This window comes from Hermetia illucens, chromosome 6, assembly GCF_905115235.1.
Source record: "Hermetia illucens chromosome 6, iHerIll2.2.curated.20191125, whole genome shotgun sequence".
In the NCBI taxonomy this organism is placed as follows: domain Eukaryota; kingdom Metazoa; phylum Arthropoda; class Insecta; order Diptera; family Stratiomyidae; genus Hermetia; species Hermetia illucens.
This window is the reverse complement of record NC_051854.1, coordinates 89,773,499-89,827,081: the sequence shown is the minus strand read 5'-3', so window position 1 is coordinate 89,827,081 and position 53,583 is coordinate 89,773,499. Positions and strand designations below refer to the sequence as shown.

The 53,583-nt window shown below is 44.3% G+C and overlaps 1 protein-coding gene across 3 annotated transcripts; it reads right to left on the bottom strand.

Moving 5' to 3' along the window:
- Positions 1-1,880: 1,880 nt before the first annotated feature.
- Positions 1,881-44,365, bottom strand: LOC119659869 (cytokine receptor-like). Of its 3 annotated transcripts, none has more exons than XM_038068183.1 (25): positions 44,163-44,365; positions 36,291-36,355; positions 36,074-36,228; positions 35,873-36,002; positions 35,705-35,814; positions 29,144-29,306; positions 28,963-29,058; positions 27,205-27,334; positions 26,898-27,152; positions 26,704-26,837; positions 26,418-26,572; positions 24,818-24,956; positions 20,508-20,795; positions 20,340-20,451; positions 20,095-20,267; positions 14,528-15,288; positions 10,867-10,977; positions 10,681-10,791; positions 10,500-10,619; positions 7,278-7,379; positions 7,110-7,217; positions 6,896-7,042; positions 6,194-6,307; positions 2,139-2,222; positions 1,881-2,075 (listed from the first exon to the last, which is right to left on the bottom strand). In XM_038068183.1, exons 1-25 carry the CDS (start codon positions 44,171-44,173, stop codon positions 2,010-2,012), a joined length of 3,840 nt encoding a protein of 1,279 aa, XP_037924111.1. In that variant the 5' UTR covers positions 44,174-44,365; the 3' UTR covers positions 1,881-2,009. The 3 variants fall into 3 exon arrangements, with proteins under 3 accessions (XP_037924111.1, XP_037924112.1, XP_037924113.1); XM_038068184.1 differs by having other exon boundaries at positions 2,139-2,189; XM_038068185.1 differs by lacking the exons at positions 28,963-29,058; positions 29,144-29,306; positions 35,873-36,002; ... (1 more) ...; positions 36,291-36,355; positions 44,163-44,365.
- Between the last annotated feature and the right edge of the window lie 9,218 nt (positions 44,366-53,583).

Genomic DNA, 53,583 nt, shown 5'->3' with positions numbered 1-53,583 from the left:
TTTTTCAGTCCGTTTTTACTTGTTACTGCTGTTGTCGTTACCCGTCGCTTAATTTCATCCCATAAATTCTCGATGGGATTAAGATATGAGGACTGAGGAGGTGTCTTCAGCTGCCGGGATGCATTACACAGCAGCCACTCCTATGTTTTCATAGCACTATGCGTCGGATCGTTATTTTGCTGGAAGACGAAAGAACTACCAAAACTTGGCACTTTGTCGTAAATTATTTTTGAGAATGCCAATGTAGACATGTTGGTCTATAATTCCATTTATAACATGCAAGGCACCAACCATTTTCCACTCATACAGCCCTAGACCATAATACCACCTCCTTCATATTTGAATGTCTCAAGTTTATTGGTTTTATCGCTTCTTTCGTTTTTCGCCGCATTTTTTGTCTACCATCTGATTCAAACAGGTTAAACCGGCTTTCATTTGACAAAATAACAGATTCCCAGAACGGTTGTAGCTTTGGCACATATCCTGCAAATTCCAAACGGTGCTTACAATTTAATTTGCTAATATATGGCTTCTTCTTAGGAATTCGGCCGAAAAACACTTTCCCGTGACTTGCTCTGTACAGTTTCGGAACTAACGGTTATTCACAATGACGTGACAAGTTTGTACCGATGGTCTGAGCGCTTGTGCACGGCTTGTCATGGACAGTTTTCGGAATTTCTCGTTTGAAAAATTTATTTATTTTGTGTGGTCGCACCTCTCCAACCCTTCAAGAAATTGCGGACATAGCACCCAAGCGAACGTAAACGACCATGAGATGGTGATCCCTTTCGAGGCGATGTCAGCGCTCCTTTTGCTACGTACATCCAAGAGCTCCTAAATCTACTGCTGATCGCAAACTGATCGACCTAATTGCTCAAACGGTGTCGGCCAGTTGAAACCCAAATGACCTGATGGCAGGGTCTGTGCTCGAATAATATACTACCAATGACGAAGTAGTGGAAGCTGCACAAATTCACAAACCTCCTACCATTATCGTTAGGGGCGCCAAGACCATGTTTCATCATCACATGTCCGAGCAAGGTGTTGTTAGAGCCCACCTTGGCTTTCTCTGAATTGCATGTAATTGCCTGTAGAAGCATTCACCTCCCTCTTGGTGCATAGCATTGTACAATTGTGATGCTCTTAAACCTGGGCCGGAATCTTGCAGTCAAAAGTCTGCCAGAAAACGGCTCCCAGGTGAAGAGAGCGCGCCTTGCGATAGCCGCCAAAAGTAACTCGACACCAGATTCGCGTCTGCTACCACTCGGTTTTCCAGAATACAATGGCAAATTACCGGAAAAGGGAAAGGAGTGCTCTCCAGAGCTCTACCATCTTACTGCGCTTAGGCCCAGAATGTTCATCTTATATCAATGGAATTTTCGATCAAGTTGGAGAAAGCAAGCACATTCTCTGTTTCTATCCGAAGGGGTTGTTGATGTTTCGATACCAATAAAGTTTCAAAACTAGCAGGGTGCTAGCCCTTAAATTTCTATCCTTTTAGTCGCCTCACAACAAACAGGGAAGGCTTTGAGTGTTTTCTTAAGCCGACATTCACACGATGTACATAGTTTTGCTATCAAAAATAAAGTTGACTTCAAAAACGGAAACTCTTAAGGGCGGATGATGGAGCTATGTTAACAAATTGGTCCTGTTTTTTAAAGTCGGGACCTCAAAGGTTATAGCCACATGAGTCGGTAAGCTCAAGTCGTAGTGGTGTACCCTCTAGGAAACCTGTTGAAGACGCTCCTCTTTCATTATTTCAGGTGAAGTCGATAAAAGAAAAACCTTTCTGTAGATGAAAAAAAAACCTTCGGTAAACAGCAGATGAGTTAAACCTTACCATGAATAATGTAAAATATGCAGGCATAACAATTGAAAGTCTCATTATTTATTTCATCAATCGAAAAGTAGCAGTAAATAATTTAAAATTTGAAGTTAGGAAGGCTCGCTGTAGGGCTGGCTGGGTAGGCAGCATGTAATAAATGAGGGCGAATGAAAACCGGTGGGCGTTACCGCGGTATCGTAGGCATCAAACTTGGGCTCGGCTGTCTTATCTCTGGCGTTGAAACTGTGCACTTCAAAAAAGTAAAAGTAAAATTATTATCACGGTTAAATGAAAATCTAAAGAAACGGATTACCTGATTAGGGAGAGAATTTAAATCTGTAGATTTCAGCCCAGGATGAAATGCCTGCTGAATAAACGAACATGATTTTCTTGGTTGCTGTAATATAAAATTGATATAATTATGAGTGAATTGTGCATATAAAGAGGACATACATATATCTACTGTTAGTCAAAAATTTGACCAAAAAAAAATTTGTCAAAAAACGGTTACACACATGTATGTACTGTTTACCAGCTAAGCGTGAAAGGTAAATCTTTTTCTGAGTGTAGTTACGCGGTATTTCTAGCGATTAATTATTTGAAATAATAGATTTTGTAGGTTTTCGGGAGTACTTGATATTGATGGACCTCGACGCAAAACCGGGATGTCTGGCGTTCCTTATCAAAGCAAGCCTAGACCGAAAATCGATTGTTGCGCCGTCGGCGATGATGGTGATCGGATTCTGGCTAAAGAGGGGTTTGGCATACGGAGCCGGGCTGGGTTATCAACCACTAGAAAGCATTCTTTTAGGGCCTTCTCTACTCGTTTTATTGATCCTGGTAGCGAGTCATTCCTTAATTCAAAGTAGTTTCCTCCAGTCAACTTTTCCATTACTAGGTTGTCGTAATGTTGTTTATCCATAATTACAATCGCATTACCTTTGTCTGCTTTCAGGTAGTATATCGGCTTCTTCTGTAGCTCTCGTACGATATTCGTTTTCCGCCGGTTAGCAGACTTTTGAATCTTAGTTTGGTAAGCGATGGCTTTGGATAGTTCTTGCCGCATTTTCTCCAATCTCCATGAATTTTACGGCTCCTTCCACGTCTACAACATTGCTGCAATTTCCGTTTGTTAAGGGAGACGCTCAATCTGCTAATAAAAAACTCGCCGTGCACTAGACAGGAAAAAGCAACGGTAAGTAGCTTTAGCAAGTACCTCTTAAGAGATGCTTTAGATGCCTCGATTTCGGTCACTTTGCGGTAGTGAGCATGATAGGTCGAGAAAGTGCAGGAAGTGTGGAGAAGAGGGCGATCTCATTAAAGGCTGCACGGGAGATCCACGATGCATGTTGTCCAAAGGGAAAAAGGGCGTGGACGACCGGCACGCTGCAGGTGGTGGCATGGCATAGGGAAGGAGGAGGGAGCTGAATCATAAGGCTAAATGAGGTTGATACAAATCAACCTCAAGCATAGCAAGGCAGCTCAAGACTTGTTCTCGCAAATCATTCGAGAATCGAATGTGGACGCGGCGGTAACATGTGCGCCTTACCGAAACTACCTTGGTGCTACGTGGCTGAAAGGCCCATTGGGAAACGTGAGGATATGGGCATGTGTACGGCGAGCCATTCAAGAAACAATGGTATTCTCAAGTTCCGGCTTTGTAAGGGCAAAAGTCAACGGGGTGTATATCTACAGCTGTTATGTTTCACCAAGTGCAACATTAGCGCAATATGAGAAGATGTTAGACAGCTTCGTGTTGAATGCTAGGGACCACAGCCTTAAAATCTTTGCCGGCGATTTCTACGCGTGAGCCTTAGGCTGGGGAAGTCGAGTAACAAACACCAGAGGCCAAATCTTGCTTAAAACCTTCGCGGAGCTGGACATCGTAATAGCCAAAGTTGAATGCTTGCCCACCTTCCGAGGCGTAGTACTAAGCTCAATCGTCGATCTAACCTACCTCAGTACATTGTTGGCGAGAGGGATAGTCTGGCGGGTGAGTGAACACTACAGCTACAGTGACTTCCAGGACATCTTTCTGGACATCAGGAACGGAGGGGCGATAGTCGAGTGAGCAACATGAGCGGAATAAACGGGATAGCTGGGTGGTCTATTGGAGCTTTCGAGGAAGAGACATTCCTGGCGGCTTTAGAAAGAGGTTACGACGCGAAGGGAACGGCGCTGGAAGAAGTGAGCCAGCTGTACAGGAGATGGCAGCTACGGTGGGATAATTCCGAAGAAGGCCACTGGACTCATACACATACGTGTATTGAGAGATGGGTCGAGCTCAAACATTGAGAATTGAATTACCACCTAACGCAGTTCCTTACGGGACACGGTGGATATAGGAAGACCCGAAGCGTGTTATGCTCCAATGTACGAGATTCGCGAATGAAAGAGGGAGGTTAAATGAGGTCCTCAACACAGTTATCGGACCTCATTATTTCGTGCAGGAGATGCTGAGGTGCGCAGCAAATTGAAGTGTGATAAACGGAACAGTAACTGCGATAAAGGAATTGGAATGAGCCCGGAAAGCGCGGCGGACGTGTGATTTAGTTGTGCTGGTGTAAACCAGAGCCCTCCTCGCGAAGTAATACTGCACGGTGGTCCCGCGGTGTACTAGACAGAAAAATAATTTAGAATTTTAGAATAGTCAAACTCAAATGCACTAACTGAGGTCCTGAAATATCAATATATGGAGACTAAAGCTACCTATCTCCATATTTTTCCTTCTGCTTGGAAAATAGAATTTACTAAGGCTGCATTTCATCACCCATATTATATGGAGAAAGAATATGGAGAGGTAGGTACCAGCGGAGGCCCAATTAGCGCTGTGGTGCGCCGTTCACAAGCTACTAGGAGCTTGACAGCGGGAAGGGTAAGAGAAGCAGAATTCAGCCGGCTCTGATCTCCAAATCAAACCTGTAGGATTTGCGAAGGATAATAGCTCCCTACTTTGCAACTAGTAGTCTAGAAGTTTCTTTGAGATTCACAAAGAATTGTTTTCCTATTGGCGGCAGCCTGGCTCTACCTAGAGTTGGGAAATGGCATAAGAAGTGCCTGAGGGTTACTCTCTCCTCTTCGCAACTTCGGCAATGCGAATCGTAGGTGATGCTGATTCTAGTGGCATAGTTCCCTATAGGCAAGTGTCTCGTGAAAACCACAGTAATCCTGTGTGTATTTGTACACGTTTAACTCAAAAACTCCCGCGATCGGATTTCGTTATAGGAGGCCATCTGAAGTCGGCGGTTATAAAGTAGTACTATTAAATTCCATGCTTCACTGTCGACGGCGGGACCCCGGCTGCGCCCACTGAGGGACTGCCAAAAGAAATCTACGTGGCTAGCCCTTTGACCCACTCATTCTCTTCTAAGATCATATGACCGAGCATCCAGAGGTGGATGGCTTTGCCTTTTTCGCCCAGTTTGTTCAGCAAACTGCGTACAGAGACTTAATGTCCGCTTTGTTATCGGTGAGAATGATTATGTTACGCTTAAAGCTCGGATTATGCCCTAGTCATCGACAGCTTTCCAGTATCAATAGAACCTTCACTAGGAATACGCTAGCAAATCCCGGAAAACCGTACGAATCGGCTGCACTGTGCGTATCCTAGAAATTTTCGGCTATGAAGAGTATCAACTCCGTTTTGGTTGGATTTATGCCGAGCCCACATCTATTCCCAACACGCCTTCAACAGTTTCGCTCATAACGGAGGGAAGCATCTCTGACACTAATATCACTAAGTCGTCGGCATAAGTTACAACCTTCACCCCGTTCCTGTCCAATATCGGAAGAATTTCATTTATTACTATTAACCAAAGCACCGGATAGGTAACGTCAACCTGGGGCGTCCCTCTGCTGACAATTCTGATCAACTGGCTATCTTCAGATCAGATTGGATTATCCTAGTTCTTAGTGCGGATGTTATCCAGCACTTAAGACACTTCTAATCCTATTCTGATTAGAGCCTTCTTAATGGCTCCTTCTATATCCCGGAAGGCCAGGTACAATGAACGTCTTGTCTCAAACATGTAGATTTTCACTCCTTTAAATTTGAACTGTGGATACTGCTTAGATGTGCAGTAGCTTCAACTATTTTTGCTGTTAAGTGCATCGAAACTTCAAAAATATCGACCCACATTTGAACTACACTATACCAATGTACTTGTTACAGTCGAGAATTGTTTTGAGTTTGAGGCTCTACTAGTATTCCTAGTTTCCACGAGCTGAAAAAAAAGTCAGAAGCCAAATGGATCTGGGCTACTTTTGAAAAGAATACATTTCAATCAGTAAAATGGAACTATTTGTAACTAACTCAGTTGATACTATCTTTAAGCAAACATGTGTCCTTATTATTTAATAAAACATTACCTTAACTGCATTTGTATTCACTAGGTATCCGCTTGAGTCAATAACTCTAGAATGAGGTATTCTTTCCGCGCTAAGTTCCGGCTGTTGGGAATCATTTTCGTCGTTTATCTGAACCTATTAACAGTAAATGCAAGTGAAGTAGGGGCTAGAGTGCATAATTACGAATATATTTCTTTAACAACTTAAATAGTTTGTTTGGGATATGCGGGATCCTAAGTCCACATCCACATGATGTTGGACCAGACCAAATGGGGAGCAACTTACTCCCACATTTTTTGGTCCACGGATTCCTAGTTTGGGGCACAGCACCCAAGCGTTCAAAAATTAAAAAATCAAAAAAGGACTAACGGGTTCGTCCAGGACAGAGGCAACTCTTCAGACGCTGCCACACCTCTGCCCTGGTTTTTTGAATTTTGAATGCTTAGGTGCTATGCCCCAATCTAGGGATCCGTGGACCAAAAAACGTGGGAACAAGTTGCTCCCCATTTGGTCCGGTCCAACATCATGTGGATGTGGACTTAGGATCTCGCATATCTTAAACAACTACCCAGCTTTACGCCAGCTTAGACTCGTTTTTCCACCTGTTGCCACTTTCGGTCAAGCTGCTCCCAGGGCAGAGGTGAGACAGCGTCTGAAGAGTTGCCTCTGCCCTGGACGAAGCAGCTAATCCTGTTTTGGTTTTTTGATTTTTAAGTAGTTTACCATTGTTGTAAATTTCTCCGGTCTACTCCGAAATACTAGATCAAGGACTTTTGGATGAATTGAATCAGTTGCGGAAAAAGGGTCACTTTTCCTGTTACCGTCACTCATCTTGAAGGTTCCTCTCTGCGTTGCTACTGGCATGAAGGCCTGAAAATAGAAGATTCAGGAAAATAATGGTGCATCTATTCCTATGACTGGACGAAAAGATAAGTACACTTTGCTTCACATATCCATTCTCTGAAAATACCAGCGGGTCCAGATGTTTAGCGCTGATTTGTTCTCGTTTTTCATCATTCTTTGAAAAATCGACCGCTGCTGGTATCTGTAATGAGTGAAAAATTACGTTATATGTATTCCGTTCAAGTTTGTTTCAGAAACTTACGGAACTCGGAAGGACGTATCCATTATCGTTTAATATAAATGATTGGACCGCCCTTTCAACGTTTGAATTTGAATGGTCATTGGAAAACTTTGGCATTTTATTCTGAAAAAAAAAAAATGATAGTAAATTATAAAGAGAAAAGAGAAAAAGGTAACGATAGTAAAATACAAAAGAGAAAAGGCTTCTCAGTGTTACATTATTCTTAATGCTTGTTGAAGATTCAACCATACACCATCGGGTACATCGGGTAGAAAGTATACCCCGCCAAAATACCGGACAACGCTGGAGTAAAAGCAGCCAACAGCCAAAGGGATCGGAGTCCAAGTTGGACTTTGGTTTAAGCAAGGAAGGAGCGGGGGGAAGCAGGAAAAATGATTACAAAACGAAACCGTCAAGAAGTGCTGGCAATAACAGCACAAGAGCGTATGTCCTATGCTGATATTTTAGGAAGCTGAAGGAGCTTAGCGACAATGTAACACGAATTTGGCGAACGCAAAAAGGAGGACTGCTGTTCGAACTATCGAAGGAAAAAAAGGATCACGCTGACTTACAAAGGAATATAGTGGCATCACTCGGCAAGCAAGCGACCGTCCCCGTAAGTCGGCCAATGGTTACGACAGAATGTAAACATCTTGACGAGGTCACTACCAAGGGAGGAAATTTGTCCAGCGCTCAAACACCAACTGAAACTGGGGGATGTGCAGGAAACGGATATCAAGAGCCTAAGGAGAGCGTACGGTGGAACGCAGACAGCGACCCTAACTATGTCTATGACCTCAACTACAAAAGCAGTGTCTGCAGGTAAAATCCGCGTCGGTTGGGTCACTAAAAAGTGACAAACGATTGCACTAGCACCGTTGATAGATCTAAACTGTGTCGAAGATGTGCAGAGGAAAACCATTCGGCGAAGGACTGCAGTAAAAATCCTCATTGCCTTCTATGCGGGGAAACCAAAAATAACGACTGTAACCACATAACGGGTAGCACCAGGTGTCCAGAATATAAATCACTGCCAAGCCGCCCAGGACCTGCTAGCACAGAAAGTATATGAAGAGGAAATCGATGTTGCCGTTGTCTGCGAGCAATACAAAAGCTTCAATCACGGTGTCTGGGAAGCAGGCATAGGTGGAAAGGCTGCGGTGGGCGCTTGCGGTAATCGAGCCTTACAGCAAGCAATGAAGCACCGCGAATACGATTTTGTAAGAGTTAAGATCGATGACCTGTACATATGCAGCTGTTATGCCGCCCCAAATATGACAATACTAGAGTATTGCAACAAGCTAGATAGACTGGCGAGAGACGTCAAGGCGGAGTCAACGTCGAAGAAACATGCCAGAGTATGAACAACGGTACCTCGAATATAAACAGGCACGAAACAAGTTGCAGTCGATCATCACGAAAAGTAAAAATTATTGCTTCTGGCGACTCTGTGATGAGGCAGACTCCGATCCATGGGGAGGAGCGTACAAGTCCGTTATGTCAGCAATAAAAGGCAAAATGTGCGCTCCTATTATGTGTCCTAGATTATTGTGGGAGATAGTTTCGACATTGTTCCCCCAACATCAGGAAGCAATCTTCCCAATGATATCAATGAGCGCCGAAGAAATACCTCCAGTGGCCACAGACGAAGTCTTGGAAGCAGTGAAAAGGGTCCGGGATGCCGCAGCCCCGGTATTGATCGAATCCCCAACGAGGCGTTGAAATTGGGAATGAGAATGGCACTAAGCACCAAGGGTATTTACAGTCTGTCTAAAAAAAGGGTCCTTCCCCGCAGAGTGGAAAATACAAAAGCTTGCGTTGATCCCGAAGAGAGGTAAGTCGATAGGTGAACCAACATCTGTCTTCTGAATACAATAGACAAGGTCCTCGAGCGGGTAATCTATAACCGGCTATATCCATTAATTGATAGTGGCGATTATTTATCCAATAGGCAGTTTGTCTTCCGGGAGGCTGGGTTAGCGGTTGATGCTACCAAACTGGTTTTTGAACTAACCAGAAAAGCCTACGACGAAGGAAAATATTGATCATTGGATTTAGATTATTCTGAAGATAATGATTGTAAATTAGAAGGGAAAACCAAATTATTATTCTATCAGAAAAAGGTCCTACTATCCATGAGATTATGGAACGCTGTTATGATGCTGAAACTTGTATATTTGAGGCAATACTTCACGGACCTCCATCCCTACTCAGCATTGTTACCGTTTTATGGAAATGTGTTTCAGGTCTTTCTAATACTTCCCGAGAAATTTTAACTCCGCCTCTACAGTTTTGTATTTCTCGGCTCATTTATTCGTCGGTTATCATAGGATAGCTAGATAGATAGATTTTGGAATCTATCCACAATCAAGTCTACTCTAAAGGGTGAAATTGCAAGGATTCACGCATCCGAGTGGAGAAATTTGAACTCTTGCCGCCAGGCGAAAATCCTTGTGAAAGAACCTGCGGTCGCTAGAATGACATTTTTGTTATCCCTTAAGAAGTGGAACAGTAAAACCCTAGTAGGGCTTTTACCGGGACGCTGCTCCCTAAACTATAATTGGGGTGGTGGTTTCACCTATGTGCAGCCGATGGGGGAGAAGGAGGAGACGGCCCTGCTGCCCGGCTTCTCATATCTCATATGAAGACACATTAGTAAGGTTTTCTTCAATGCAGAATCTGCACGTTCTTTGCCTGTGGAGAATGTTCTCAGATTCGCTAAAGCCTGCGAACGCCATAGGCGGGAAGACATTGGGTCTAACAATGACTTGAGTGCTCGGAGCTCCCCCCCAGTAAACTAAAATAAACTAAAACTTCCGTAAAACAATCAGGGGCATGAGGTTTATATTATATGCCTTTTCTTCTAAATAGACGCAAAGGAAAAAATCTGGCGAAGTTAACTCCCCCCGTCTTGAAAAAATGCGAGGGTCGATGGAACGTCAACGTGAACCTGCAGCCCAAACTCGAACTTTCTGTGAACAAGACGACTCCGTATAAACTGACGCAGTTTTTTTGAACCAGGGCTCCCCAGTTCCTTCTTTATTATTGTATTTTTTTGGCATTCGAAACGGCCATCTAGGAAAAAGCACCAGGAATGTACTTTGATAGGCAAGGTCGAAATATGGTATAGGGACACTTGCATTTAAAGGAGGCATAGCTCTACCATTTTGGTTTGTCAGCTCGGGTTTATTCTTTGACCATCACACAAACTTCTTCGGGTTCATTAAAATGAATTTGATTTACCTTATTCCAATAGTTCCTTGTCGAATGTGGTTTAAATTTATTGGGTGGATTAGAGCCAGTCAAAAAGTTGTTGTCATTAGCAGGCAGATAGAGAATCTCGTCCTTTCCTTTCACCAAATTCTGGAAATAAGATCATATATCAGATATTTATCATAAAGTACGATTGGAAATTGTCGCATACATTATTCTTAACATATCCATTCTCTGTGAAAGTGAAGAGATCCGAGTTACAATTCGGAGGATATAGTTCATTTCGGTAATCGCTAAATAAGGTTTCGTCTTCTTCTGGTATCTGCATATCACAGGGAAAAATTTGTTAGCAATAGGAATTCACAATATTGTACCTTTTTAGTTTTATACGACTTACGGGATGTTGCAGCACGTAGCCATTAGCATTCAATGTAAATATTTTACCATCCCGCTCTGATTTCGGCTCAAATAAGTAGCTTATTTTTGCATTTTTTCCAAAGGATTCTTTCTAGAAATGAAAAAAATGAAAAGTTTTGAATGTTAATTTTATAGGACAAAGAATAAAGATAGGAAAATAGGGCCAATAATTATAAGTTTTGTTTTTTTGCTCTATGTTCAGATAATTATGTTGTTTGATATTGTAGGAAGGAATTGGCGATTAAAGACAAGTAATATTTCCGGTCGTCAAAGGGTTAGTATAGGTCCCAGAGCGAAACGTGGATTGGTACCCACGATGCAGCATAAAACCTGGGAAACGCCTGCTCAACCAACACCAACAGCTCTACTACCAAACTCGCTGGGAGGTCTTTCTTAACGAAAAACTGAAGTCGGAGAAGGATGAAGGCGAGTCTCCCGCGCTTAAAAACGGGAAAAATTGTACCAACTGGTTCTCCAGGTTGAGGGTTGGGAAGGGCTGACAACCCTATACGGAAAACCGAAGTTGCGGAGCCTCAACAGGAGCCTCGGACTGGACGGATAACACAACAACGAACCCTCGAAGCCTGTCCCAGATATGATATCAAAATCATACTTGGGGATTTTAACAGTCAAGTAGGGTCGGATCCCCTATTCAGGCGATACATTGGCTCCCATAGCTAACATAAGGATACTAATGACAACGGACTGCGGATTATTCAATTAGCAGTGCCACACGAAATGGTTGTTGAAAGTACCTGGTTTACGCGAAAAGCGGTCCACAAACAAACATGGGCCTCGGATCACTATCTCGTTGGCATGGTGCTCCGAGCTCGAATAACAATACCACCTAGAATTCCCTCTGACAATCAGGTGAGAGTGAACACTCAAGCCATCCACAACACAGCCCTCCGCGACACCTATAAGAGGGAAATGTATCCCGCAATAATCGCAGTCAACAGAGGACCTGGAGATGAAGCATCAACAAATGATCTTCACAATCACCTGAAGAACGTTATCATGGATACGGCCACAAACATACTTGGCCCCAGCCGCAATAGGAGTCGGAACGGCTGGTTTGACGATGAATGTAAGTTAGCAACGGAATGGAAGAATGCCGCATACCGAGTAATGTTGCATTCTCAAAGAACGCGGGCACGCGCAGAGACTTATCACGAACTCCGTCGAGCAGAGAAGCGACTTCACAGACGGAAAAAGGAAGCCTGGGAGAACCAACAAGTCTGTGAACTAGAAAAGTACAGGGAGCAACCGCACCAGGCGCGGAAGTTTTACCAACAAGTTAGCAAGATGAAGCCTTATACACCTCGATGTTCATCCTGCCGAGACAAAGAGGGAAATCTGATTTCCGACAGAATGGGCATATTAGAGCGATGGGTTGAGTACTTTGATGAAATACTGAACAACCAGAATGTCGGCGAGTTGGAGGTTCCGCCAACTGAAGACGGCGGACAAATACCGCCACCACCAAGTATAGAAGAAACATTCCGTGCAATTCATCGACTTAAAAATAATAAGTCGCCAGGAGCCGATGGAATTACAGCCGAATTACTTAAATATGGAGGCGACCAATTACACCAAGTGGTTCATCAACTTGTGCTCAAGGTGTGGGACAGCGAATCAATGCCTGACGACTGGCGAAGAGGCATTATCTGTCTTATACATAGGTGCTCAGAGGTGGCGGTGAGGAAGACTGGGCGGCAACCCTGTCAGCCGACCCAAAACCAAGTGGCCGAGGAGAACCTCCATAGTGGTGGCACCGGGAGACGCTGTACTCATTTTGGCTTGCCGGCCGTGATGGAGTAGGCGAATGCTTCAAAGGCCTAATCAGGGCGATCAGACCCGAGTCTGCACGGGGGCTCATCTGAAGTGGCAATTTGGTCATGAAACCTTACCAGGGGTATACTGGTATCATGGGAACCGGGCTAGCCCCTGGACTCTCATACTTCGGGTGAACTCCCGTTGTATGTGAGTACAGCTCGGTTGTTTGCGGTTGGTCCCCTAATGGGAGCTTCATGGGGTTGTGGTGATGCTCAAGCGAGAAAAGACCTTCGGGCCTCGGGGTGGTGTTGCGTTTGAACACGGGTGCCGTACTCTTTAGTTCGGTAGAGATTTAGGTATGTCTTGCATCCACCAGTATGAATGCTAAGCCATGCACTTGGTATAGACTGGTATCGTTGTTCCTTGTCACAGCGAGGCTCCGATTGTGGTCACAAAATCAATCCATGTCCTAAGAAGACGGAGGGATTAAGTCTTCCAGACAGGTGTTCACGTAAAACCCTCAAGAGTTTAACTATCTCATACATAAAAATGGAGATATCACACAGTGCAGCAATTATAGAGGTATCACGTTGCTGAGTACCATCTATAAGATATTCTCCTCTATCTTGCTAGGCCGGATAGCCCCATATACTCAGAACATCATCACTTCAGGCAAATCAGCAACAGATCAGATGTGTGCGGCAAGCGATGGAAAAACTGCTGGAATATGGACATCAGTTGCACCATCTTTTCATCGAATTTAAAGCCCCCTATTTTAGCATAGCCAGGGTAAAACTGTACATGGCCATGAGAGGTAAATGCAAGAGGTACGATGCTCTTTAAGTCCACCCAACTACTGGTCTATGCTGACGATATCGATATCATAGGAAGAACGACTGGAGACGTCCAAACTGCTTTCATCCAGATGGAGCAGGCGATGGTCGGGGCGAGATCTTGGGTTGCACATCAATAAAGGCATGACAGAAATAACAACATCAAACCGTACTGGTCAAACTGGAAGAATAAAGAAAGGAGACTACAACTTTGAGGCCGTTGATAACTTCTCTTATCTAGGGTCGAAAATCACAACCGTTAACAGCTACGACGATGAAATCCGCGCACGGTTGTTGGCAGCGAACAGAGCCTATTTCAGCTTACAAAGACTGTTCCGCTCGAAACGTCTCACCATAGGGTCAACGCTCTTACTGTACAAGACTATGATCTTGCCAGTCCTCATGTGTTCCTCGAAGACTTAGCAAGAAGAATTGCGAACTCTTGGCCGCGTTCGAGAGAAGAATCCTCGGAAGAATTTTTGGCTCCCTACATGAGGATGGACGATTCCGTAGCCTACATAACGACGAAATCTATGAGGAATACCATGGCCGTCTGGTTGTGGATAAAATCCGGCTCAATAGATTCCGGTGGGCTGGTCACTTAATCCGTATGGATGAGGATGATCCCCCGAAAAGTCTATGAGGGCAATATCTATGGTAGGAGAAGAAGATGAAACAGACCTTGTCCGAGATGGATCGATGGCGTAGGTCAGGACGCCAGATAGCTTTAAGGGAAATCGAATTGATGGACCTCGGCGCAAAATTGGGATGTCTGGGGTTCGTTATTAAGGCAGCCCTAGACCAGATACCGGTTGTTTCCTTGGAATCTTGTACTTATAAATTCGGATGCTGCAACAGAAAATTTAGTCTTGATCTACTAGAATTTTGCCACTGGCCAAAATTGTGAAAATTACACTGGGAAAAGTAAGAAGTCCCAAAAGAAAAGAGCAAAAAACGAAGAAAGGCGACTGGAGATGTAAATGAGGAACTAATCAAATTGGAGGATATGGATAAGAAGAAGATCAAAGTTACCTCATCAGTAGAACTGGATAGAGAATCTCGCTGGGAAGTACAGTATCCTTCGTCCATATTCTCGTCAATCAGTGATCTAGCTTCGATAAAATTTGCTTCCTCTGCTTCGTCGGTGGAATAATCGGTCTCGTCATATTTTCCTCCTTGACTAGTTTTACTCTCATCATCGCTCAATCCTGGTGGAAGTACAATTCCAATACTCTTCGCAGTCTTATACCGTCGACGTATGTAATACAAGAGAGCTGCGGTAATTATGATGAGAAGCAAAACGGCTGGTATTACAATAGCATGGGTAACAGAAGTGGCGGCAGTTTTGTTACACTCGTACAACAGAGGCACGGACCAAGGTCCGTAGATTAATCTGATAAATGTGTGATTATCCTTCGAAAATGAACTAATTTCTTCTTTGAGATGTAATGCATTTTGGTAATTTCTGCCATTAGTGTAATTGTCCCAATTTTCAATGGCTAATACTGTTTTATAGGTTACAACACATCCTTGTATCTGATTTTCACGAATAACGTTTATAGGTCTGACAGACATTTGGTACGTTGTAGAATTGCTAGTACACTTCATTCCTTCCACAATATAGTTAAAGCCACCCACAACAAGACTACGCTTTATTTCATTCTGCATGTAATTTCGAATCTCGATTTCGTAGGCTTTCATTATGAATTCATTTTCCGGGCCAGAAGTCCATTTTATATTAAACTGATCAGCATCGAGCGTTTCAAGACTGATTATTGAAATCACCTCAGGATCTGGAATACAAGAATATTTTGCATTGAATGTCAGCAGTCATAATCATAAAATAACAGGGAGAATAGTAGCGATAATTTAGTCCACAAACCCAAAACCAAATACGATCTTGATGAAGTAAGAGAGGGTAAAATGCTAACGAACTTTCAAACCTGTGGACTCATAGATCAAGATCGATGCCTTTGAGAGCCAACCTAAATCGCTTTGTTAGTATTGGATTGATGTGTAGTGGTATATTCAACAGTCGACTTTTGGGGCGCAACAAAAACAGGGAACCAAAAAAGTTTACGGCCTATTAAATACCTATAGTCAAGACCACTATAAATGGTCCAACCGAGCACCAGGAGCAAAATTGTGGACTTGGATAAACCACCACCACTCGACGATGATAATCCCTGGGCAATGCAAAGCAGCAGACGAGGGGAAGAATGAGTTCTCTGTACCCTAGCCTACATAAAGACGAAACCTATGAGCGATACCATGACCGTCAGGTTGTGGATAAAATCCGGCTTAATAGGTTACGGTGGGCGTGTCACTTAATCCGTATGTGGGGTCAAGCAGTGCACTGCAGGATAGACTGACGCGGAACATAGTCCCTTAAGGCCTACCTATCTCTCTATGAGGATGAGCTGTCTCTTCTCTAGGGCGATGGGTGGCTTTTCAGGGGCTAAGCCTTTCGTCTACCAAGACCGTTAGTGAGTGCCCATTGGATAGTTTGCATTCGGGGTAATTAACTGTATTCGAACGGAGCCTCACTGATACCTGGTCGCCTTAGTCAGTAAGTTAGACCTTACCGTGCTACCTAACCCCCATTGTCGTGGGGATCAAATGAGTACCAGCAATAAAGATAAAAAAAAACGAAAACCAATAAAGCGGGACCCCGTGCCGCACACAAACTGGTTAACCAGGCGAAGGCACATCTCCGAAATATTGAGAGCCACGTGATTACACCTAAGAAGGGAGAAGTTGGGACATCAAGCAGTGGATCCAAGGTTAACATTGGTATACTGCGTGGACAACAACCAACAAACGCCACTGCTCAAAAAGCAGGAACTAGCAAAAGCATGTCTGAGATAAATATATCAGACGATGAGGAGCAGGAGACCATTGAGACCTTGTCGTCAGGCATTATTCTTGAGGGTAATTTAAAATACATATGTCTTTCAGAGTTTCTAACCGGGCATCTTGTGGCTATCCAAGTCTCATTGGAAGCCGGGATGAGGACTCGAGAGGCAGTCGTGGCATCGGGATACTTCCCAGGAGACGAAATCCGGGCCCCACCGGAAGAAGTCGCAAAACTGGTGAAGTATTATGAGAAGAGGGCGTTACCACTTCTCCTCGGCTGCGATGCGAACGCCCACTACGGAGTCTGGGGAAGCAGCGACACCAATCGAAGAGGTGAGTACCTTCTTGAATTTATTCTTAGCAATAAGTGAGAAATATATAACTTAGAGAACACTCCAACATTTGTGACCAGCACTAGACAGGAGGTACTATGCAACGCACTTGAGCAACAACATTGCCCACCTCCAGGGGGCGGTGACATCAAGAACGAATTGAAACTAGAAACAGTGGTGGAAAACCTCAACACAGTCATCATTGATGCTTATGAGGCCAGCTGTCCGGCTAAGACAATTAAGTCATCAAGGAATGTACCATGGTGGAACAGGAACCTGGCCAGAACTGGCAGAGGTACAAAAATGCACTGACTGCGTACAGCAACGAGATCAGGGAAGCAAAAAGAGAATTCTGTGAAGGGATCGAACAGATCACAGAAGAAGCCAGGCTTTACAAGGCTGTTGCCAAAAACGGGGTAATATATTCTGTTTGTTTGAAGAAAGAAGATGGGACATTTACCGAGAATTAGGACGAAAGAGTACACCTGCTTCTCAGAACTCATTTCCTGGGGTCCTACCTCACGGTGGCAGGCGACAACATTCTGCCTGACACCCCAACAACGAATAAAAGGGGAAGAAAGCAGAACTGGAAACTAGCAAAAAAGGTAAGCTCAGAAGCTAGGTGGGTAGTCTGAATTTTTAAACCACTGAAATCACCCGGAGTAGATGGTATTTTCCCAGCACTAATCCAGAGAGGGCTAGGAATCATCTTAGAGTCACTTCTGCAGGTGGTAAAGGTAGTATAGCACTGGGATACATACCAAGGGCACGGAGACGGGCAAAAGTAGTCTTTATTCCGAAAATGAGTAAAAACGAACCTTTTCACCCTAAATCTTTCAGACCAATTTACCTAACATCGTTCGTACTCAAAACGGTGGAGAAGGTCATAGACAACTATATTAGAACTAACGTTTTAAAACGTAACCCCCTCCATCACTGTCAGCTCGCTCACCGGGTAGGATGGTCAACTGAAACTGCTCTGCATCAACTGGCAAATGTACTACGGGATGCCATAGAAACAAAAGAAATAGCACTTTGTGCGTTTTTGGATATCGAAGGAGCATTCGACAACACATCGCATACAGAGATACAAGATGACCTGAGCCGCAAGGGAGTGGGAAACACCCTGGCTTTCTGGATGGGCAAAATGCTAGAAAGCAGGCAAACAGAAGTACCGACAGGTACAAATTCTATTGTCATGAACACTACTCAAGGTTGTCCAGAGGGCGGGGTACTATCGCCGCTTATGTAGAGAATGGTAGTGAACGAACTCCTGGACGCGCTGACAAATACTGGAATACAAGTCCAGGGTTACGCGGACGACATTGTTTTAATCTTTAGGGGCTAATATGAAGACACCCTATGAAGATACCCTGGTGGAGGAAGTTGGGACTGCGGATCAATCCAGCCAAAACCACAATAGTACCATTTACTAAGAAACGTAAACTTGATCACCTGAGAGCCATAAGATTACATAATATAGAGGTGAAACGAGAAACAGAGCTAAAATATTTGGGAATTACGTTAGATCAAAAATTACTCTGAAAGACACATGTCGGAAACACTTGTCGTAAAGTCACGAGAGTTCTGATGACTTGTAGGTCCATAGCAGGAAAAAATGGGGTTGCAGTCCGAAGATATTACTTTGGATATATACTGCAATAGTATGGTCAATGGTTACCTATGGGGCGGTAATCTGGGCAGAAAGAACTGAACTCAACACACAAGCCAGGGAATTATACAAACTTCAAAGACTGGCTTGCGTGTGTATCAGTGGGGCAATGAGGACATGTCCAACGGTATCCCTGGAGGTCCTTCTGTGATTAACCCCTTTCCATCTGCACATACAGGTGCAGGCAAGGAGAGCAATATTCAGAATGGCCGGGAGTATCAGTGAGGCGGGGAGCTGCCTGTCCTCAACCGAAGGAAGATTGATATTCTTTCTAGGTGGTATCCTGAATTACTAATACCAAGGGATAACATCACAACGAGGTTTCACTTCGATAAGAAGTTTGAAATACGTTGGAGTAACATGGAAAACTGGGAACGCGTGGCTGCGACATACGGCTTAAACCAGTAATTGATTACTTGGTACACTGGCGGATCCCTCATAGCATCAGGGATCAGGTGCCGGCGTCATTGGTCCAAGGAAAATGCTCTTCGAGCTAATGGGCAAGTAAACTAGCATATTCCAGGCGAAAATATACGCCATAGACAAATGTGCCTCCTTTAATCTGCAAAGGAACTACAGGGGGCAGAACATTGCTATTCTCACCGATAGCTAAGCAGCGATCAAGGCACTTAGGTCCAACCAGGTGAACTCTAAACTGTTACGGGAATGCCTTGAGAGACTGAATACACTCGGCTCGTCCAGCAAGGTTTGGATACTCTGGGTTCCAGGCCATGCTGGATTGGGAGGCAACGAGGCAGCGGACGAACTAGCCAAGAAGGGAGCAGGGACGCCTTTACACGGGCCAGAACCCTTCTGTGGAAGCGGAAACTGTTTCATGGCTATGACGCTAAGAATTGAAGAGGAACGGTTGATGGCCGACCGGGGATGGAGCTGTCCAGGGTGCTTATTGGGGGATACGAACTCATGTGCACAAAGGATTGCTTAAACCTCACCAAAAAGAACCTCCGAATCATAGTGGGAATTTTCACTGGTCACTGTCGGCTAAGCTATCACCTAGGGAAGCTGAGGATATCTACGGACATTGTCTGCAGGTTTTGTGCGGAGGATGATGAAACCTCTATACACGTCCTGGGACAGTGTCCGGCACTTGGGAAAAGTAAGTCGATGCATCTGGGAGAATACTTAATACCAGATGCAAAGTTGAAAGATCTAGAAGTAGGCAATATACTAAAGTTATAATAATGCTTGAGATACTATGATTAATAGGTTAAGAACGCGGTGCGACTTTCCCTTAACAGAATAATAATAATATTCCGTATGGATGAGGATGATCCAGCCCGGAAAGTATATAAGGGCAATATCTATGGTAGAAAAAGGAGACGAGGCAGACCCTGCCTGAGGTGGAGCACTGGGTAGGTTAAATACTAAGAAAGCGCGACGATTCTAATGCTGGGCTCGGAGGGGGCGGGGTCGTACAACACGAAAAATTATAATCGTACAAGCGTTTAAAGTTTTCCAGGAGATTCCTCCATTTTTCCGCTATTTTCCTAGCATCCAAATCCCTCAAATTATATATGTATAATTCTGCAGCTCTAACTCTCTTCTACAACAAGTGGAATAATGGATCTTCTCTAATGGCATTGATCGTCAAATTTGCTATTTTCCTTAATGGAAATGTGGACCATTTTCGTTCTTACGACTTTGAAATATGACGTCATTTGATTGAAGATTCGGGCATCATAATATTTATGAAAGTGATAGTTTGTGTGAGGACTTACCTGAAACAGCCGTTTGCACATGAACTTTATTACTCGGTTTTGAATTTGCTACCGTTCCCGCAACAACAGATAGCTCGTAGGTTTGAAAGCTTTCCAAGTTTTCAAGATTAAATTTTACCAGCTCGGCAGTCAGATAGTCCTCATTGGTAAGTTCTATAGATTTGTTGTTATACCTTGAAAAGGTGAATACCAAATTCATGAATTTCGTGTTTTTTAACCGTTTTTCGTGAGCCCATAGTACTTACCACACTTTATAATAGCGTAGGATCCCATTCAGTAGTTCTGGCTTTTCCCATTGCAAACTTACCATATCTTTAGTAACATTACATACTAGTAGATTCCTAGGTGGTGAAGGAGCTATAATTTGAACAATTTATTTGAATGTTTTATTGCGAATTTCAAAAGATTGTTACCTTCCTCCAAGGTTTTGCATTTCTTCATCTCACTGTAGACTCCGCTTTGTGACTCAGAAACCATCGAAATTTGCACTTTATACTCAGTATTGGGGGTGAGATTAGTAAGATAAGCTTCATCAAGTTCATCGTCTACTATTTTGGTGGCACATATGTCTTCCATTTCAGTGCAATATTTAATTTTGTAGCCTTGTACCAATGATTTTTGAATGCACGTGATCACCCATTCTATGTGGATTGCTGTTGAGTTTACGACCGACAGAAGGGGGTAAGTGATGGTACCGATATCTAAACATAGAATATAGATAATATCTTTGAGTTTTTACATATTCAATTAGCCGCCAAAGTGATCTTTCCTTAAAAGTGCAGATTCTGTTAAATTTTTTTAAAGGTCGTCAAGATCGCTTGTTGATAGATACAGTATCTGTCCATCGAGTTATGGATGATGAACCTTTTTGAGAAAATTTACTATATCACTGTGTTTTTGATTATGAGGAAAATATCAAAATATGCTGCCACCATTTGCACTTAATATTTGCGAGCCGCTTCGGTCACGCTACTCCCAGGGCAGCGGTGAGGCAGCGTCTGACGATTTGCCTCTGCCCTGCTAAGAAACCGTAAAGCCGTCATCGCCTGACATTTTTTTAGAATAACTGTTTTCGAGGTTTGTAGTGTGAACAGTATAAGTGAGTAAAAATATTCATTTTATTTTGCATACACATCTCAGTTTTATCATCATCATCAACGGGGCAACCGGTATCCGGTCTAGGCCTGCCGTAATAAGGAACTCCAGACATCCCGGTTTGCGATGAGGTCCACCAATTCGATACCCCTAAAAGTTGTCTGACGTCCTGGCCTACGCCATCGCTCCATCTCAGGCAGGGTCCACCTCGTCTTCTTTTTCTACCATAGATATTGCCCTTATATACTTTCCTGGCTGGATCATCCTCATCCATACGGATTAAGTGACCCACCCACCGTAACCCATTGAGCCGGATTTTAGCCACAACCTGATGGTCATGGTATCGCTCATAGGTTTCGTCGTTATGTAGGCTTCGGAATCGTCCATTCTCATGTAGGGGGCCAAAAATTCTTCGGAGGATTCTTCTCTCGAACGCGGCCAAGAGTTAGCAGTTTTTCTTGCTGAATACATGAGGACTGGCAAGATCATTGTCTTGTACAATAAGAGCCTTGACCCTATGGTAAGATGTTTCGAGCGGAACAGTCTTTGTAAGCTGAAATAGGCTCTGTTGGCTGATAACAACCGTGTGCGGATTTCATCATCGTTACTGTTATAGGTTGTGATTTTCGACCCTAGCTAGGAGAAATTTTTAACAGTCTCAAAGCTGTAGTCTCCTATCTTTATTCTTTCCGTTTGGTTGGTTAGTTTTCGGTGCTGACGCTGTCACCATATATTTTGTCTTGCCGTCATTGATGTGCAGCCCAAGATTTCGCGCTTAGCGCTGCATGGTCGATGTGAATTAAGGCAGTTTGTATGTTTCTTGTCGTTCTTCCCATGATGTCGATATCGTCACCACCGGCCAGTAGTTGGGTAGACTTAAAGAGGATCGTACCCCTTGAATTTACCTCAGCATCACGGATCACTTACTCCAGGGCCAGGTTAAAGAGGACGAATGATAGGGCATCCCCTTGTCGTAGACCGTTGTTGATGTCGAATGGTCTTGAGAGTGATCCTGCTGCTTTTATCTGGCTTCGCACATTGGTCAGGGTCAGCTTAGTCAGTCTTACCAATTTTGCCGGGATACCGAATTCTCTCATGACCGTGTACAGTTTTACCTTGGCTACGCTGGCTTTAAAGTCGATGAAGAGATGGTGCAACTGATGTCGATATTCCAACAGTTTTTCCATCGCTTGCTACACACAGAAAATCTGATGAGTTGCTGATTTGCCTGGAGTGAAGCCTTTTTGGTATAGGCCAATGATGTTGCGGGCGTATGGGGCTATCCGGCCTAGTAAGATTTTTTTTTGTTTTTGTGCGCACACGGAGGTGGAAAATCTTAGAAAGACACGTCCGCCGCCCGAACGCCGGAACTACAGCGGGTGCGTGTGGGATTCCCACCCACTAAAAACCACCCCCGGTCTCTCCAGCCCCAGCCCCGCGGGACCACCATTAAGATATTACTTCGCGGGGTAGGTTTGCTCTTAGGCACTCATCCTTCTCCTATTTGCAGCTTTCCTCCTTCTTTGTTCCTTCAGCAACTCCTCCTGCATTTGGATGATTGCGGAGCCAACCGCAAGCCACTTTTCCTCGGACTCCAGCATCTCAGTAACCAAGCTCTCCGGGGTCCCGCTCCTGCCCAGCACCTGGTATAAGCTCCTTCTCTCCATCGCAAATCGTGGGCAGTGAAACATCACATGCTCTGCATCCTCCGGTATGCCATCGCATCTGGGACAGTTCGGAGAATCATCCAACCCAAAGCGGTTCAGATTCTGCCTGTAGCAACCACCGTGTTCCGTGAGGAACTGGGTAATGTGGTAGTTGGTCTCCCCATGTTTTCGCTCAAGCCACACCCTAATGTTGGGAATGAGTCTGTGCGTCCACCTACCTTTCGTAGTTTCGTCCCATTTGCGTTGCCAGAGATCAAGCAACTCTGACCTTGCCGCATTTCTACGCTGTGCATGCCCCTCCATACGTCTTGCATTGCACAGGACACTCATTTCTTTGGCCAGAATGTCAACCGGGATCATGCCTGCCACTACCAATACTGCCTCATCTGATGTGGTTCTAAAAGCACTGCAAACCCTCAAGGCCATCCGCCGGTAAACCGAGTTCACCTGCTTCCGTCTCTGAGAGTTTGTAAGTGGCTCTGCCCACACAGGCGATGAGTAGAGCAGGATGGAGCGCACCACTCTAGTTAGCACTAACCTCCGGCAATGTTTCGGTCCACCAATATTTGGCAACATTTTTGCAAGTGCCGTGGTGGCACCGGCTGCCTTTTGGCATGCATACTCTAGGTGTTCCTTAAAACTCAATTTGGTGTCAATTATTACTCCCAGGTATTTAATAGCCGGCTTGGATACGACCGTAAGTCCACCGACCTCCACTTTCACAATGTTATTTTTTCTGCGGTTCGTTATTAAGACCGCTTCCGTTTTCGCATCCGCCAAGGTCAGCCCGGCCTTTTCAAGCCAAGACTTCACCGCTCTCACTGTTTCCGTTGCGTAAACCTCCACATCTTCTGGGTGTTTTGCTGCAACAAGCACAGCTAGGTCATCAGCAAAGCCGAAAATCGTAGTCCCCTCTGGGACGGGAAGAGCAAGCACCCCATTATACATGATATTCCACAACAGGGGACCAAGTACCGATCTCTGTGGTATCCCGGCCGTGACAATGTACTCTTTGGGACCCTCATCCGTTCCGTACCAGAGAGTCCTCTCTGAGAGGTAGTTTTCCACCAAATTCGCTAAGTATCCGGGGACACCTATGCCAGCCAACGCCCCTCTAATTCTATTCCAGTTGGCCGAGTTGAATGCGTTTTTGACATCCAACGCCACCACGGCAGCTGCCAGAAATCAGTGCACCTTTTTCCAGGTTTACCACCATGCCAATTGCGTTCACCGTAGAGTGGGCGCGTTGGAAACCAAACTGGCGTTCCGACAAACCATTGCTGGCTTCGCCGATGGGCAGGACTCTGTTGTAGATGACTCTCTCCATCATCTTCCCCATTGTATCCAACAGGCAGATAGGACGATACGACGCTGGGTTTCCAGGAGGCTTGCCAGGCTTCGTAAGCAACACCAACTTGGGCCAAGTATGTTTGTGGGCGCATGTATGATAATGCTCTTCAGGTGATTGTGAAGATCATTTGTTGATGGATGATTGGATATTGTGGATGACTTGAGTGTTAACTCTCACCTGATTGTCAGAGAGGATTCTGGATGGTGTTATTATTCGAGCTTGGAGCACCATGCCGACGAGATAGTGATCCGAGTCTATATTATATATATATATATATACAATTCTTCCCGTTTTTAGGCGCAGGAGACCCGCCTTCATCCTTCTCCGCTTGCAACTTTTCGTTAAGAAAGTGCTCCCAGCGGTCACCATGTGGATAGAGTTTGGTAGTAGACCTAGATTTCCTTTGAACGTTCGAAATCAGTAGAAATCTCGCTTATACTGAATTGATGCAACAGTTCTCCTAGGTACTACTTCATGTAATATTATGCTGACTACAAAGCACTGAATAGGCTCAGTTTTGACAAAACAATTACAACCACTTTTCTACTAGAAATCTCCAAGATAAGGTAAATGATAAATGTGGACAGATACTTAGTTGTAAGATACCAACCGCTTGTCACTGGAGCGACGCATTCTGCCCAAATCATTCCGGAGCTACCGTTTAGATAGTTGGCTGATACTGCAAAATGATCTCCAGCAGTGAAAGTCATACTGTTTGTTGTGTTGGAAACATGAACAAATTTGAAATCCTGAAAACATAGAGTGTTTATGTGGTAAGCTAATCTTTACGTGTAAATTAACCGAAGAAATTTTCTTTTTGACTATAAATTTTCAATATGGTTACTGTATATACAAGCTTAAATTCGCTGTTTTTTTTTTTCAAGAAAAAAAAACACGCTTTTTTATAGGAACCACATTTGCACATTTTTGCACATTTTTTCCACCTTTCGGGTAATTTATGGATACCATGCCAATAAAATTGTTGATCTTTCGAGGCAAACCACGCCATCAAGCCATTTTCAGACGTTTGCGTGAAAATCGGAATGCTGCCCAGCGAGCGAGTGGCCCATCGATGAAAACAGATGATAGTCGGATGGGGCCAGGTCTGGTGATACCTCCCAGTTAAGCGTTTCTAAGTAGTTTTGAACTTTTTTCGACTTGTGCGATGAAGCATAATCATGGAGGAAAATCAGCTTTTCATGTCTTTGTTGATATTCCGGCCGTTTTTCATTCAGAGTACGATGCAATTTGATGAGTTGTTGGTGATAACGATAGGCATTGACAGTTTAACGCAGTTTCAACAGTTCATAATAGACAACATGGTGCTGATCCCACCAAACGCACAGCATCGTCTTTGGTGGTCTGGGTCGGCATCAACCCACGGATTTTTCTCGTTTAGGATTCTCAAAATAAATCCATTTTTTGTCGTCAGTCACAATCCGATGCAAAAACATTTTTTTTTTGTGTCTGGCAATCAAGACTTCGCATGTGTTTTGGCGCCGCTCCATCTGCTTATTGTTGAATTATGCGGCATCCATTTTCCGATCTTTTGAACCTTACCCATTGCACATAGACGCACGGAAACGGCTTGTTGAGAGATACCTAATTGCTTGGCGAGCATTTTCTGCGTTTAAGCATCGTCCTCGTCTAAAAGAGCTTTCAATTCGTGGTCCTTAACTTTCCCGGGCCGATTTTCACGCTCCTTGTCGCTCAGATCGAAATCGCTATCTTTGAACCAACGGAAACAGTCTCGGCACGTTGTTTCCGATAGAGCATTGTCACCGTTGGTCTCCACAAGCATTCGATGCAATTCAGCGGCTAATTTCTTCTAATTGAAGCAAAAAAGCAGGGCCCCCGCAAATGTTTCTTTCCGGGAACAAAACTGGGTACGATTATTGAAGAGAAAAAATATGAAACATGAAAACATGAAATTGCTGATGATATGCACTGACAGTTGTTGACAAATGTCGAACTAAAAAAAAATATGCCGCGCTCATAGCAGCTTGATACGCTCACTGACGCCCTTTGTAAGCAAACAGCGGATTTAAGCTTGTATACCTGGTAACTCACAATATTTCGGAAGCCATTTCAATTCTTCTACAGTGCAAAAAAAGATCTCTCTAGTCAAAAAGGAAATTTCTTCGATTGATTTTGAACTAAAAATTAATTTTGTTTAATTTGAGGACCAAATACAATTTTCGAATACTTGCCCTACTGCATGTGTTTGCTTGATTAATCCGTTTATCCCGGATACAACTGAAAACTGTGTAGTTTTGTACAGTCCCTCCTCCTCTGGGTATTTTCCAACTTAGCTGATAAAATTTGCCATGGTAAACGTTTCGAACTTTTCTTGGTGCTGGATAAGCTAGAAATATGACGGAGGTCAGTTCAGTCTACCATAATATCATGGTGATTGCGATTGTATGAAAACCTGTGCAAACCAGAAGTGTGGGTAATACTGGAAAGAATGAAGACAATGCCAAATATTACATTTACCATTTTTCGATATCGTTAAAGAAGCTCCTGGGGAGCTTCCATTGTCATTTGCTGACCAAATAGTAAATTTGTAGTCATCCGTTGGTATGTCGTAGCTGGTTGTAAACGTATCTCTAACCTGCCTTATTTTATTCCTACATTAAAGTCTCCTGTACAATAAATGATTTGGTTGAATTTTTAAGAGGACTTCCTACCTGATATGGTTTTCATCCAGACCCTCTAATGAAATTTTGTATCGAAAATTTTCACCATTGTGCCTATTTTCTGGAAGCATTTCCCAGAATATATGAATCTTTCCTTCCAAATCAACATAAAAACCCCCGGCATCCACTTTTGGCGGATAATCAGGTGGCTTTGGAGGGGTGTCGAAATTAATGTTTGTAGGTTGGCTCCACATTTCCGAGATATTTTCAGTGACCATACTTTTTGCCTTTACTTCAATAGTGTAACTAAAAAAAAAATATTTTTATTTCAATTGGTGTTTTCTGTTGTTGCTCCTACCTCCGGTATGCGTCTAGGTTTGCGACGGTGAAGGTTTGTTGGATTGGAAAAGGATCTATGTCAGTGGTATCTAGCGTAATTGTGCTGCTTGGAAAGGATGTTTCCCACACTTTAATTTCGTACATTAAACCTTGAAAAGAATCAGCCAGTTCAGTGGAAATGCATAAATGTTAATTATATACTGGAAAATACAATGTTGGCAACACCCCAAATCTTAACAAAATATTGGTAACACGTTAATATTGGTGTTGTGGATATGTATGCCGTTAAACAACTTTCATATAATGATGTACATTATAAAAAAAATAACATGCGGTTGCCATGATGCGGATACAGTGCATTAAATACACCCACGTGTCGCTGCTGTTAGTTCCTGGCAATGGACTTCAGCTCCCCACATGGCATACTGAGAAGCTTACACTCTTTCTTCATTGTTCTGCGTTGCATAGTTTTAGAATCATCCCCTCGTCTGTTTCTCTCGGTTGGTGGGGACCATCTCATCGTATAATCCGCAATGGAGTTATCCTTTTTCTCAATGTATGACCTGTCCACCGCCATTTTTACTCTCTGGTCAACATGGATATCTGATCCGTACGCTCACGAAGTCCTTCATTTGCACCACATAGTAGCAGAAAGGGCTACTACCACTTAACTTTTCTGAGTGCAAAGTCACAGTACCACAAGCAAAAGGTTAATAGTCTACAGGCTTCCACCACCTGACTTCGACTATGCCCAGAATGCTTAACTTTAAGATCAGTTTTTATCCAATACGCTAGCAGTTTTACAGGTTGCTAGCTCACAAATACCTATGCCTATCAGTCGCTGTTTCAGAAACTAGTGTATTGAGTGTATCCTTAACAGGTTGAACAGGTTTTGGATTATATTCATCATCATCAACGGCGCAACAACCGTTATCTGTTCTAGGCCTACTTTAATAAGGAACTCCAGATGCGCCGAAGTCCACCAATTCGACATCCTTAAAAGCTGTCTGGCGACCTGACCTACGCCATGGCTCCATCTCAGGCAGGCTCTGCCTCATCTTCTTTTTCTAAAATAGATATTGCCCTTATAGACTTTCCGGGTTGGATTATCCTCATCCATACGGATTAACTGACCCGCCCACCATAACCTATTGAGCCGGATTTTGTCCACACACAACGGTCGTGGTATCGCTCATAGATTTCGTCGTTATGTAGACTACGGAATCGTCCATCCTCATGTAGGGGACCAAAAATTCTTCGGAGGATTGTTCTCTCGAACGTGGCCAAGAGTTCGCAGTTTTTTTGCTAAGAACCCAAGTCTCCGAGGAATACATGAGGACTGGCAAGATCATAGTCTTGTACAATAAGAGCTTTGATCCTATGGTGAGACATTTCGAGCGAAACAGTTTTTGTAAACTGAAATAGGCTATGTTGGCTGCCAACAACCGTGCGCGGATTTCATCATCGTAGCTGTAAAAATATATCTTTGCCGTCGTACCAGTTACATACCTATGGACATGGTAATTAGAAGGCGGAAGTAGCAGTGGATAGGTCAAACTTTGAAGAAGAGCAACATTTTCACTGCTGGTTTTCCTATGCAATAGAATCCACTACCCCGGAATGGTCGGCAAGTGCGTCGCCTTAGAGCTACATGGCTGAATACTTACTGAATGCTTCCGGGGAGAATATCAACAATTTGCTTTAGAAATCAACGTAAAGGTGACTTAAGTGATAATGGCAGTCAATAAAAAAGTCAACACCGGTGACGTAAACTCACCTTTCTCCATATAAAGTCTGTCATGTTTTGTTAATCTTAAAATAACACTGTTTGGTTTTATCGTGCTCAAGCTTACGTTAGGCTTGCCTGGTATCACTGAAATAAAAAACCGGCATATTTAAGAAATTTAGTGGAACGTAGATGAACCTTCATATTTTTTTTAGACGATCAATCAACCTACCATTGTCTAAATGATTTATTGAGAAGTTTTGACTGATTTCACCCAAATGATTCTTTGATAAAACCGTGAATTGGTAGATGTTTTGATTCACTGGGTCGTATGCTGGTTGTGATAATCTGCAAGAATTTGGTGATCCATATGGGACTTGCTGACAATTTTCAGGCTGAAATAACCAAAATGCAATTTTTCGTGGTTGTACAGTTGTTAAAAGTTCAAAAATTGAATTTGTCATGAATAAATTATGATAAAGTCCTAAATTCTGATATAAAATAAATAACTGAAAAAAGTAGGAGGCTTAACTATATGATAAATTTTAAGAAGATCATGTAGACAACATGAAGCTTTGATATAATAGGCTCAATAAGCAACCAATCAGGTTATCCAAAAGGGAGAGAAAGGAAACATTTGGAAACCATTTCTAGCTCCCAAGCAGGACTTCTTTTTTTGGGAGTGTAGGAAGGTGAAATGCACAAAGTGTTGGACTCCTTAGGCTGAAACATCCCGCTGGTGCATCTAGGATTCTTACCCTAAACCGTTTGGCACATTACCTCAGCTCAGGCCTACTCAGTGTAGGAGCACAACCCCCCCCATCGAAAGGTGATGGCGGTAGGAATAACTTCTTCTATCAGCGTTACTGTTGGCTGCTGGCTCGCTTCTAACTCGCCGCATTATCATCCCCAGTGTGGACTTAGAGCGTGTTGAACCATGCATGGCGGAACCCGTGCTGGAACATTTTCTGCGTATCTGACCAGATGCTATTCATCAGGCAGCTTAAGTCGTAGAAGACTATCGTAGGCGTTTCAAAGTTCTAGACCGGGAATAGATCCACCCCCGATGTCACCTCCATTTCACGCTGTCCTTCCGGACCTCGTAGACCAAGACGCGGTCCATTAAGTAGTCTCTCAATAGCCATAAAAGCTAGCCTGGAGAATGGCAACGATTTTCCACGCCTCAAGCATGTGGCACCACCTCGTGAAAATGAAGGCATTTCTTACCTCGTGGGTCACAAGGAGTACCATTCGCCGTCAGTGGCAATTGGGGGTATCAGCCAGTTTTACTTCTTAGACCACTTCCCCAATCAAATCAATTGTGAGTAGTCCACAGACAGGTCGACTTGATGCCGAGAAAGATACCTTCTGGCAACTTCTCGACGAATAGACTTGTTACGTGCTTACTGACGACTCTATTATCATTGCCGGCGAGCTTAATGGTCATATAGGTGAAAAGGAAAAGGCGCCTGTTATGCTATGGAGGAAATGACCATAACCTTGTACTTATGAATACATAGTTCATTAAAGGATTGTCTCATCCTACTACATTTTATAGTGGGAACAGTAAAACTCAAATCGACTATATTCTCATAAGACGCCGACATTTTACCATTGTCACTGATTGCAAAGCCGTTCCCTATGAGACCATCGCACCTCAACATCCTGCCGTTGATTGCCGTCTTGCGAATTAAGCCGACGATAAAACTGTGTAAGGAACGCACTGGCCCGCTGCACATTAAATGGTGGCGATGTCGTGAGAAGAAAGAAGAAGAAATTATCTCGCTTTCGCGATTAACAACGATTAAAAATGCGGAAGAATCGTGGAGCGAATGAAAGACACGATCCACAAAGCGGCCTCTGCAACCCTCAGGGTCACCAAACCCACCAAGTACATCAACCGAGATACTTGACTTTGGAATGACAATGTTGAAATGAAGAAGAAACGCCTCTACCACTAATTTCTTGACGATAAAACACTGGCCAATTGGCAAATTTAACCAACAGGGAAGCAAAGAAAGCGATCGCTATCACCTGAGCGGTCCATTACAAAAATCTTTACGATAAATTGGACAGTCGGGATAACGAAAAAGATCTGTATCGACTTGTCAAAAACTAAAACGAAAGCACACAGGATCGAACACTTCTGTTTCGTTAATGACAAGAACGGTGCTTTGCTCACCAACCGTCGAGCCGCAACGGATAGATGGCGAGAATATTTCGCGCAGATTTCAAATGAAGAATTTGCTCATCCTCCACTTCCACAATCATTGCCGACATTTGGAGCAGTTCCACATGTCAGCACAACTGATGCTCAGAGGTGGCGGCGAGGAAGATGGGGCGGCAACCCTATCGGCCAAACCAAAGCCAAGTGGCCGAGGAGAACCTCCATAGTGGGGGCACCGGGAGACGCTGTAATCGCTTTGGTTTGCCGGCCGTGATTCAGTAGGCGAATGCTCCAAAGGCCTAATCAGGGCGATCAGACCCGAGTCTGCTCGGGGATTCATCTGAAGTGGCAAATTGGTCACGAAACCTTACCAGGGGTATACTGGTACCATGGGAACCGGGAAAGCCCCTGGACTTACATACTTCGGGTGAACTCCTGTTGTATGTGAGGACAGCTCGGTTATTTGCGGTTGGCCCTCTAGTGGGAGTTTCATGGTGGTTGTGGTTATGCTCAAACGAGCAGAGACCTTCGGGCCTCGACGTGGTGTTGCGTATCAACACGGGTGCCGTACCCCATAGTTCTGTAGAGATTTAGGTAATTCTTGCATCCACCAGTATGAATGCTAAGCCATGCACTTGGTATAGACTGGTACCGTTGTTGTTTGTCTCAGCGGGGTTCTGACTGTGGTCACAAAATCAATCCGTGTCTTAAGAGGACCGTAGAATTAAGTCTCGCTTTTGAGCTATGGAAAACGAAGAGCTGGGACCCAACACTGTGGCTCAGTGAATTCTTTAATCGATTTATACAGGAAGGTAGAACACCATCTGACTGCAACAAAGTACTACAATTCCAATATGGAAAACGAAAGTCCAGCAGAATGTTCAAATTACCGTCCGATCCGGTTACTTTCTCATACCATCAAGACTTTTGAATGCATTCCTGTTAAACGTATTCGCGAATTCGTTGAAAAATGAATGTGAATCAAGCCGGATTTGTCAAGAAATGTGGACCTACTGACGCAATACACGCTTCGCGGTTATTCATGGAGAAACATCGTGAGAAGCACCACCCTTTTTACATTGCATTTCTGGATCTAGAGAAAGCGTTTGACCGTGTGCCACACGAACTTATCTGGTATGCTCTACGACAACACTTAGTGCCGAAAGAACTTGTGCGCTGGAAGGAGGCGCCCACTCACCATTTCTCCTTGTTCTGGTTATGGACACCGTCACACGGGACATCCGACTTCCAGCGACATGTACGCTGTTTTATGCAGATGATGCTTTCCTAGGATGTAATACCAAAAAAGATCTGGGGCAACTTGCCCAAAAATGGAATGGACCGTCTCATGCAACACGGTCTCAGATTGAATCTGCATAAAACTAAATTGTGGATTTAAATGCCTCATGATTGCATCCAGATCAGGCATTTGATAGAGCCACATGGCGAAAATGATCACTGCTGAAGGAAAAGAAGGATAGTTTGATATTCTAAAGAGGGTCGCTGGATCATCACCGATACCGTGTATTAAGAAATGTGGTGACCAAAGCCACGGAGAAACAGCGTTTGTATCGCTTGAAGTTAGACGAGTCTCTTGACTGTCCCGTATGCGTAGCTGCACCTAAGAACATGGAGGACAATATCTTCCAATTGGAGCTCATAATTTCCGGGAAGAAATGCTGAGGTCAAACGCTAATTAGAAGGTGGCAAACGCACAGAAACAAAACGAACACCAGAAGCTCAGCGCTTCAGGTATGAAAAATTTTGTGGATTTGTTATGTAAAAATATTTAGGTGCACGCTGAATTCAGTTGCACTATTCACTTTAATGTGATACTTTCTACATACTTGCACGTATGCAGGAAGGTGTACTTCTGTATGGTTTGAACCAGGCTGTGCGAAAGTCCTAGGCCATCAAGGGAAGTCGTGAGGGATTTAGGTATAATACCTATACCTAATTACAACCACCCGTTCGAGACGGAAAATTTCTTTGATTTTCCGGGCCATTGGCTCAGGAAGAGTTAGGATAGGAGAATACAACTTTGAGACCGTTGACAATTTCTCCTATCTAGGGTCGAAAATCACAACCGATAACAACTACGATGATGAAATCCGCGCACGGTTGTTGTCAGCCAACAGAGCATATTTCAGCTTACAAAGACTGTTCCGCTCGAAACGTCTCACCATAGGGTCAAAGCTCTTACTGTACAAGACTATGATCTTGCCAGTCCTCATGTATTCCTCGCAAACTTGGGTTCTTAGTAAGAAAAATTGCGAACTCTTGGCCGGGTTCGAGAGAAGAATCCTCCGAAGAATTTTTGGCCCCCTACATGAGGATGGACGATTCCGTAGCCTACACAATGACGAAATCTATGAGCGATACCATGACCGTCCGGTTGTGGATAAAATCCGGCTCAATAGGTTACGGTGGGCGGGTCATTTAATCCGTATGGATGAGGATGATCCCACCCGGAAAGTCTATAAGGGCAATATCTATGGTAGAAAAAGAAGACGAGGCAGACCCTGCCTGAAATGAAACAATGGCCTAGGTCAGGACGCCAGACAGCTTTTACGGATATCGAATTGGTGGACCTCGGCGCAACACCGGGATGTCTGGAGTTCCTTATTAAGGCAGGCCTAGACCGGATACCAGTTGTTGCGCCGTTGATGATGATGATGATCACGGATCACTTTCTCGAGGGCCAGGTTAAAGAGGACGCATGATAGGGCATCCCCTTGTCGTAGACCGTTGTTGATGTCGAATGGTCTTGAGAGCGATCCTGCTGCTTTTATTTGGCCCCGCACATTGGTCAGGGTCAGCCTAGTTACTCTTATCAATTTCGTCGGGATACCGAATTCTCTTATAGCCGTGTACAGTTTTATCCTGGCTGTGCTATCATAGGCGGCTTTAAAGTCGAGCTGATGAAAAGATGGTGCAACTGATGTCCATATTCTAACAGTTTTTCCATCGCTTGCCGCACAGAGAAAATCTGATATGTTGCTTATTTGCCTGGAGTGAAGCCTCTTTGGTATGGGCCAATGATGTTCTGGGCGTATGGGGCTATCCAGCCTAGCAAGATAGCGGAGATTATCTTATAGATGGTACTCAGCAACGTGATGCCTCTATAATTGCTGCACTGTGTGATATCTCCCTTTTTATGTATGGGGCAGATAATGCCTCGTTGCCAATCGTCAGGCATTGATGCGCTGTCCCATACCTTGAGCACAAGTTTATGAACCACTTGGTGCAACTGGTCGCCGCCATATTTAATTGTCATTCCATCGGCTGCTGGCGACTTATGATTTTTTAGCCTGCAAATTGCACGGACTGTTTCTCCTATACTTTCATTCTGTCGGAAATCAGATTTCCCTCTTTGTCTCGGCAGGATGAACATCGGGGTGTATAAGGCTCCATCCTGCCGATTTGTTGGTAAAACTTCCGCGCCTGGTGCGGTTGCTCCCTGTACTTTTCTAGTTCACAGACTTGTTGGTTCTTCCAGGCTTCCTTTTTCCGTCTGTGAAGTTGGAGTTCGTGATAAGTCTCTTCGCGTGCCGTAGCTAGCTTACATTCTTCGTCAAACCAGCCGTTCCAACTTTTTTGCGGCTAGGGTATCTTTGTGGCCGTATTAACGTTCTTCAGGTGGTTGTGAAGATCATTTGTTGGTGCTTCATCTCCAAGACCTCTGTTGACTGCGGTTATTGCAGCATCCATTTCCCTCTTATAGGTGTCGCGAAGGGCTGTATTGCGGATGACTTCAGTGTTAACTCTCAGCTGATTGTCAGAAGGGATTCTGGGTGGTGTCGTAATTCGAGCTCGGAGCACTATGCCAACGAGATAGTGATCCGAGTCTATATTGGCTCCCCTATATGTTCTGACATTCATCAAGGCTGAGAGGTGGCGGCGTTCAATCAGCACGTGGTCAATTTAGTTGAAAGTGGTCCCGTCTGGAGAGCTCCACGTTTGTTTGTGGACCGCTTTCCGCGCAAACCAGGTACTTTCAATAATCATTTCGTGCGATACTGTTAACTGAATAATCCGCAGTGCTTTATCATTGGTATCCCTATGCAAGCTATGGCACCCGACTTATCGCCTGAATACGGGCTCCGTCCGTATTTCCATCACAAACTTAAAGGAGGTCTTCAGTAAATTAGCAAATTAGTAATCCACTATTATTGACTTTCTTTGAGCAGATATTTGTGTGGAGAGAATATTGAGGCCTAGAGGTCTCATGATTTTCACCCGATTTTTAGAGCAGGCAATTACTGAAAATGGGTCCTTGAAAAAGTGAGCGTTTAGCAATCCCCCACCACCCACTTTAACTAATGTCACAACTCAAATCTGCTTCGAAAGGTACTAATTGAGACCATCCATTTGACACCCCATATTGCTGTATTTGTTGGAAAACAAATTATCGCCTTCCCTTTTGTTTGCATGGGAACCTCCCCCCCTAAAACTAAACTGAGAGCGAAGTCTTTCACTGCATGTATGTTAGCTTACAGTTAAAATTCCCACCGAATTTTATGGGGGGTAGACAATACCATTCCTGATGAGAGTGGGTGTGACACTGGGGTGGGGTTACTAAGAAAAAAAAAATAAGGGAAAGATAGTGATAGGATTACGACTTACCAAAAATCTCGTCGATGTGCAGTACTGTTCAGGTTTTTCATACCAACATATTAGATATTGAAAATCATGGGAGACACATTTAAAGCTTGTCACCTTCATCGGTGGGTACTCTATCGAAACAAAGCAGAAAGTGAGCATAATTGTGAAATTTAGATGAATCCTACTTACCTGCAACTACGCTTTTTATGAATATACCTTTGTAGGTATCAGTGTCCTGCACGTGGAATGAGCACTCAATATCCGCGCTTACTCTAGGAATATTATCCCAAACGTATTCAACTGTATTTTCGTTGATAATCTATGGCGAATTATAATAGAAACAAAATTGATAAAACCGAAGCTGGTGATGAAATACATTTTCGTCCTTACTTGATAATGCAATGGCGATAGCATTGTGCCATTTCTACGAAAAACTAAATTATGAGCAGTTTCCGAATTGTCCTGGTTGAAGTAGCTGCATGACAATTTATAGGTGCTTCCTACGCTAACCATATGCTTGCACGGATATGAATGTGTATCTATTGCTGTTCAAAAAGAAAAATCAGATATAATAAGCAAAATTTTTGTTCAAATTCAAATAACTTACCAATGTGTGTTGAAATAAATATTATTTGAAATGCTAGATGTATTGGCTTGATAAATTTGTATCTCCTGTAACAGATAGATAAAAAAGAAAAACTTAAATTGTATTGATAGATCCAGATAAAATTCCTTATTTAATATGAAAAGTTAGTAACCCAACCACACCTAGGTCCCGCAGTTGTAAATAGTGCGTAAGAACCATTGCTATACACTTAACCTACCCTTCATCCTCTCCTTTGTATTATATTCGCGAATTTTAATTATTGTATTGCCTATGATAGGGCGAAACGTGGATTGGTAGCCACGATGGAGCATAAAACCTGGGAAACATCTGCTGAACCAACACCACCAGCTCTACTATCAAACCCTATCTCCCGCTCCACATGGTGACCGCTGGGAGTTCTTTCTTCATGAAAAACTGAAGGCGGAGAAGGGCGGGTCTTCCGTGCCTAAATACGAGACGAAATGTAGCAACTGATCCTCGAGGTTGGGGATTGGGTAGGACTGACAACCTTACACGGAAAACCGATGTTACGAAGCCACGGAAGGAGCCTCAGTCAGGATGGATTTTACAACGACGACCCCGGCATCAACAACGGATTAACGATTTGCGCATTTTCTCATGGAAAGTAAGTTGCCTGTACAGACCGAATGCTGCTGAGCAGTTAGCCGATACCCTGTCCCAATATAAGGCAGATGTAACAGCGTTGCAAGAGATGCGATGGACAGGGACCGGTTTCCTGGAGAAGAACCACTACACCATATATTATAGCGGTTATCCAGTAAACCATGTGCTCGGAGTAGGTTTCTTAGTCAGCCAAAAAATGTAACCTGCTGTTATCGGCTTTGAAAACATGAGCGAACGGCTATGCACTCTGCGCCCGCGAAGCAAATTTAGAAATATAAGCCTCATCAACGTTCACGCCCCTACAGAGGAGACTGCAGGGTCGGAGAAGGATGCGTTTTACGAGGAACCTGTTGATAGGCTGTGACGCCATTGCAAGGCATACGCTTTGGGGCAGCTCGGAAGTTGACGAGAGAGCTGAGTCATTCTTTGATTTTATTATTACTTCAAACCTATCGGTATGTAACAGGGCAGTACACTAACTTTCCATTTCCCCTGCTCGTAGAACTGTGATGGTTGGGTGAAGGTCCTTGATATCACCCTAATAACCGTCAATGGGACTCTTAGGGTGGCGAACTGAAGAGTATCTGACCAGAGATCCTTCTCAGATCACAGTTGGATAGTTTTCAGTCTAGATCTCACTGCAGAAGTGTCCAACCCTTCCACAGACCCCATGTGGGTCGACTCGAAAAAGTTTTGTCAAATAATTAAAGACAAAGTGTCCACTGCGCAAATTGGTACGATTGGCACTACAAACGAACTGCTAAATAGCGTAAGAAGACACTGTCACCGTGGTGGACTGAATAACTCTCCAGCCTCTGGAAGCTTACCAGGGAGACCGTCAACATCTGCTACAAGCATAAATACTGGCAGCCAAGATAGTCTCTTGGCGAATTGTTAGAACATCGAAAGCACCAGCGAATCCGCGAAACTGAGTAAGAGTCCTTTCTTAAAAAGTCGGATGGCTCCTGGACAGAATTTTATGGTGAAACCTCGGAGCTGCTAGTTCAGACGCATTTTCCCGCCAGCTAGGAGGACTGTGAGTCAGAGCCTAGCTTAGAGGGTTTGCGGGCACTCAAAACTAAATTGAAGATTGAACATAGAACTGAGGGTTAAGAAGGCCTATATAGCCTTCTATGCCTGCAAGAGAACCTTTCCAAAAAAATTCGGTCTCCGGCCGAGAATGTTTCTCTGGATGATAACCGCTGTGGTGCTTCCAATCCTAACATACTGCTCTATTGTATGGTGGTAGGCTTTAAACAAAAAGTACAATAGAACGAAGCTTACTAGGATTCAAAGAACCGCATGTGTAGATATTACTGGGGCTCTGCAGTCCTGCCCGGCAGATGCTCCAAATGTGCTCCTGCATCTCCTCTCCATAGACCCCCACATTAAATACGTTATAGTGCGCAGTACCGTTGGACTACTTGAGTGCGGATGCTGAACAGCGAAGCCCTACGGCCACAGTAATTTCCTAGATGGATGGATGGACCTTGGGAAATAAGGGCGGGCTATGCCACACACAAGCTGAACTTCATGAGAAACTTTGCGGTGGACTTTCCAACCAGGGCAGAGTGGAAGACCGATGGCGTATTGCAAGGTGATGACACAGTATTCTTGGCCGGCGAGTGAAAGATGGACTGTGAAGTCGATGCGGGGGTTTTCTCGAATACACACAGTGTATCCGAGCCGTATAGTCTCCCAGGATTCGCCAGTGTATTCCAAGCGGAAGTATTGGCGATTCTGGAAGTCTGTCGATGGCTAGGGCATGATCTGAGCTCCAAGCGTAACATAGCCATTCTCACTGACAGCCAAGCGGCCAGTAAGGCGTTGTACTCAGTAACGACATCCTCTAAGCTGGTGGTGCAGTCCAGAAACGCACTCAACAGTCTGGGTAGCACATTCAAGGTAGCTCTCCTCTGGGTTTCCGATCATAGAAATATATAGGGAAATGAGTGGGCTGACGGATTGGCCGGGAACAGTCGGTGTCTCGCTGGCAACTGCCAAGGGCGGAATCTACGCGTGACACTGGCCCATGTTGGCCCATGCCGCCAGGCTGGGAATACCATACAATTCGTATTGCCGAAGCTGCGATTACCCAGCTCTAGCTAGAGTCAGACTACGGACCCTGGGTAAACCATTCTTTGGGGACCTCAGGGAGATATCTAGCTGCAGAGTGGGAGAGTTGCTTTCTTTCGTGAATGCTCCGGTCTGGTTTTGAAGATCTGAGCCAGCTGGACTCTGTCTGCTTGCCTTTATAGCAGCAGTCACGATCTTCGGAGTTTGTGGCATCGAAATGCCGCACAATAGCACAAATTGAGCTCCTCGGAGCGGCCACTGATACCTACTTACCGTCCCTGTATAGTACCTATCTGATCAAATGAATTTAATAAGGGTTTTAACTACAATTTAAAAATATATTGGAAATCTTCCTTAAGCTCATCCTAGAAGCACAAACAACGATATAAGCAAGAATATAGAGCATATTGACCATATCCCTTTCGTGTCAAGGTTGTATTTACCTAAACCGTTATACAGGAATAGAGAAGTGCAATTGAATACAGTCATATGGGGTATCAAACGAAAGGTAAGATTATTACCCTGATTTAACTCAGGCACTCGTTCACAGCTGAGTTGACTGGCATCCGACGTCAAATCACGATACCAATTCCACTGCCACCAGTGAGATTTAAACCGCGACCTTCCCTATGACAGCCTTGCGCTCTAACCATTCAGCTATCCAGAGCTAAGCTCATGGTGAAAGTAAAAAGTTATACAGTAATATAAATCACGACATATATAATTATACTAGAAAGTTTGGTAGAACTTGCTCTATTTTTACTAAGTTCTAAAAAAATTAGTAGGTTAAAGTGGCCTTTTATCCGTAAATTTACTGCATCCTTACATCATACGTAGATGAACATTCTTATTTACTTAATATATACACTATGAGCTTTGCACAAATGACTTAGTTCACTTCAGTATACAAAACCTTTTCTGTGGGCTCTAGAAGCACCAAACAATACCGGTTTCAAAGAACTCGGAACGGGATCTTCTTCGCTTTTGTTAAAAATGTGAAAAAGGTAAGTTCCTTTTATTAGGTGTTCAATGCGGTCTACAATAGAAGAATCAAATACCAGTGGAGGTTCTGATAGCATTTTTAGCAATTTTGAGGGCCTGTGTTTAGATGTCTTAGTGGTTAGAACACTAGGCAGTTGTAAAGGAAGGCCGCGATTAAAGTATCACTAGTGACAGAGAGGTTAGTGTCATGACTAGATGTCGGATACCAGTTGACTGATCTGTAAATGCTCCCCCTTTGTCGTGGTGGGGGAGCTTGTGGTAGCTTACTACTACACTAAGGGTGTCCAAAAACACATGAAGATGGAAACAATGGATTGTAACTCGTCAAGTGGTAAGAAGTCGCAGAATTCGAATCCACCCACGACTTTGAAAAATCAGGTACCAAGGCACGGATTTTGGAGCTCTCACCTAATTCTTGTTCCCCTACGGAGAAATCTGAGGACAGGCTCTCCACTTCAGGGGAAAACCTACACCCGGTGCATACGGCGTGGTCATCCAAAAAGTACAACTCCTTTAATGAGAGGAACTGGAAATCTGATTATGGCCGGCTTGTCGGTCACACAGTTGCACTTCCAAATACGAGAGAGGAAGGCTCGACAGAAGGAAACTTTCGCCGCAAATGAGAAGGGATACAGGCTTGGCTATCAGAACCTTCTCCACCGGCTGTACCTGGAAAAACAGAAGAAAGTGAAGCTGGTAATATGGACGCAACTGGTCTTACACCGGTATGTGAAAACAAATCCCTGGACCCCGGCCTCGTAGCCGACGACAACGGAAGGCACTGCGAAAGAAAGCGAAGTTTCTTGGGGAATGAGGACATGGACGTTGCTCCACCACCAAGTGTGGCGATATCCAAAGAAATCGGACGCAAGAAAGCGGAACTTTCGGCGGAAAGTGTGGACAAGCTGGTAACTCCGGTGAGATCCACCCAGAATTCAGCAGACTTTTCAGTTAGCAGCGGTTTTCATATTAGACTGCATTGTGGCTACACACATAAGAGTTAGTCAAATCAGCCTGCAGCATGCCAAAGCTTCTTCCTATCTATTGGCGGCAAGGCTGGCAAAGTTATACGATTGCCCTTATAAATTTCCGGTTCAAGAGCCATGGGTTCGTTTTAACAGAATTTGTGGTATTGGATCAGTTCAGGGGATTGGGATCTTCTTCGATAAAAGATCCTCGAGACCGAGGGCGGGCGTTCTGATGGTAAATTGTTAAAGTAACCATACTGAGGCAATTCTGTTCCCAGGACCTTGTTGCGGTGAACTTACAATACCAAGTTAATAGTAAGAGGAGAAACGTTATAGTTACTTCTGCCTACTTACCCTATGATTCTTTGTGTCCTGCGCAAACGTAAGAACTAAGGGATGTGGTAGTCTATGCAGAATCAAGTGGCCTTGAATTCTTATTAGGTTTTGATGTGAACGCTCAGCATATTTGTTGGGATAATAGCAAATGCAATCCTAGAGGAGAGAAGATGTTTGATTTTATCACTTCAGTGGGTCTGATGACGTGGGGCCAAGAAGAAGTGAAGTAATTGACCTAACAATCTACACTTCAAAGTTGTTAGAAATGATTTAAAACTGGCGAGTTCGAGATGAAGTCTCACTTTCAGATCACCGTTACCTAGAATTTAGTCTGATTATTGTAGGCGAAGAGCCTGTAATACAAAGATGGAATCCAAGGAAAACGGATTGGACAAAGTTCAATTAACTTCTTGGCGACAAAGTTGAGCACCCTAGGCGACTAAGGTCTCCTTTGGTGGATGTCTTGCTCTGGGCTACGTGTCTTCCTTTTAGAAGATGGTGAAGGTGGTGAGAAGGATGACTCTTCAAATCCAAAGAACTTCAGGCAAATCAGCTTAATATCATTTTCGTTGAAATGTCTGGAGAGACTGGTTGAACGTCACATTCGTGGGAATGCGCATCCACTAAATGAAAAACAACATGCTTAATTCTTTCTTTCTTTCATTCTTTTACTTTCTTTGGTTTCAAAAATCGAGGATACAACTTTGAAAGGTGAGTACGCGATGGGTGGGTTCGTGGACATTGAAGGGACTTTTGACTGTGCGCCCTTTCAAAATCTCTGTGATGCCGCCAGAGAACATGGTGTTGACGAAACTCAAGTAAAGTGGATGTACGCTATGCTAACGCAGAGATTGCGGTGTCCTGAAGTGGGTGCTGTTACCTAACAATGGAAGCGACGAAAAACTGCCGACATCCAGCGCAGCCCTAAATGCATATTTGCAGCCCTTGGGCTTGTTTATTCAGAGCATAGCAATGAAAGCAGCTCATAAACTAATTCGATTAGATCTATGGGGAAACAATGGACATGGGGGGGTACAGAACATTGCAAGTGTCATTGGGAGAATTGAATCCAGTTTTCGCAATGCCTTCCGATTTTCAGATCGCCATACATCTGTTTGGTAGAAGATATGATGTCATCTTGAAACGATGAGAAAACTGAGACGAACCAGAAGAATGCGTGTCAGGATATACTGACGTCTTCTACACCGATGACTCAAAGACAGAAAATGATTCTGGAGCAGGAGTCTACCTCTCGAATAAAAACGAGAAGTGGACTTTTCCTTTGGGACAATACACAACGGTAATTTAAGCTGAAGTGTATGCGATCCTAAGGGCAGCAACGTTGATAATTGACGAGCGGTTGAAGAGCAGGCGCATCGCAATCTGTAGTAATAGTCAAACTGCATTGAGGGCGTTGGGTAGCACTTTGATTACTTCACAAATAGTTCCGGAATGTAGAAACCGATCGAACTCGGTTTATAGATTCAATATGGTGGAATTACTCTGGGTACCTGGTCATTGTTGTGTAGAGGGAAATGAAATCTCGCATGCTTTAGCAAAAGGGGCTTCAACTTTCGCCATGCCCGGACCAGAGCTAGCAATTCCAGCCAGGTGTCAGTAAAAACTGAGCTTTCCATAATGACAGGTGGTGGAGCCTTAATGCTGCTAGACACACTAAACTTTTCCTGTCAGAAACATACTGCCAAGTTTATTCTGTCGAAAAGCAGGAAGACTTGCAAAAGTCTTGTGGGCATTCTGACAAGCCATAATTCACTTGCTTGGCATATGTTTAGGATAGGAATTATCCAAGATGATACGTGTCCATCCTGTAATGAGGAAGCGGAATCCACGGAACATTTTTTATGTGAATGCCCCGCCTATGGACGCATCAGACATTAGATTTTTGGGGCTGATGTGCTCCAACTGCAGCGGGTAGTATCACATCCACTAACGGAAATCTTGAGATACAAAAACGAATCCGCGATATTTCGTTAGACGCACGAATCCAATGCTGATCGTACAGCCTCTTACTGTATCATTACGGTCTTGAATGAAATGCTCTAACACGCTTCAAGGCCTAGATGCAATGATTACCATTCAGACGCAAGAGACCATAATCCACGTATACTTATAAGCATGATGAAATGAGAAGTTAACATTCCCGCTACCTAATTGGAAGACTTATCTCACTGCACGAATGACACAGATATTAAATAATCCACGGGGTGGCACGGATGAGCTCTCCATGGCGTCAAAGTAGCTTTCATCTCCAGTGGAACTCAGTCTGTTGAACATGTCACAAAAGATCCATATAAACATGGCTGATTATGGAAGATCCGGCTCAATAGGTTGCGGTGGGCGGGTCACTTAATCCGTATGAATGAGGATGATCCTGCCCGGAAAGTCTATCTATGGAAAAGAAGACGAGGCCGACTCTGCCTGAGATGGAGTGATGGCGTAGGTCAGGACGCCAGGCAGCTTTTAGGGATATCGAATTGGTGGACCTCGACGCAAAACCGGGATGTCTGTAGTTCCTTATTAAGGCAGGTCTGGACCGGATACCAGTTGTTGCACGGTTGATGATGATGATTATGGAAATATACAGTCAGATCGACAGAATATAAGAAGCTGATGGACTCAAACTACCACTGCAAGTGGAGATGATCGTGATAAACTTTGATACTGTAATAACAGCTATGATGAAAAACACTCTGTTCATCTAAAAAATCAGGTAATCAAAAGTTGACGTTGAGCACAAGCACTAAGCTGAACACATCCATGACTCGACTGGGATTCGAACTCGGGACGACAGACCGAAAGGCTGAAGTTCAATCAATTCGGTCATCGCATCCTTTGCTTTACTCACTTGTTATTCATTGTTTTCACACATATGTCTGATGTCTTCTCTTGTTATCTACTTCCAACACATATAATCTTGATACCAACACGTTATCACAAGGTCACAAACATGAACGAAATTCAATTTGCAACACGCCGAATTTACAAGCGTCATTTGTATTCGATAAATGTGTACACAAAAAGAAAGTTTAATCAATTATTGTGCGCGGAAATTCCGAAGAGAACTGAAAGCGATCGAAATATATTTCTATTTTATTGACTTCAAAAATGTTATCTATGGGGTATCGATATCATACAGTGGGTGACATTTATACAAAGCCACTCAAGAAAACTGCAGAATGCTTTCGAGCAGACAATATTGAAAGGGGACGTCTACAAGTGGTATAAACATTTCAAAGATGGGTGCGAACTTATTGAAGACGAATCGCGTTTGTTGAGCTGCCGAAATTTCAGATCGACATCCATTTTCGTCAACGAATTTGTCATAACTTCGTCATGATATCACATAACTTCCCCACGTTATTTATATAGTATGCTTGTCCTAAATCGTGATAGAGGAGGATTTGAGGGAACGTACTTTGTGCTATTCTCAGTTAAATAAGAATAAAATGCTGAGTTCAGGGAAAGATATAAATAAAGTATAGTTTGAGGTAATCTACTATGCTAAATCCTACCTGATTTCGCTTGGTGACAGGCCCCGCCCTTATCAAGAAAATACATTCTAATAATAATAATAATTGTTGGCGTGATAACCCAATTGGATCTGGACTTTGAGGTGTGTTAGAGCACATCATACAAAACCGTAACGTTGAGAGCAATGTGATCAGCATTGTGCTCAACCGAGATTACTACTCCGATTTGACTCAGGTACTCATTCACAGCTGTATTTACTGGTATCTGACGTCAGGTCACGACACAAATGTGAAACACGTCCTTCCGTACGACAAACTAGTGCTCTATCCGGAAGATTTCTTAAGCCTCAGAGAAATGCTATGGCGTTCACCTAATTCGACGCAGCAGGACCGCCTCCGGTCTTATCAGGAAATGACGAGGAGTTTTTAACGCATGGGTAGCGTCAGGAAGTAAGTAAATTAGTCCGATCAAAAGTTTATGTGCCTCTTGACTTATTTCCTAAGAGAGTTGAACTAATTTAGTACAAGTTGCCGTTTTTCAAAAGCAACCACTTCCATTTAGTCCTCCTTGTGTTTGTGAATGGTCCTGCGTTCCATAGCAAGGAGGCCAGAGGGATCATTCCCTCGATCACTATCACAGCTGGTTTCAAGACAACGTGGTATTTAGATGTATCCGCAAAGCTCTTCATTTCTGTACCTGCGCTACACTGGAGAGGAGGAAGGGAACTGTCAGTTCCAGAAATCCCCTACCATCTGGCTCCTCGAATGGTCGAGCTCTATCTTCTTAGAAACGAGAAGGGCCGGAACGTAATCGGCAACACGGTTCCACCTGTCAGCACTCCTCAGCATCTCTTCGACACGCACGTCTGGCGAGACATCCCCTGTGTTTAAATAGAGCTGTTGACGAGCCCCATCCCACCTTCCACAAGAGAAAAAAGTGTGGTGGGCGTCGTCTACAACTCTATTGAAAAACACACAATCCGGAGATCGCAGACTGAAAACTTCCATGCCCACTTAAAAATTGGGTAAGGAAATAGTCAGTCTCACCTTGCTTCCGGTTCAGCTACGCACCTAAGTTGTCGATGAGCCGCGCAATCCATCTGCCTCTAGTTTGATTTTGGCACGAGAGGTGCCACTCGTCTAGAGTGCGTTGCCGTTCTTCACGAGCAACAACCTCCCTTGGCTCATTTCCCTTTCGCTTGTATATGGCTTGATGCTCCTTAGGAAGAAGAGCAACGGGGATCACTCCCGCGATCACTATTACGCGAGACAGTACGGTACGCAGACGCCACCCACAAAGCTCCCTGTCTCTGTACTTGCGCGAGACATTTACGATATACCTCCTTGTTAAGAGCGTCAGCCCATACCTGTGCACCGTAGAACAGGACAGACTGCGTTGAACTCACCAGGAGATATGGCCTGCTAGAGGTAGGACCCCCAATATTTGCCATTGGCCTACTTAAAGCCGAAACTCTAGCTGCAGCCTTGTACGCTGTTGCTTTGATTTGCTCAAAAAAGCTCATCTTTGAGTCAAGAGTCAACCTGAGGTACTTTACCACTGGTTTTGACTCGATTATCGACTCGCCGAGTGTTATGGGACGCAGGGTCGGGATTCTCTTTTTAGTCAGGATGACTACTTCGGTTTTGCCCAGTGCAAGGTTGAAACCATGAGTTTGCTTTGCGTCTGTTCGCGACATCATCTGCATAGGCGACTGCGCGACTCTCCTGGCATGTCGAGTTTAAGTAGACTATCATAGGTAGCGTTCCAGAGGTCCGGCCCTAGGATGGATCCCGGTGCTACCATCGACGTGACCTCCATCCTCCTTTGACCCTCTAGTGTTTCATAGAGCAGGGAGCGGTTCCTCAAATAGTCCCTTAATATCCGTAAGAGATAGTTCGGTTCGTGAAATGACTGTGAATGACTATGAAACTGTGAATGACTATAAAACCAAACTGCCGGGGAGATAAATCTCCGGCAGCGCGTATCGCTTCAGTGAGTCTACTTCTGATGAGTTTTTCGAGCACGTTCCCAGCAGTGTCAAGCATACATATTGGGCAACATGAAAACAGTAACTCGGAGTCGCCTTTCTTTTTATGGATAAGCGTAAGCCTCGCCACCTTCCAACGAGCAGAGAAAGTGCTCTCTTTCAGGCAAGCGTTGAATGCGCCGAGAAGTAAGTCTGGCTGGTGTTGGAGCACCAGTTTGTATACCTCTGCTGGAAGAACATCGGGTCCTGGCGTCTTCTTCCTTTTCATAGGAAGGCCTGCCTGTTCCAACTCTTTTACAGAGAAAAATGGACAGTCCTCTGCGCTCTCCGCGCCGACGTCAACATCCCATACGGGATGCGCAGGGAATAGTGTCCTTACAATGCAGTCCATCTCCTCGGCCTTAAGTGAACAGGGTTTCCGCAGAGCCCCGATTTTTCGGGTTACCAGTTTCTAACCGAGTCCCCACGGGTCCCCATTTACCTCGTCAACCAGATCTTGCCAGCAGCGAGTTTTGCTCTTATTTATTACACTGCGGAGCCTCCTTTTAGCAGATTTGTACTCCGTTATTATGGTGCATGCCTCCTCCCGGTCGCTTAGATGTTGTGTTAAGCGACGGAGCCTGTAATACTCCTTCCAGAACTCTGCAATTTCCACTGTGTACCAAAACATAGAAGGTTTGTCACTCCTCGATTCCCTTCTGGGCATGGAGGCTCCGCGGGCCGTCGTAATCAGGTTCATAGCTGAATTTACGACAGTGTCAACTGCGGCGCCACTGCCTCCGGAGTATCCTCTAGCCCGGCTCCACCTATTCCATGAGTTTCGACAAACTTTCCAGTGTTCACTTTCGCGACGTTCCATGTACAGAAAAAGCGCCGGGGTGGCGCACACCGAAAGTTTGTGTCCACCACTTTGAAGGCAATGTATTGGTGGTCACTTGCCGAGAAGTCTTCCAGAACTCGCCACCCGTCCACCAGCGACACTAGTGATTTCAACGCGAAGGAATGCTTCCCTCGCAGCCCGGGTGCCGGAACGTTGGGGTGGATCCGGTGTTTAGAACTACCAGTTCTATTCTCGCCGCCATTTTCAGATTTCGTTTCCCTCTGGATTCACCCCCGATCAGGATCCGCCTATATGTGCCTAAGACAACATCCTCCAAAGCATCAAACCTGCATCGAAAGTCCGGCATCGTCTCATTTGGGGTAAGATAGACACTAAAAAACGTTATCTCTGAACACCGAATCCAGACAAAGCCATCCCCTCGGCCTTGGGCAAGAACCCTAAGGAGGGTGCCGTCCGGAACCCAGATGGCAGCGGTACCTAATATGTCAGGGTGCCATGAAACTGGGCCCTTGTATTGGTACTGCTCACTGATGAGTACTAAATCAGCTTGAGCGTGAGCGGTTGCATATTGATTTGTAGGATGCGAATCATGTTGACCGTGTCCTAGCTCTTTCCAATTCTACTTTGAAAACTGCACACCGTCCCGAACCCGCAGTGTGCGCAACGTTCTCATAAATCGCGCCACGATCCCTGTATAGGACGCAGCTTTCCTTTTCATTGCAGGTGTTCGCTTTATGGCCTGCCTGACCGCATTTAGGGCATGTTGCCCTTTTGTCAGGTCCCCGATAGTTTGCAGATGTATGCCTATAATCCAGATATCTGTAATATTTGGTTGGGGCGACCCGGATTCGTATCCTACATATTACTCAACCAATTCTTATTTTCCCGCTGTTTAGAAGCTTCCTCGCTTCCTCCTCGGCAACTTCCACCACAGCGAGTTTTTGGCCTCGAGAGTTCACAGACCAATCTGGACATTGGTTACCTCCGGACATTCGCGTCTGATGGCCTCTTCTACTTCGTTCTTTTCTGAGAGACAGTCAAGGTCTCGGATTTCCAAAGAACACGTGGGCCCCAGGCTAGAAAATAAAGCTTTTTCTCCCAGAAGTCTCTTGACTGCTTCACAGAACGTAATTTTATTTATTGTCTTCGTGCCTAGTTCGACTTGGACTCTACCACCCTTTGTTTTACGAATGGAAGACACATCTGCTTCGTCATGTTCGGATTTAATCTTGTAACGGATTTTGCTGAGGACTTCCGGAAAAGTCTTGCCTTCCGTCAGCTTAATAAGCAAAGCTGCCGGTCTAGTGCTCCTTCGTCTCCCCACCTTTTCTTTTGGTGCTCCGTCCTTCATGTCCGTCTTTTAAGCCCTGGAGAATACCTCAATGAAGCCTCCTTCAGATGTCCCTTTCTCCTTTCGTTTTTTCCCAAGTTCGCTCTGCAATGGGTTGTCAGCAATCCGTTGGGTACTCGTAGTGTTCTCGTCAGGAAGCGCAGTTGTTTCTGCTTCCTGCGGATTTGGTCTTACTTTCCATGTTCGCCTATAATATGAAATCCTGTCCAGGAGCTCCTCCAATTCCATTAGCCCGTTTTTCACCCCTTTGCCGACGTTTTTCTGGAGGAACCTCGCAGATCGCAAGTGCTTTACAACTACCGCAAGCTTGCACCAGAGTAATCGACAGTCCTCTCACTTGGTTTATATTCGAACTCATTTGATTAGTTTCGACAGTTTCCACTGTGCCTCTTTCTGCAATTGTAGCACTGCGTGGTATGGTTTGGGTTCCTGACTCCGCTACACTTTGGGAATCCTTCTCCCCGTCTGCACGTCCGGATGTCTCGTCGGGTATTTCAGCCCTTGTTGTATCCTTCGCTGGGCGCTGGAGCGAATGGCGCATTTTCGTGCTACGAATAAACGCAGCCAGCTCACTGTCGACTTCCACTATCCCCTCGTTTGGTTTGTTTTTATTCTCAATTTAAGTTGTTTACCAACACATCGTGTCGCTTCCTTGCAGCCGCAAAAGTCAGGAACGGGTATGCCCTCGGAGACAAAGCCCCAACTCCGGTTCCCTGAGGCCTAACCTACGATTAGTTGATCTTGGAACTCACGAACGAATTAGCGCTTGCTCGGGGCAACGTGATCTACTAATACCGGTTCGATGCACACTGCCCGACCAGGGTCCCGAAAGGGCTGGCTCCTGATACACGCTACAACATGTGTCCCGACGTGTACCGGGCATTCGCGGTTCGCTCTTCACCGAGAAGCTTTCTTGAGGCTACTACCTAGGACGCAGGTATACTACCAGCTAGGGGGTCAGTACTACTTACTCGGGCACCTCGGGGACGCCACTCCCCGCATCGTAAGCGACTCGTTAAGGATCGTTGACGACCCCTAAGGGAGCCGAGTGATAAGGTCAATAATTTCGAACACGATATGTTGAAGCAAGGTCGCCAGGAAGTCTTCTGGAATTCGTCACCCGTCCATAGATGGCAGCAATGATTCCGACCCCAATATTCTTTTGGGAATGATTCATTTGCAACGTGGATGTTTGAAATGTGAATTGGCTAAAACTTTTCTTTTTTAATTTTTGGAGCTGGTGCTGTATGTATATTCCTAGTGTCACCACATTCATTTCACTGGTCACTTTTATGATGATATCCTGCTTATAAATAAAAGAAATATTTAAACATTTAATTGATATCACCCATTTTCTTCGGTCAATCTTATGTCTTTACCTGAATTTCGCACGATTACATGTACTGTATGATATATTATACTATACAGATTTGAGCTACTTGAAAGTAAGCAGACAAATTTATCTGATTCATGGAAGATTAAAGGGGTTATAACAACTCCATCTGGAATTCATACAAGAACGAAGGTGGAAAATGTGGTCCGCAATCAATTGATGCGAATTGGTAGTTGATAGTTTTCATTCATTTCTCACTTCCGTGAAGATAACTTACCTATCTTATCTTATCTTGGGGATTCGAGAATATCAATGGCATTTCAAAGTACGCAGTTGTTATTTTCGTTTTCGATCGAGCAATACGTTCTTGTATTGTACAATTGACATAATTAGGAAGAGAGGGAGGAAAAACAATTTGATTTAATTCGCCAGTTTGAGGATGTTAATGCTGGAAAACGAGTTAATGGATAATTCTGCTTTATGGAAGCATACTGAAGATTCGGTAGGCCTCCGGGGCCCCCAACAACTACGAAGGGCTCCATCACTTTCTTCATAGTGTTTGAAGTACACATTTGCCTTGGAGTTGCGGCTTAAGTATACATTCAAAGTTGTCCCTACTTGTCTTAAAAGGCGACCAAAAGGAATAGAAATTCATGGGTTTGTAACCTTTGGATATGGAAACTTTATTACTATGGAAACGCCAACGCATCCTCGAATAGGGACTGGCCTCATGCTACGATCTTTTGTTATCGAAAGAGTCGTATAATTGGTTTCTGGAATGTGCGCATGTTCCTTGACAATGTAACAATTTCAGCGATATAAGCTGTACATTCCGGGGGTAACGAAACTGGGTGACATGCACGCTTTTAACAACTTGATGAGAATGACAAACTCAGGAGCAAGAAGACTATGCACAGGAGATTCAACTCCCAGCACATTCTTTGAAAATGTATGGTGACGGAAAAGTCTTGCACATGTTCGACCGGGACGGGAGTTGCGCGCGTAATATTCCGCACATAAGGACTGCTGTTGGTACCGTGTATTTGATGCAGTGCATTGGTGTGCGCCATAGACAGATGTGACTACTTTAATCTCAAAAGGAACTACAGGGGGCAGAACATTGCTATTTTCACCGATAGCCAAGCAGCGATCAAGGCACTTAAGTCCAACCAGATGAACTTTAAACTGGTATGGGAATGCCCTGAGAGACTGAATACGCTCGGCCCGACCAAAAAGTCTGGATATTATGGGTTCCAGCCCATGCTGGGTTAGAAGGTAATGAGGCAGCGGACGAACTAACCAAGAAGGGAGCAGGGAGCAGAACCCTTCTGTGGAATCGGAAACGGAACTTGAGGGAATTATACTGGTCGGGCCTACCAGAAATGGAGCAGTCCAGGGTGCTTACTGGGGGATACGAAGCCATGCGCACAAAGGACTGCTTAAACCTCACCAAAAAGAACCTCCGAATCATAGTGGGAATTCTCACTGGTTATTGTCGGCTGAACTATCACCTAGGAAAGCTAGGGATATCTACGGACACTGCCTGTAGGTTTTGTGAAGAGGACGACGAAACCTCTATACACGTCCTGGGACGGTGTCTGGCACTTGTGCAAAGTAGGTCGATGCATCTGGGAGAACACATACTAAAGTTCCTAACGGTTATAGGCCTGCTTAGGATACTATGATCAATAGGTACACTATAACCAGTGAAAGGGGCATAATAGTTCTTCAAGGACGCGGTGTGACTTTCCCTTAACAGAATAATAATAATACGATCGCTAAGCTCTTCTGCGCGTCCAAATTCTTCCTGTTCCCGCATTCCTTAGTTTTTCCCAAGATTCCTCTAAATTTCTACAATTTTCCTGGCACACAGACCTACCAAACTATATACCATTTTGCAACTCAGACCCTCCCCTTCCTTGTTAGCACCAATGAAGGGAAGAAGTGGTTACCGAAATATCGGTATTTGCAAAATTAAAAATATCAAAATTAGCGAATAAGAAATAACAAGTTTTTTATTATTTTAAAGCGTTTAAAGTTTTTCCCAAGATTCCTCTAAATTTCTGCAATTTTCCTGGCACCCAGACCCCCCAAACTGTATACCATTTTGCAGCTCAAGTCTGAGAATTCGGCGAACGTTCTCCTGGCATTTCGTAGTAGCAGACATGATCATCATCAACGGCGCAGCAACCAGTATGCGATCGAGGCCTGCCTTAATAAGGAACTCCACACATCCCGGTTTTGCGCAGATGTCCACCAATTCGATATCCCTAAAAGCTGTCTGACGTTCTGACTTACGCCATCGCAACATTTCAGGCAGAGTGTTCTTTTTCTACCATAGATATTATCCTTATAGACTTTCCGACCCGCCCACCGCAGTTGAGCCGGATTTCATCCATAACCAGAGGGCCGCGGTATGGCTCATAGATTTCGTCGTTGTATAGGCTTCGTCCATCCTCGTGTAGAGGGCCAACAATTTTTGGAGGATTCTTCTCTCGAGCGTGGCCAAGATTTCGCAGGGTTTTTTGCTAAGAGCCCAAGTCTCCGAGGAATACATGAGGACTGGCAAGATCATTGTCTTGTACAGTAAGAGCTTTGACCCTATGGTGAGACATTTCGAGCGAAACAGTTTTTGTAAGCTGAGATAGGCTCTATTGGCTGCCAACAACTGTGCGCGGATTTCATCGTCATAGCTGTTATCGGTTGTGATTTTCAACCCTAGATACGAGAAATTTTCAAGGATCTCAAAGTTGCAGTCTCCTATGTTCATTGTTTTCGTTTAACCACTGCGATTCGATGTTGTTCGTTCTTTTGGTTGGCGTTGACGTCTCGATCTGGATAAAGTTAGATTGTACATCTCGGGTTGTTTTTCTCACTTGTACTTGAAGAGGATGGTGGGTCTCGCATTTACATTGGCATAGCGAATCACTTTCTCCAGGGCCAGGTTCAAGAGGACGCATAATAGGGCATCTCCTTGTCGTAGACCGTTGTTGATGTTCGATGGTCTCGAGAGTGATCCTGCTGCTTTTATCTGGCCTTGCACATTGATCAGGGTCGGCCTAGTCAGTATGATATCATACTTAATAATAATAATAATTGATGATTCTTATATTTCTAAATTTGCCTCATAAACGTTACCGCGATAACAGCAGGTATCATTTTTTGGCTGACTAAGAAACCTACTCCGAGTTCGTAGTTTACTGAATGGCCGCTATAATTAATGATGTAGCGACTCTTCTCAAGGAAACCGGTCCCTGTCCAACGCATCTCTTGCAACGCTGTT

Coding starts and splice junctions, on each gene's coding strand:
- LOC119659869 (XM_038068183.1), bottom strand. Junction 20,452..20,507: donor ATGCAAAACCTTGGAGGAAG/GTAACAATCTTT, acceptor TTCAAATTATAG/CTCCTTCACCACCTAGGAAT. Junction 7,043..7,109: donor ATGGATATGTGAAGCAAAGT/GTACTTATCTTT, acceptor TTCTATTTTCAG/GCCTTCATGCCAGTAGCAAC.